Here is a 72,089-nt window from a genome sequence, read left to right on the forward strand (position 1 = left end):
TACAAAAGTAAATTTGCAGAAATTATTCCTGCCATAGAAAGGGATGCACGCATGCAGGAATATCAGCAGAGACTGTTGCAGAATCTTACATGTGCTCTTCCACAAAACACCAGTGGTGCACGTAGTGAATCTCACAGTTCCAACTTGCCAACCGTGGGACCGTCGAGTGTTCAGCACTCAAACCGTAACAGAAACACAGTATCTGCTGGTAACATCAATTTTGCGGAATCATTTCACCACTTTTTTAGCCCATCCTTTGCAAGGCCACAGGCGACAAGAAGTCTGACACATAGTCAACGCCTAGAGACTATGGTACAGGAGTATCTCCAAGTAAACATTGAAGCCATGACTGTGTCACTGGACCCTTGCTCCTTTTGGGCCTCCAATCTGGATAAATGGCCAGAGCTAGCCACTTACGCCTTGGAGATCTTGTCATGCCCCGCAGCCAGCGTTCTTTCTGAACGTGTGTTCAGCGATGCTGGTGGTGTGTTGACAGATAAGTGCACGCGGCTCTCCACTGATAATGTAGACAGACTCACGTTCATAAAAATGAACAAATCATGGATCCGAAACGACTTTTCTACCCCTGTGTCATCCTGGGGAGAGTAAAAGCTTGATGATTGGTTAAAATCACCTCACCAACCATTTTAAGCTTTCAAATTACTAATCATGTTCATCCGTATCTTGGCTGGAAAATAATTTGGGCTTTGTAGCAGTGTGCAGTACTGCTTCTATTAGGCCATCTATACTAAGCTCCACCAGATTTAAAATTACTAATCATGTTTATCTGTATCTTGGCTGGAAAATAATTTGGGCTTTGTAGCAGTGTGCAGTACTGATTCTATTAGGCCATCTATACTAAGCTCCACCAGATTTAAAATTACTAATCATGTTTATCTGTATCTTGGCTGGAAAATAATTTGGGCTTTGTAGCAGTGTGCAGCACTGATTCTATTAGGCCATCTATACTAAGCTCCACCAGATTTAAAATTACTAATCATGTTTATCTGTATCTTGGCTGGAAAATAATTTGGGCTTTGTAGCAGTGTGCAGTACTGATTCTATTAGGCCATCTATACTAAGCTCCACCAGATTTAAAATTAATAATAATTTTTAGCTGCATCTAGCCCGGAAAATAATTTTGGGGCTCCGAGATACGCAAGACACATAAGTGCCTTCTTGCTGCACTACCTGCAAGATGACCCTCAGATTGTCAGAATTTGAAGTAATCCTGACTACTGGGTTGCCACACACTTAGATCCCCCACACTCTTCGATCAACCTTTTCATTTTAATAAAGACCAAACAAATGGTCATTTTTGAAATTATAAGCATTAGCAGGTTATTAGAAACTGAAATCAAACAGTTTTCAACTCAAAACTTTATTCTAGGTGATGTTACATTTTCACATAGGACCCCTTGTTCGAAAGGAGCTTCTGAACTCTCTCGTCCATTGAATTTGTCAGGTTTTGGATGGTTTCTGCTTCAATTGTTTTGCATGAGGACAGAATACCCTCCCAGAGCTGTTGCTTAGATGTGAACTGCTTCCCGCCATCATAGACACTCCTTTTGATGATGCTCCAGAGGTTCTGAATGGGGTAGAGGTCAGGGGAGCATGGGGGTCACACCATAAGTTTGTCCCCTTTTATGCCTATATCAGCGAGAGATGCAGATGTGTTATGTGCAGCATGAGACGGTGCATTATCATGCATAAAAATGATCTTGCTGTGGAATACACGGTTCTTCTTCTTGAACCATGGCAGGAAGTGATGTTTGAGAAACTCCACATACATTATGGAGTTCATCTTTACCCCTTCAGGGATCCTAAAGGGGCCGACAATTTCTCTCCCCATGATTCCAGCCCAAAACATTACTCCACCTCCTCCTTTTTGCCGCTGTAGCCGTGTTTGCGTGGGGTGTCCATCAACCAGCCATCCTCCACTCCATCCATCTGGACCATCGAGCGTTGCACGGCACTCCTCCGGGAACAAAACAGTTTTGAAATCAGTCTTCATGTAATGTTTGGCCCACTGAAGCCTTTTTTGCTTGTGTGAAGTGGATAGAGGAGGTCGACAGGATGGTGTACGCACAGCTGCAAACCTCTGAAGGATCCTGCATCTTGTTGTTCGAGGGACGTTGGAGGCACCAGCAGCTTCAAAAACTTGTCTGCTGCTTTTTTGCCGCTGCTCTTTTAACCTGATGTAATTGCCTGTAGGAAAGAGTCCTCAATTTGCCCTTATCAGCACACACATGTGTGTACTGTGAATCAGCTACATACTTCTTAATTGCCAAGACACTTCATCCTGATCATCGCACAATGTTGATTGTAGTCATGCCTTGACCTAAACACTCCACAATTTGCTGCTTCTCAACAGCCGACACATCCTTTTACATTCCCATTTTGGCAGAAAATGTAGGCTGCTTAATAATGTGGGACAGCCTTCTTAAGTAGTCTTGCCTTTCATTGGACACACCTGCCAAACTAATTAGCACAGGTGTCTGCAATTGCTTACAGTGATATAAAGAGCCCTGACACACATCACCATCAATGAGTTTAACTGACAAACAAACAAATTCTTCCCTTATCACTCCTAAACACTTTTTGCATAATAATTTGGAACACAGTGTCCATGTGCTTTTCCGCAAAACACCAGTGGTTCACGTAGTGAATCTTACAGTTCTAACTTGCCAACCGTGGTCTGTATGGAGTTGTTCAATAAAGGGCCCAAAATTAAGATAGCATAGATGGGAGAGGTCTCAATGAATAGGAATTCCTAAGTATTTGAAACCCTGTGAGGGCAAGGCAAAGGGAAAGTTGGACTGGATGGAATCCTGTATGGATTTGGGGAGGGAGACATCGAGGGCCTCAGACTTCACTGCATTGATTTTAAAATTTGACCATGTAACAAAGTGATCTATTTCAGCCATAACAGCAGGGATGGATATATGTGATTGAGTGATAAATACTAGGACATCATCAGCAAATAGAGAGCACTTGTACTCAGTGCCTCCCACCTCAATCCACCTAATATTGGGGTTATGGCGAATTGATGAGAGCAGGTGCTCCGTCACTAGGATGTATAAGAGAGGGGACAGAGGACATCCCTGCCTTGTCCCATTGGTGATTATGAAAGGTGATGAAAATGTTCTGACGCGCCCCCTGGGCCTTGGGACACCCGGACCCGGACCCTTTTTGGTGGATGCTGGTAGTTGTAGTCTCCGTGGCGGCGACCCGGTTCCATGGCTCAGGGCAGTCAAACCAGTGGCGGAACTATTTATGTGGTTTTGATGTTTAAATGTCCAACTACGCCACCCGTGGATTGCGGTCAGAGTGAACCGCCGCTGCAGGGCAGACCGCTGAGGCTGGTGTTGTGGGTGCAACAGAGCGTAGCATAGCTCCCCACGGGAGGAGTATAGCCTCAGGGCAGTGTATTCGGAGGATGGGGGTGATGGTGCAGGGCAGCAGCAGTAATGACATGGAGTCAGTGATGCAGTCCAGGGCCTTTACTCGCAGTTCTTATGATCCAGACCACTTCTGCAGGTAACGGCTGCCCACGTCGTACTGTGCTCACCAGGAGAGGGGCTCAGACAACTCCCAGATAACTTTGGAGTGCTTCACAGGACCCCCTTTGTGTGTCCTTTGTCTGGCCTTTCTTACCAACCCTTCTGTCCGGCTGCCTCGGGCCTCCTCTTGGTAAACTTGGCGCCAGTTTCCCTGACCCTATGTGGTGCCTTCCTAGCGGGTGTAGCAAGAGGCTGTGCCACATAAAATGTCACAGCCTCCGGTTTCTATCTGAGGGTCGTTTCCCGCCTCCACTAGTTTCACGGACCGGTCTCCCCCTTTGGCCTGACCCCTCCACGCAGGTGGATTCGGGCGTGCGGTGGCGACTCGCCCGTCCGCACCCCTGGGATCCCTTCATTCCTCGTTCCTGGAGCCTTCTCCGCTCCTCTTCCTTCCTTCTCCCTCTTCCAGGCATGGGCCTCTGTTACTAGGCCCGCCTCCAGAGCAGAGCTCATGCAGAGCCCCTGCTCCCTGTCACTTCTGCTCAGACTTCTCTTTACTGAACTAAGATGGTGCCCACCTTTTATACTCCCTTCTCAATGCACCCAGGAACTGCTTCCTCGCTGCTCCTGCACTACAGGGTTCCCCTTCCTCAGTGTTCCCTCCCCCCACTCCATCCAGGGCCAGGTACTGTCGTGCCCATCTCAGGGGCATATTGGTCGCCCTGCCCCATGTCAATGTGGTGTAATGCATGCAGGTGTCGGGTCCTGATCCACACTCCATCCTTACCTGAGAGTGAGATATCACACCTCTGGGTGAGGTTCAATACCTCTGTAGCAACCGAGCCCGCAGGGTGCTGCAGTTCCATTAATCTTCAGCCTGGGTGACGTATTGCGATACAGGGCCGTGATTTTGGCTATAAAAGGGTCCCCTAGACCCCTACCCCAAGCTTTTTAAGAGAATAATATATGGCGTGCCAGGAGACTCTATGGAATACTTTCTCAGCATCCAACGAGAGTATCTAATTACAAATTTTTAACTGCATCTAGCCCAGGAAATACTTTGTGCCTAGTAGCAGTGTCTGCTAGTCAGCGGATTATCCCAGCTGTTAAGCAAGCTACACCACCTGTAGTTTGGACACTTAATTTTTTCAAAGGAAATGCTTCGGGACCACGGGATACTCAGTGAAGAGCATCAGGAGGCACCCCAAGGCATAGGGGCTGGGACTGGCGGTAGGATGCCTTGCGGTGGACAGCTGAGCTCGATCCTTATAAAAGCTTTTTAACTGCAGCAGCTTTAGTGGATGCTACTGGAGCTGGAATTACGCGGCTGCTGGCATGAGACTTGCCCTCCAATAGATCCCTGTAAAAGGATTTAAAGTGTATTCATTCAAATTAGAGAGATAATTTAAATTAAAAAGCTTAGAGCTGCCTCCACCACAAGGGGGCTCGCTCGACCCACCAGCAGACAGGCACCAGTATTGGAAGAGGGGGGCTGGCCGTCAGGGTCCACTGCGGCTCTGGCACAAACCCGGCGACACGGAGGTGGCACGGGCAGGAACGGACTGGTCGTGTCGGCTTCTCACTTTTTGGATTTTAGAAGGGCATGACATGTCTATATCTGTGTCTCCACCTCCTTTTACTCCTCCACCTCTTTTCTTTTCACAAGACTATATGTACTTGTCACTTTTCCATGTGTTAGTTATGTCTTCTGAGCAGTTTGTCAGCTTTTGGACACCTTTGAAGGTGTTTTCTATGTGTTTCTATGTGTTTTTGTTTGCCTGCCATTGGTTTTAACGGTGTTCAAAGGTGTTCGACGTACAGTTCGGCGAACACACGGGTGTTCGACGAACCGAACCGAACTCGAACACTATGGTGGTGACTCAACACTAGTAGTAAAAGCTTTCATCCGAGACATAATTCAAGTAGAGTTTGTAGAAATCAAAGCCCATGTCCCAGTCCATCAGCCACGATAGTGCTCTGTGGCCGCTGGACAAGAGCAGGAGAAGGTCTTCTTACTTGATAGCACCCGCGGTGCTTCTTTTCTTTAGCATCGGGACGCACGTTATGTCGCGCAGGGAAGGATAATAAAAAGAAGATCCGAAGATGCTCTCAGTATGGTTCTACAAACCCAGTCCAAAGATCACAGACAACTGTCTTCGGAGATAGACGAGGGAATATGAAAATTGATTTTCCATAATCTGTCAAAAGTTTTGGGAACCTGCCCGGGGAGACCCCAATGGATTTCTAGTCCATCGCCTTAACCACTCGGCCACGACTACTCAGGCATGAAATACTTGTGAGGTTTACACACCTTTTCTTAAAGCACCATGATCAAGATCAGTGATTATCCCTCTGGAAGACATCTTAGAAAAGCAAAGCAAAATTCTAGGCCTCACTAAAATGTAAAAATCTGATGTAAAGTCATCATCAATTAGAACCTTGTACAGTTCATGACTTTTCCCTCTTCATAAGGCGGATTTGAACTGGGTCCACTACAAAAACATCCTGAAAAAAACTCTGAAAATGCTCAAAGGTCTGAACATATTAATTTCCATGTAAAAGAGACTTGCTTTTCATATGATCAGGCTTTTGAGTGCCATTTAACCGCATCAAGTTGCCAAAAACGCCAAGCGGTTAACTGAAATGAGCACATCATTCTTCAGGTGTTTTTCACTTAGAAGAGTTCCAGACTTAAAATGCAAGTCAAAGGGAAGGTAAGAAAGACCCCTGGAAGGCTCCTGAGTGACTTTTGGTGAGTTTTGTGAGCCACAAAAAGAAGCCACAAAAACGCACTCAAAAGATGCCCAAAACAATTCTTAGAAAAACGCCACTAAAAATGTTTACAAACCGCATTAGGAAATGCTGAAAAACAAGAGAAAAGATGACTCAGGAAAATAAAATGCTGATGTTTCCTGAAGCCATTTTGGCTTGAAAGCCATGTCAGTTTTACCCACCTGGAAAAAGTGTCATGTGATCATTAACACAAGTCATAGAGAATGGTTGCTTGGTGTCACATAAATAGTATTAATTTTGTTTCCTGATGTCAATTTCAACTTTCGCTAATCCTATATAATAGATAACTTTGGCCATAGGATTCAAAGTGATCATTTTATGGATCCTTGTAATATTCAAGTTTTTTTGGGCTTTTGGTATGTGGATTTTAACTTTGTCTTTAAATGTTAAACCTTGGGCATAGGAGGACACCGTGTGAGTGGAAGAAGTGAAACCTGTGTTTCTTGAAGAATTACCCAAGTTCCACTGAGGTTTGAACTCAGATCACTGGATTCAAAGTCCAGAGTGCTAACCATTACACCATGGAACAAGAGGTACAATGTACCTAGCTGGATCTTCTTGTGAAGAAAAGGGTGAAATGAGCATGTTAAATCATGAATGGTTGGGAAAACAGGCTCTAATGCTGCAGTGCAATTCTACTATTAATACAAAATGGTAAATTAATATCTACTATCCTTTCATTTCACAAGTGTACGTAGAATTCCACGATATCACAACAAGGAGAGTTTTAAATGTTGATAAAAACTGGCAAATAGAGTGTTGCATCTATTACTTGGAAAAAGGGTGAGAAAAAATAAATTGCAAAACTTATACTGTTAGAAAGCTGTTCATCCAGAAGTTCCTAAAGATTATTCATTGTGTAGTAAAAGCTTTCATCCGAGATATAATTCAAGTAGAGTTTGTAGAAATCACAGCCCATGTAACAGTCCATCAGCCACGATAGTGCTCTGTGGCCGCTGGACGAGAGCTGTAGTAGGTCTTCTTACTTGATGGCACCCGTGGTGCTTCTTTTGTTTAGCATCGGGACGCACATTATGTCGCGCAGGTCAGGCTAATCAAAAGAAGATCCGATGATGCTGTCAGTATGGCTCTACAAACCCAGTCCAAAGATCACAGACCACTGTCTTGGGAGATAGACGAGGGAATATGAAAATAGATCTTCAATAATCTGTCAAAAGTTTTGGGAACATGGACATAGCCGGCAGGATCTGAACCTGCGCAGGGAGACCCCAATGTATTTCTAGTCAATCGCCTTAATCACTCGGCCACGACTACTCAGACATGAAATCCTTGTGAGTTTCACACACCTTTTGTTAAAGCACCACGATAAAGATTAGTGATTATCCCTCTGGAAGACATCTTAGAAAAGCAAAGCAAACTTCTAGGCCTCGCTAAAATGTAAAAATCTGATTTAAAGTCATCATCAATTAGAACCTTGGACATTTCATGGCTTTTCCCTCTTCATAAGGCGGATTTGAACTGGGTCCACTACAAAAACATCCTGAAAAAAACTCTGAAAATGCTCAAAGGTCTGAACATATTAATTTCCATGTAAAAGAGACTTGCTTTTCATATGATCAGGCTTTTGAGCGCCTTTTAACCTCATCAAATGGCCAAAAACGCCAAGCGGTTAACTGAAATGAGCACATCATTCTTCAGGTGTTTTTCACTTAGAAGAGTTCCAGACTTATAATGCAAGTCAAGGGGAAGGTAAGAAAGACCCCTGGAAGGCTCCTGAGTGACTTTTGGTGAATTTTGTGAGCCACAAAAAGAAGCCACAAAAACGCACTCAAAGATGCCGAAAACAATTCTTAGAAAAACTCCACCAAAAATGTTTACAAACCGCATTAGGAAATGCTGAAAAACAAGAGAAAAGATGACTCAGGAAAATAAAATGCTGATGTTTCCTGAAGCCATTTTGGCTTGAAATCCATGTCAGTTTTACCCACCTGGAAAAAATGTCATGTGATCATTAATAGTGTTGAGCGAGCACTAAAATGCTCGGGTGCTCGAAGCTCGGGCCGAGCTCACTGTGATACTCGGGTGCTCGACCCGAGCAACGAGCCCAATGTTAGTCTATGGGAGAACCGAACATTTTTGCGGCGGCTCCCCCTGCAGTCTGTAGAAAGCCTAAAAAGTGCCCAAAACGATAGTGACAGTGCTCAAATGACATGGGGACAGCATGGGGATCGCCCCTGGAAGCATTTCTGACCCCCAGGTCACTGCTGTCAACAACGTGGTCAGAGGTATTAAGCCACTTTTACAGGCTCACAATGAAACGTTCAAAAACGAAAGTGAAAGTGCTTTCCTGTGAAATATGTTAACCCCTTAACGACCATGGGTCTTTCTGTTTTTGTGTTTTCCTTTTTTGCTCCCCTTCTTCTCAGAGCCAGAACTTTTTTAATTTTCATTCAATATGGCCATGTGAGGGCTTATTTTTTGCCGGGACGAGTTGTACTTTTAAACACCATCACTAGTTTTACCATATCGTGTGCTGGAAAATGGGAAAAAAATTCCAAGTGCAGTGAAACTGCAAAAAAAAATGCAATTCCACAGTTGTTTTTTGGGTCCTTTTTTACCACGTTCACAGATTGCTAAAACTGACATGCCATCATTATTTTCCAGGTCGTTACGAGTTCATAGACACCAAACATGTATAGGTTCTTTTTTATTTAAGTGGTGAAAAAAAATCCAAAGCTTGCTAAAAAAAACAAAAAAAATGATGCCATTTTCCGAGACCCTTAGCTTCTCCATTTTTCGGGATCTGGGGCTACATGAGGGCTTATTTTTTGCGTGCCGGGCTGATGTTTTTATTGATACCATTTTGGGGTAGATCTGATGTTTTGATCGCCCTTTATTGCATTTTATTGCAAAGTTGTAGCGACCAAAAAAAACTTAATTCTGGCGTTTAAAATTTTTTTCTCGTTACGCCGTTTACTGATTGTATTAATTCTTCTTTTATATTGATAGATCGGGCGATTCTGAATGCGGCGATACCAAATATGTGTATGTGTTGTTTTTTTTTATATATATATATATTTTATTTAGAATGGGGCGAAAGGGGGATGACTTAAACTTTTATATATTTTTTATTATTTTTATTTTTTTAAAAACTTTTTTTTTACACTTTCTGCTTGCTTCTATAGTCTCCAGAGGAGACTAGAAGCAGCAGTTGTCTGATTGCTTCTACTGCATACAAGCGATGTTCTATTAGTCCATCTATACTGACCTCCATCAGGTTGGAAATTGAATATAATTTTTTCTGCATCTAGCTCTGAAAAAATATTTGGGCTTCTAGCAGTGTGTGGGACTTGGTCTATTAGTCCATCTATACTGACCTCCATCAGGTTGCAAATTAAAAATATTTTTTTTCTGCTTCTAGCTCTGAAAAAATATTTGGGCTTCTAGCAGTGTGTTCGACTTGTTCTATTAGTCCACCTATACTGACCTCCATCAGGTTGCAAATTGAATATAATTTTTTTCTGCATCTAGCTCTGAAAAAATATTTGGGCTTCTAGCAGTGTGTGGGACTTGGTCTATTAGTCCATGTATACTGACCTCCATCAGGTTGCAAATTAAAAATAATTTTTTTCTGCATCTAGCTCTGAAAAAATATTTAGGCTTCTAGCAGTGTTTGGGACTTGTTCTATTAGTCCATCTGTACTGACCTCCATCAGGTTGCAAATTGTATATAATTTTTTTCTGCATCTAGTTCTGAAAAAATATTTGGGCTTCTAGCAGTGTGTGGGACATGGTCTATTAGTCCATCTATACTGACCTCCATCAGGTTGCAAATTAAAAATAATTTTTTTCTGCATCTAGCTCTGAAAAAATATTTGGGCTTCTAACAGTGTGTGGGACTTGGTCAATTAGTCCATCTATACTGACCTCCATCAGGTTGCAAAAAGAATATAATTTTTTTCTGCATCTAGCTCTGAAAAAATATTTGGGCTTCTAGCAGTGTGTGGGACTTGGTCTATTAGTCCATCTATACTGACCTCCATCAGGTTGCAAATTAAAAATAATTTTTTTCTGCATCTAGCTCTGAAAAAATATTTGGGCTTCTAGCAGTGCGTGGGACTTGTTCTATTAGTCCATCTATACTGACCTCCATCAGGTTGCAAATTGAATATAATTTTTTTCTGCATCTAACCCAGCCAATAGTTTTGGCCTAATACCACAGTTTGGCCACTCAGCTCTGCTCGGTTCTCATCCATTGTTTTTTTGTGCAAACAACTCCAGAGTTGTGAATTCGTTAACCACCAAAATGTGTGGAAAAAGGCCTGCTGCCGGTGGAAAGGGGAATAGGCGTGTTGGGAAGGGGAAAAAAGGTTGTGTCCGTGGGGTAGGTGTTAAAGCAACAGTAACATCTGCAGAAGAAAGACGATCTTCCAGCCAAACTAAAATGTCTACTTCCTTTAGCGGACAATGTGATAAGATCCCTTTCTTACGGCCACGCCAATCGCTACAAATTCCAGATGAGGCACAAAAACAGCAGGTGCTTCAACGGATATCAAGTGCACCTTTAAGTGGGCTCTCCTCCACATCAAATTCAACATCACAAATACTCCAGTCCTCAAAGGTGTCACCCCAATCGCACTTGCTTCCTCACAGCTCCCAAATCTCCAGCTGCCCGTCTGAGTATGAGGTGGAACAGATGGTTGAGTCTGCAGAGCTGTTTACTCATACTATAGCCTGGGAATCAGAGGTCGGCTCCAGCGCATCTGTGAATCCAGACTAGGAAATGATCTGCACTGATGCCCAGAATCTTTATGAGTCGGATCCAGGACCAGACGATGAAGGCTCTGACCATAATGTAGACCCTCATTCCCAAACTGTAACTCCTGTTGTTGGAGACAATGAGGAAGACGTTGATGAGACTCAAATACCTGATTGGAGCGACAACTTTAGTTTTTTGTCAGGGCAGGAACAGGTTGGCTCTGAGGACGACGGGTGTGATAACGCACAGGGTGATGATGATGAGATTGGAGATCCCACTTACTGTCAACCCACAGTCAGCAAAGAGATGAGGTTAGCAGAGGAGGTGGAGGAGAATGCTAGTGACGACGAGGTCAGGTTGCGCCTTCCTGGACAGAGACGTAGTACTGGAAGCACGTCAACAACTGCATCCTCAAACACAACTCTGCCTCTCACCACAAGTCGTGGCGGCTCTTCAGGTCGCATGGGTGCTAAGCCTAGCATAGCCTGGGCATTTTTTCAGATCGATAAAGATGACCCAACTCGTGTTATCTGTAACATTTGTCAGCAAAAGCTAAGTAGAGGCCAAAAAATACATAGTTTGAGTACTTCATGCATGAACCGGCACATGGACATGAAGCATAAGTTGCAGTGGGAAGCTCACTGTGCTACAATGTGGCCTAGCCGGCCGGGCCAACCACCGTCTGCCATATCTTGTGCATCCGCGGCCTCTTCATCCTCTGTGACTGGGGGGACAGCAGTCACACCTGTTTTGGGACGTGTGAGTGGAAGAAGTGAAACCTGTGTTTCTTGAAGAATTACCCAAGTTCCACTGAGGTTTGAACTCAGATCACTGGATTCAAAGTCCAGAGTGCTAACCATTACACCATGGAACAAGAGGTACAATGTACCTAGCTGGATCTTCTTGTGAAGAAAAGGGTGAAATGAGCATGTTAAATCATGAATGGTTGGGAAAACAGGCTCTAATGCTGCAGTGCAATTCTACTATTAATACAAAATGGTAAATTAATATCTACTATCCTTTCATTTCACAAGTGTACGTAGAATTCCACGATATCACAACAAGGAGAGTTTTAAATGTTGATAAAAACTGGCAAATAGAGTGTTGCATCTATTACTTGGAAAAAGGGTGAGAAAAAATAAATTGCAAAACTTATACTGTTAGAAAGCTGTTCATCCAGAAGTTCCTAAAGATTATTCATTGTGTAGTAAAAGCTTTCATCCGAGATATAATTCAAGTAGAGTTTGTAGAAATCACAGCCCATGTAACAGTCCATCAGCCACGATAGTGCTCTGTGGCCGCTGGACGAGAGCTGTAGTAGGTCTTCTTACTTGATGGCACCCGTGGTGCTTCTTTTGTTTAGCATCGGGACGCACATTATGTCGCGCAGGTCAGGCTAATCAAAAGAAGATCCGATGATGCTGTCAGTATGGCTCTACAAACCCAGTCCAAAGATCACAGACCACTGTCTTGGGAGATAGACGAGGGAATATGAAAATAGATCTTCAATAATCTGTCAAAAGTTTTGGGAACATGGACATAGCCGGCAGGATCTGAACCTGCGCAGGGAGACCCCAATGTATTTCTAGTCAATCGCCTTAATCACTCGGCCACGACTACTCAGACATGAAATCCTTGTGAGTTTCACACACCTTTTGTTAAAGCACCACGATAAAGATTAGTGATTATCCCTCTGGAAGACATCTTAGAAAAGCAAAGCAAACTTCTAGGCCTCGCTAAAATGTAAAAATCTGATTTAAAGTCATCATCAATTAGAACCTTGGACATTTCATGGCTTTTCCCTCTTCATAAGGCGGATTTGAACTGGGTCCACTACAAAAACATCCTGAAAAAAACTCTGAAAATGCTCAAAGGTCTGAACATATTAATTTCCATGTAAAAGAGACTTGCTTTTCATATGATCAGGCTTTTGAGCGCCTTTTAACCTCATCAAATGGCCAAAAACGCCAAGCGGTTAACTGAAATGAGCACATCATTCTTCAGGTGTTTTTCACTTAGAAGAGTTCCAGACTTATAATGCAAGTCAAGGGGAAGGTAAGAAAGACCCCTGGAAGGCTCCTGAGTGACTTTTGGTGAATTTTGTGAGCCACAAAAAGAAGCCACAAAAACGCACTCAAAGATGCCGAAAACAATTCTTAGAAAAACTCCACCAAAAATGTTTACAAACCGCATTAGGAAATGCTGAAAAACAAGAGAAAAGATGACTCAGGAAAATAAAATGCTGATGTTTCCTGAAGCCATTTTGGCTTGAAATCCATGTCAGTTTTACCCACCTGGAAAAAATGTCATGTGATCATTAATAGTGTTGAGCGAGCACTAAAATGCTCGGGTGCTCGAAGCTCGGGCCGAGCTCACTGTGATACTCGGGTGCTCGACCCGAGCAACGAGCCCAATGTTAGTCTATGGGAGAACCGAACATTTTTGCGGCGGCTCCCCCTGCAGTCTGTAGAAAGCCTAAAAAGTGCCCAAAACGATAGTGACAGTGCTCAAATGACATGGGGACAGCATGGGGATCGCCCCTGGAAGCATTTCTGACCCCCAGGTCACTGCTGTCAACAACGTGGTCAGAGGTATTAAGCCACTTTTACAGGCTCACAATGAAACGTTCAAAAACGAAAGTGAAAGTGCTTTCCTGTGAAATATGTTAACCCCTTAACGACCATGGGTCTTTCTGTTTTTGTGTTTTCCTTTTTTGCTCCCCTTCTTCTCAGAGCCAGAACTTTTTTAATTTTCATTCAATATGGCCATGTGAGGGCTTATTTTTTGCCGGGACGAGTTGTACTTTTAAACACCATCACTAGTTTTACCATATCGTGTGCTGGAAAATGGGAAAAAAATTCCAAGTGCAGTGAAACTGCAAAAAAAAATGCAATTCCACAGTTGTTTTTTGGGTCCTTTTTTACCACGTTCACAGATTGCTAAAACTGACATGCCATCATTATTTTCCAGGTCGTTACGAGTTCATAGACACCAAACATGTATAGGTTCTTTTTTATTTAAGTGGTGAAAAAAAATCCAAAGCTTGCTAAAAAAAACAAAAAAAATGATGCCATTTTCCGAGACCCTTAGCTTCTCCATTTTTCGGGATCTGGGGCTACATGAGGGCTTATTTTTTGCGTGCCGGGCTGATGTTTTTATTGATACCATTTTGGGGTAGATCTGATGTTTTGATCGCCCTTTATTGCATTTTATTGCAAAGTTGTAGCGACCAAAAAAAACTTAATTCTGGCGTTTAAAATTTTTTTCTCGTTACGCCGTTTACTGATTGTATTAATTCTTCTTTTATATTGATAGATCGGGCGATTCTGAATGCGGCGATACCAAATATGTGTATGTGTTGTTTTTTTTTATATATATATATATTTTATTTAGAATGGGGCGAAAGGGGGATGACTTAAACTTTTATATATTTTTTATTATTTTTATTTTTTTAAAAACTTTTTTTTTACACTTTCTGCTTGCTTCTATAGTCTCCAGAGGAGACTAGAAGCAGCAGTTGTCTGATTGCTTCTACTGCATACAAGCGATGAGCAGATCGCTTGTATGTAGGAGAAATGCTCACTTGCTATGAGCGCTGACCACTAGGTGGCGCTCATAGCAATTGAGACATGACAACCACAGGCGTCTGCTACAGACCCTGAGTTGTCATGCCCACCCATTGGTGACCCGCGATCACGTGACGGGGTCACTGATGGGCGGGGCTTAGGACTCCCGGAAGCGCGAGTTAAATGCCACTGTCAGAGATTTAACATGTTAACAGTCGCGGGTGGATTGCGATTCCAATAATCAGCTGACATGTGCTTGCTTCAGTGCGGGCTCACCGCCGGAGCCCCCGCTGAACCAGCCTTCCCGACCTGGTGCGTACTATTACTGACAAGGTCGGAAAGGGGTTAAGGAACATCCTTTCCAGGGTAAAGACTTGTGTATAAGGTAAAATAAATAACCAAAAACAAAAATACTCCTCCACACCTTGGGCTATGTTCACAAGTAGCATTTTTTATGCGTTTTTGCACGTTTGTATTGCTTTCAACCGTGACAAATGCATTCACCAGGAAATGTCATTTTAACATTTTACAACCTTTTCTGGCCATGTGCGGTGTGACACATGCATACAGTGCTAAAAAGACATGGGAACAGCATGGGGAAGACCCCTGGAAGCATCTCTGACACCCAGGTCACTGCCTAAAAGTGTGCCCATCAGAAGTGATCCTTGCCGCATCAGAAGATGCAGACTTGCAACTATCCCAGTGCAAGTCCCTGTCCCAGGGCAGTGTTCAATTGTACCTCCCCCATAACTTGCAATACAAGCGCAAGTATGCAGCCAGCCACCCACCCACCCCCAGGCTGCAATACCATACTGCTAGCTTGCTTGCACTTGAAATTGGGCCTTTTAGGCATGTGGAGGTGGAATCTGGCCACCACATAATGGCTGCGTCGGTAGCCTGGTATTCATACTCAGTCCCCAGCCGCCCGGCGGCTGGGTGTCCACGCTTGGTCCTCAGCCGCCAGGGGGCAGCAGGGTGCCCACACACAGTCCCCAGCCGCGTGGGGGTGGCCGGGTGTCCATAAATGGTCCCCAGCCGCCCCTATTTGTCCCGGTGCGCCTTATACATAAGCGCGCATACCAAAACATTACCTGTGCCCTCCCCAGTGCATTTAGTGGGAAGGACAGCCTAACCACAAACACGAGGACAAGTGAATGTGGCCAGGAATGGTCCATCTCACTGACGCCTTCACACTGGGTTAATATTGTGGAAGCCGGGACACAGTTGGACACTGGGATGCAACACGTCCTCCAGACATAGAGGATTGCGGGTCCTGGGTCAATCAGGCTTCAACACAAAGTTCAGAAGGTAGACAGCAGCAGTGGTCGGCCTCCTACACAACGAGTAAATTATTCATGATCATGAGGCCATCCACCTCCTTAGCTTTCTGTTCCTTGGAATGCAAGCGCATGTATGTAGTAGCAGCTAGGCCTGAGGTGGTCAGCGTTTTGGCGCATATTCTACCTCCTTTGAGGATTGCTGGATCTTTTCCTGCTACTATCCCAGTTCTATAACTCCCATTAAAACAAAGCTTCAGGTGATGAATGATGGATGAGGTGGTGGCAAAGGAGAAAGAACAGGAGGAACAGGGACCATTCACATCAATATCAGGCCAGCCAACCTCACATGTCTTGTAGGATATGTTTCTGTACCAAAAGGAGCGGTTCAGCTGCACAGTTATGAGGCATACAGTGAATGCAATGCCTACCAAAAAATTCGAGGCACTCCAATGCCCCTTGGAAGTGACATGGAGGTCAGAGGGCCTTAACTAAACCGTTTTTTCCATTTATAGCAACTGGGTCTCCTGTACACTGTTGGCCTAAGCAGGGAATGGAAGGCTTTCCAAAAATTATTAGACACTGCAATGCCCCTTGAAACAGACGTGGATTACAGCGTATTAAAAACCTTCTACCCATTATTGGGGAGGGGTCTCCCTTAGTGTTCGCCTATGCATTGAAAAGCAAAAGCTGACAAAAATTAGGAGGAAATGCAATGCCCGTTGCAAGAGTCGTGGAGGTTAGAGGTAATTATAAACAACATGTCAATGCCCCTTGGAAGAGCTGTGGAGTTCAGAGTGGTTTAACAAGACGGTTTTAAAGCCCCTTAGAAGAGACGTGGAGTTCAGAGTTGTTTTAATGCCCCTTGGAAGAGATGTGGAGGTCGCAGTGGAATAAAAAGACAATATCAATGCCCCTTGGAAGAGTGGTGGAGGTTACAGTGGAATAAAAAGACAATATCAACGCCCTGTGGAAGAGACGTGGAGGTCACAGTAGCTTAACAAGACGCTTTTAATGCCCCTTGGAAGAGTGGTGGAGGTCGCAGTGTAATAAAAAGACAATATTAACGACCCTTGGAAGAGACGTGGAGGTCACAGAAGCTTAAAAAGACGATTTTAACGCCCCTTACAAGAGCCATGCAGTACAGCATATTAAAAACATTATTCCCATTATTGAGGAGTGGGTCTCCCATAGTCTTTGCCTATGCCTTCCAAGCAAAAGCTGCCAAAAATAAGGAAGGGGGAACTTGCAATGTCCCTTACAAGAGCCATGCAGTACAGCATATTAAAAACATTATTCTCATTATTGGGGAGTGGGTCTCCCATAGTCTTTGCCTATGTCTTCCAAGCAAAAGCTGCCAAAAATTAGGACAGAGGAACTTGCAATACTGGCAACATGGACCACGGTCACCCTGGTGGTATAGTGGTCGTGGAGGCTGAGGATAAGGAGAAGAGCAAAAAACAGCCGAAATTAGGAAGCGTATACCCATGTGTGGGTGTGAAGCGATGCATGGGAATACACCTCCCGAAATAACACAGTGGATTTGACTTTATGTTACTCTGCTGTCATTTGGTGGTGATGAGAAGTCTGGCCCAATCCAGCCCTTGATCATTTTGATAAGGGTCAGCTTGTGAGCATTGTCAGTTGACAGGCGAGTGCGCTTATCAGTTATAATTCCCCCAGCGGCACTAAAAACACGCTCCGATAACACGCTAGCGGCAGGGCAGGCCAGGACCTCCAAGGCGTACAGAGCGAGTTCATTCCAAGTGTCCTGCTTGGATACCCAATAATTAAAAGGCACAGAGGAATCACGGATGACGCTGGTACGATCGGCAAGGTACTCTCTCACCATCTTTTGAAACTTTCCACTCCTTGGGAGAGTACCCCACGCCTCAGGGCCTGTAAGCTGGGCGGGTGTCAGAAAACTGTCCCAGAACATTGACAGTGTTCCCCTGTCTCTGCTGGATTGGAGTTGCATCTCTCTCGCCTGTACGCCTTGGTTGGGCAACGAACTGTGACCTCTGCCGCTAGCGTGTTCAGATGGGAATTTTTTTAAGAGTTTTGCAGCAAGGGCCTTCTGGTATTGCTCCATTTTTGTAGACGTCTCCACCTCAGGAATAAGAGAGTGAAAGTTCTCCTTGTAGCGGGGGTCTACAAGTGTCACCAACCAGTAATGACTGTCACCCAACATTTTGACAACGTGAGGGTCACGGTTAAGGCAGCGTAACATAAAGTCAGCCATGCGTGCCAGACTGGTAATGGGCAAGATTTCCGTGTCCTCACCAAGATGACGACTGACCATGCTCTCCTCCTCCTCCTCCTCCTAATCCTCTTCCTCCTCCCCCCTGTCCTCAGGCCACCCACGCTGAACCGACGGTATGACACTTGTACAGGTACTACCGTCTACAACGCATGATAGCAGCTCCTGTTCTTCCTCCTCCTCCTCCTCTCCCTCATTGTCCCCCTATGAACGTTGGGATGAGATGAGGCTGGGCTGTGTGTAATCGCCCGCTACGGCTTCTTGATCCATCTCATCATACTCTGGCTGCAATGCCTCCTCTTTAATTCTCTGCAGAGAGCGTTGCAAAAGACTGACAAGTGGGATGCTGACACTAATGATGGCGTCATCGCCACTCACCATCTTGGTGGCCTCCTCAAAGTTTGTCAGGATGGTACATATGACAGACATCCAGGTCCACTCCTGAGGTCTTATGTGTGGAGTCTGACCTGAATATCGACGGCCTTGTTGCAGCTGGTACTCCACAACTGCTCTCTTCTGCTCACAAATCCTTTGCAACATGTGGAGGGTAGAGTTCCAACGTGTGGGGACATCACACACCAGTCGGTGTGCCGGAAGCTGCAAATGCTGCTGCAACACAGCAAGGGCGGAGGAAGCTGTAGCCGACTTGTGAAAATGAGCTTACTGGCGGCGTATTTTCACGAGCAGATCTGGCAACTCGGGGTACGATTTAAGAAACCCCTGAACCACGAGGTTAAGCACATGAGCCAGGCATGGTACGTGTGTGATCTCACCTCGCCTCAGAGCCGCCACCAGGTTACGGCCATTGTCACACACGACCATGCCTGGATGTAGGTTCAGCGGTCTCAGCCACAGATCTGCCTGCTCTTTCACAGTTGTCCACAACTCACAAGCAGTGTGAGGTTTATCACCTAAGCTTATGAGTTTCAGCACAGCCTGTTGCCGCTTGGCGGAGGCAGTACTGAAATGCTTACAGCTTGTAACTGATGTGGTGATATCTGAGATGGAGGCTGAACATGAGGAGGAGGAGGAGGAGGAGGATGCGCAGGAGCTGTACACTGTGGGGGCAACTCTGACTGACATAGGGCCCGCAATCCTCAGTGTGGGGAGGATGTGTTCTGTCCCAAGGTCCGACTGGGTCCCGGCTTCCACTATGTTTACCCAGTGTGCCGTCAGAGAGATGTACCATCCCTGGCCACAAGCACTTGTCCACGTGTCCGTTGTCAGGTGGACTCTCCCTGTAACTGCGTTGTTGAGGGCACGGCAGATGCTTTGGGACGCGTGCTTGTGTAGTGCGGGGATAGCACACCGGGCAAAATAGTGTCGGCTGGGGACCGAGTACCGAGGGACGGCCACCGCCATAAGATTGCGGAAGGATTCTGTCTCCACCAGACTAAAAGGCAGCATTTCCAATGCAAGCAGTCGTGAAATGTGCGAATTTAGGACTGTGGCCTGTGGGGCGTTAGCTGCGAATTTCCGCTTTCGTTCAAAGGTCTGGGATATGGACAATTGAACGCTGCGGTGGGACGTGGACGTGGACGTTGATGCTGTTTCTTGAGAAACTGCCATAACAAGTGAAGACTGAGAGGAGGGGGCATCTTTACATGCAGTATGGACAGGGGATTGCCTTGCACACACAACAGGGGGTTCTATTGCACGCACAACAGTGGAAGAAGCAGTGGTGACACCCGCTGCCACTGGTCGTGGACCCTGGGTTTTGCCCCACAAAGTCGGGTGCTTTGCTGCTATGTGCCTTATCATGCTGGTGGTGGTCAGGCTGGTAGTTTTGTCACCCCTGCTGATGCTGGCATGGCAGGTGGAACATATGGCCTTTTTGGGGTTATCAGCAGAGTCTTTAAAAAAATTCCAGACTCTGGAAGACCTACCGCTTGTACTGGCAACGTCCCTCGTGTTGGTGTTACGGGGAACGGTTGCCTGCCTTCTGTCTGCGGCCACCACACTGATTCTTTCTGCCTGTTGGGGTACTCTGCCTCCCTCCCCCTGTGTGCTGCTGGCCTCATTCTGCATGTCCTTCTTCCACGTTGGGTCAGTTACTAGATCATCCACCACCTCCTCCTCTTCCACTTGCGCACCACGATCCTCCTCCTCACTTCCTGGCAATTGTGTCTCGTCATCGTCCACCTCTTGTGACAGATTGCCAACGTCGACTTCCAGTGGCCGTGGCTGTTCAAATATTTGGGCATCGCAACATGGGATCTCCTCTTCCACCACTTCAAGCGTATCAGGCGAGGGGCCCAAATATGGAAATGGACCAGTGAACAGCTCTTCAGAGGGTCCAAGTGTGGGATCACATGCTGTCTGACAACACTCGGCATGGTGGGAGGAAGGAGCATCAGGGTGAGGAGGAGTATGCGGTCGAGACTCACGGCTACTAAGAGTTGACCATGTGGAAGACAGACCGGAGGTGGTGGTGCCCAGGTAACTGGAAGTATTGTCTGCTATCCAATTAATTACCTGTTCACACTTATCAGTTCTCAATACTGGTGTTGTTCTGTGCTTCCTTAGTAATTCGGTCAAGAAGTGGGAGCGAGAAGATGTGGCTGTTGGTTGTGGCACATTTTCACCTTGGCCACGGCCCAGTTCTCTGCACGAACCATCACCAGAACGTCCACTTCCACGTCCCTTGCCACGCGCCTTGCCCATTGTAAATGAAGTAAAATAGCTTACTCTTGCACTATCAATGGAAAAAGGGTAATAAAGAGTAAATTAGAACCGTGGAAGAGGAAAACCACAGTTATGGTTTACTGGGGTATACCACACTTTTTTAAATAGAGATATTTGTGGCTGAACAGTGAGCGACACACTCAAACTGCTTTTTTTTTAGATAACAAAGGCCCAAAACTGGATAGTACAGCGAATTGACCCGTGGAACTGCGAAATCACACTGGGATGTCGGGCCTACACAAGACTATTTTCAACAGATATATTTTTGTGTCACAACAGTCAGGAGACACTACTGTTTTTCTTTACGGAAAAAACTACCAAAACCTGAATAATAGAGACTTTTTACCGTGGGATGTCAAAACCACAGTTATTGTTTACTGGGGCATACCACATTTTTTTAATAGAGATATTTGCGGCTGAACAGTGAGCGACACACTCAAACTGCTTTTTTTTTAGATGCAAAACCTACAAAAGACAAAAAATATATCTCATACCCTACCATCATTATATATAAATGTAAAGCAAAGTTGCAAATTAGATATAGGGTACTTAGTGAACTATTTTTAATCAAAAAAAGTATACAAGCCGTCTCACCAGCGACAAGGTGACCCTAAATTGGGACGGTACCTACACTGTCTATATTAAAAACCTTACTGTATATCAAAGTTGAAGTAATGCATATAAAAGGGTAGACAAATAGGACCGGGTCCCAACTTCAGACCACCTAGGCCCGTGGTAAGCTAAATATCCACTAATCAGCTCAACAAAGTGGATGCCACACCCTTAATTTGCACAGAATGCAAACAAGACAAAAAACCAAGCAATGTGAACTGAGGTCTAAGATGGTACACATGCAAGAAATAGGAGCATGTTCAAACTAGCAAAAAGAAGCAAAACCTACAAAAGACAAAAAAAAATCTCATACCCTACCATCATTATATATAAATGTAAAGCAAAGTTGCATATTAGATATAGGGTACTTAGTGAACTATTTTTGATCAAAAAAAGTATACAAGCCGTCTCACCAGCGACAAGGTGACCCTAAATTGGGATGGTACCTAAACTGTCTATATTAAAAACCTTACTGTATATCAAAGTTGAAGTAATGCATATAAAAGGGTAGACAAATAGGACCGGGTCCCAACTCCAGACCACCTAGGCCCGTGGTAAGCTACATATATACTAATCAGCTCAACAAAGGGGATGCCACACCCTTAATTTGCACAGAATGCAAACAAGACAAAGAACCAAGCAATGTGAACTGAGGTCTAAGATGGTACACATGCAAGAAATAGGAGCATGTTCACACTAGCAAAAAGAAGCAAAACCTACAAAAGACAAAAAATATATCTCATACCCTACCATCATTATATATAAATTTAAAGCAAAGTTGCATATTAGATATAGGGTACTTAGTGAACTATTTTTGATCAAAAAAAGTATACAAGCCGTCCCACCAGCGACAAGGTGACCCTAAATTGGGACGGTACCTACACTGTCTATATTAAAAACCTTACTGTATATCAAAGTTGAAGTAATGCATATAAAAGGGTAGACAAATAGGACCGGGTCCCAACTCCAGACCACCTAGGCCCGTGGTAAGCTACATATATACTAATCAGCTCAACAAAGTGGATGCCACACCCTTAATTTGCACAGAATGCAAACAAGACAAAAAACCAAGCAATGTGATCTGAGGTCTAAGATGGTACACATGCAAGAAATAGGAGCATGTTCACACTAGCAAAAAGAAGCAAAACCTACAAAAGACAAAAAATATATCTCATACCCTACCATCATTATATATAAATGTAAAGCAAAGTTGCATATTAGATATAGAGTAATTAGTGAACTATTTTTGATCAAAAAAAGTATACAAGCCGTCCCACCAGCGACAAGGTGACCTGAAATTGGGACGGTACCTACACTGTCTATATTAAAAACCTACCTGTATATCAAAGTTGAAGTAATGCATATAAAAGGGTAGACAAATAGGACCGGGTCCCAACTCCAGACCACCTAGGCCTGTGGTAAGTTACATATCTACTAATCAGCTCAACAAAGGGGATGCCACACCCTTAATTTGTACAGAATGCAAACAAGACAAAAAACCAAGCAATGTGAACTGAGGTCTAAGATGGTACACATGCAAGAAATAGGAGCATGTTCACACTAGCAAAAAGAAGCAAAACCTACAAAAGACAAAAAATATATCTCATACCCTACCATCATTATATATAAATGTAAAGCAGAGTTGCATATTAGATATAGGGTACTTAGTGAACTATTTTTGATCAAAAAAATTATACAAGCCGTACCACCAGCGACAAGGTGACCCTAAATTGGGACGGTACCTACACTGTCTATATTAAAAACCTTACTGTATATCAAAGTTGAAGTAATGCATATAAAAGGGTAGACAAATAGGACCGGGTCCCAACTCCAGACTACCTAGGCCCGTGGTAAGCTACATATATACTAATCAGCTCAACAAAGGGGATGCCACACCCTTAATTTGCACAGAATGCAAACAGGACAAAAAACCAAGCAATGTGAACTGAGGTCTAAGATGGTACACATGCAAGAAATAGGAGCATGTTCACACTAGCAAAAAGAAGCAAAACCTACAAAAGACAAAAAATATATCTCATACCCTACCATCTTTATATATAAATGTAAAGCAAAGTTGCATATTAGATATAGGGTACTTAGTGAACTATTTTTGATCAAAAAAAGTATACAAGCCGTCCTACCAGCGACAAGGTGACCCTAAATTGGGACGGTACCTATACTGTCTATATTAAAAACCTTACTGTATATCAAAGTTGAAGTAATGCATATAAAAGGGTAGACAAATAGGACCGGGTCCCAACTCCAGACCACCTAGGCCCGTGGTAAGCTACATATATACTAATCAGCTCAACAAAGGGGATGCCACACCCTTAATTTGCACAGAATGCAAACAAGACAAAAAAACAAGCAATGTGAACTGAGGTCTAAGATGGTACACATGCAAAAATAGGAGCATGTTCACACTAGCAAAAAGAAGCAAAACCTACAAAAGACAAAAAATATATCTCATACCCTACCATCATTACATATAAATGTAAAGCAAAGTTGCATTTATTAGATATTGGGTACTTAGTGAACTATTTTTGATCAAAAAAAGTATACAAGCCGTCCCACCAGCGACAAGGTGACCCTAAATTGGGACGGTACCTACACTGTCTATATTAAAATCCTTACTGTATATCAAAGTTGAAGTAATGCATATAAAAGGGTAGACAAATAGGACCGGGTCCCAACTCCAGACCACCTAGGCCCGTGGTAAGCTACATATATACTAATCAGCTCAACAAAGGGGATGCCACACGCTTAATTTGCACAGAATGCAAACAAGACAAAGAACCAAGCAATGTGAACTGAGGTCTAAGATGGTACACATGCAAGAAATAGGAGCATGTTCACACTAACAAAAAGAAGCAAAACCTACAAAAGACAAAAAATATATCTCATACCCTACCATCATTATATATAAATGTAAAGCAAACTTGCATATTAGATATAGGTTACTTAGTGAACTTTTTTTGATCAAAAAAAGTATACAAGCCGTCCCACCAGCGACAAGGTGACCCTAAATTGGGACGTTACCTACACTGTCTATATTAAAAACCTTACTGTATATCAAAGTTGAAGTAATGCATATAAAAGGGTAGACAAATAGGACCGGGTCCCAACTCCAGACCACCTAGGCCCGTGGTAAGCTACATATATACTAATCAGCTCAACAAAGGGGATGCCACACCCTTTAATCAAAGTTAATAACATTTAATGATGTAATGTGTCCATTCACAGTTTCTCTGTACCTTCTGTATGTAAGAGGTAGTGGTGGGAGACTTGACGATACTGGAGCTGAAATTATCACTTCAGAACTCTTCAGTGCTTTGTTTCTATCCATTTCTGGGTGCTTTTTGAAGTATGTTTGGGGTCATTGTCCTGCTGGAAGACCAAAGACCTAGGATGCAAATCCAGTTTTATGACACTGGGCACTACTTTGCGACCCAAAATCCTTTGGGAATCTCCATGGCAGCTACAATCTAGATTCATTTTTTTGATCAAAAATAGTTCACTAAGTACCCTATATTTAATATGCAGCTTTGCTTTACATTTATATATAATGATGGTAGGGTATGAGATATATTTTTTGTCTTTTGTAGGTTTTGCTTCTTTTTGCTAGTGTGAACATGCTCCTATTTCTTGCATGTGTACCATCTTAGACCTCAGTTCACATTGCTTGTTTTTTTGTCTTGTTTGCATTCTGTGCAAATTAAGGGTGTGGCATCCCCTTTGTTGAGCTAATTAGTATATATGTAGCTTACCACGGGCCTAGGTGGTCTGGAGTTGGGACCCGGTCCTATTTGTCTACCCTTTTATATGCATTACTTCAACTTTGATATACAGTAAGGTTTTTAATATAGACAGTGTAGGTACCGTCCCAATTTAGGGTCACCTTGTCGCTGGTAGGACGGCTTGTATACTTTTTTTGATCAAAAATAGTTCACTAAGTACCGTATATCTAATATGCAACTTTGCTTTACATTTATATATAATGATGGTAGGGTATGAGTTATATTTTTTGTCTTTTGTAGGTTTTGCTTCTTTTTGCTAGTGTGAACATGCTCCTATTTCTTGCATGTGTACCATCTTAGACCTCAGTTCACATTGCTTGGTTTTTTGTCTTGTTTGCATTCTGTGCAAATTAAGGGTGTGGCATCCCCTTTGTTGAGCTGATTAGTATATATGTAGCTTACAACGGGCCTAGGTGGTCTGGAGTTGGGACCCGGTCCTATTTGTCTACCCTTTTATATGCATTACTTCAACTTTGATATACAGTAAGGTTTTTAATATAGACAGTGTAGGTACCGTCCCAATTTAGGGTCACCTTGTTGCTGGTGGGACGGCTTGTATACTTTTTTTGATCAAAAATAGTTCACTAAGTACTCTATATCTAATATGCAACTTTGCTTTACATTTATATATAATGAAGGTAGGGTATGAGATATATTTTTTGTCTTTTGTAGGTTTTGCTTTTTTTTGCTAGTGTGAACATGCTCCTATTTCTTGCATGTGTACCATCTTAGACCTCAGTTCACATTACTTGGTTTTCTTTTAGATACCAAAGGCCCAAAACTGGATAGTACAGCGATTTGACCCGTGGAACTGCGAAACCACACTGGGATGTCGGGCCTACACAAGACTATTTTCAACAGATATATTTTTGTGTCACAACAGTCAGGAGACACTACTGTTTTTCTTTACGAAAAAAGATAACAAAACCTGAATAATAGAGATTTTTTACCGTGGGATGGCAAAAGCACAGTTATTGTTTACTGGGGTATACCACACTTTTTTAAATAGAGATATTTGCGGCTGAACAGTGAGCGACACACTCAAACTGTTTTTTTAGATACAAATGGCCCAAAAGTGGATAATACAGAGGTTTGAACCGTGAAACTGCAAAGCCACACTTCTATTTCTCGGGCCTACACCAGACTATTTTCAACAGATATATTTGTGCCTGAACAATCAGGAGACACTATTTATTTTTTACGGCAAAAAATGCCAAAAGCAGGATAATAGATATGTTTTACCATGGAACAGCAAAACCACAGTTATAATTTACTGGTGTATACCAGACTTTTTTGAATATATATATATTTGCAGCTGAACAGTGAGCGACACACTCAAACTGTTTTTTTTTAGATACAAATGGCCCAAAAGTGGATAATACAGAGGTTTGAACCGTGGAACTGCAAAACCACACTTGTATTTCTCGGGCCTACACCAGACTATTTTCAACAGATATATTTGTGTCTGAACAATCAGGAGACACTATTTATTTTTTACGGCAAAAAATGCCAAAAGCAGGATAATAGAGATGTTTTACTGTGGAACAGCAAAACCACAGTTATAATTTACTGGTGTATACCAGGCTTTTTAAAATATATATATATTTGCGACCTGACAGTGAGCGACACACTCAAACAGTTTTTTTTAGATACAAATGGCCCAAAAGTGGTTAATACAGAGGTTTGAACCGTGAAACTGCAAAGCCACACTTGTATTTGTCGGGCCTACACCAGACTATTTTCAACAGATATATTTGTATCTGAACAATCAGGAGACACTATTTATTTTTTACGGCAAAAAATGCCAAAAGCAGGATAATAGAGATTTTTTACCGTGGAACAGCAAAAGCACACTTCTGTCTCTCTGGCCTACACCAGACTATTTTCAACAGATATATTTGTGTCTGAAAAATCAGGGAGACACTATTATTATTTTTATACAGCAAAAAATGCCAAAAACAGGATAATAGAGATGTTTTACTGTGGAACATCAAAACCACAGTAATAATTTACTGGTGTATACCAGACTTTTTTAAATATATATATTTGCAAAACCACACTTCTATTTCTCTGGCCTACACCAGACTATTTTCAACAGATATATTTGTGTCTGAAAAATCAGAGGCACACTTTTTTTTGGGGGGGGGGGGTGACACCAAAAGGTTAATAGGATGGGTATTTGTACATTGTGAAGGAGGAAAAAAAAAAGAGGATTTAGATAAAAAAAAGGATTTTTCCTGGCCCCTGGGACCTGGAGCTAAGTCCAGCAATTTCAGCAACAGGAGCAGCACACAGGTCTGTAATGCAGCGTTTGCTGGTATAACCACTGCATCTCCTATACAGCCTGCCTGCCTGCCTGATATACCTGGGATGGATATTAGTCCTGAGAAGGACTGTTTGTTTGATCTGGCAGCCTTTACAGACCCTACACTAAGTATTTTGCAGGATATATCTCTCCCTAAATCAGCAGCGCTGTCCCTACACTGTCTGATCCGGAGCAACTGTGTCCAAGATGGCGGCGCCCGGTTTTAAATCCTCGAGGTGACGCTGTGCGGCCAGCCAATCACTGTAATGCCCACAAACAACAAGGCTGCGGCATTACAGTGACTGGCTGGCAATCCCTGCATGTTCATTGGCTCTGTAAAGAGCGCCAAACATGCAGGGCGGAGACCCGAGCTCCCGCCTGAGTAACCCGGAAATGATCGGTGCTCGCCGAACATCCCGAGTAGCATGATGCTCGGGCGAGTACCGAGCAGTGTCGAGCATGTTCGCTCAACACTAATCATTAATACAAGTCATAGAGAATGGTTGCTTGGTGTCACATAAATAGTATGAGTTTTGTTTCCTGACGTTAATTTCAACTTTCGCTAATCCTATATAATAGATAACTTTGGACAAAGGATTCAAAGCGATCATTTTATGGATCCTTGTAATATTCAAGTTTTTTGTATGTGGATTTTAACTTTGTCTTTATATGTTAAACCTTGGGCATAGGAGCGGAAAAAGCGAAACCTGCGTTTCATGAAGAATTACCCAGGTTCCACTGAGGTTTGAACTCAGATCACTGGATTCAAAGAAAAGAGTGCTAACCATGGAAGCAGAGAAACAATGGATCTAGTTGGATATTCTTGTGAAGAAAATGGTGAAACGAGCATGTTAAATCATGAATGTTTTTGAAAACAGGCTCTAATGCTGTAGTGCATTTCTACTATTAATACAAAATGGTAAATTAATATCCACTATCCTTTTATTCCACAAGTGTGCGTAGAATTCCACGATATCACAACAAGGAGAGTTTTAAATGTTGATAAAAACTGGCAAATAGAGTGTTGCATTTATTACTTGGAAAAAAAGGTGAGAAAAAATAAATTGCAAAACTTATCCTGTTAGAAAGCTGTTCATCCAGAAGTTGCTAAAGATTATTCATTGTGTAGTAAAAGCTTTCATCCGAGACATAATTCAAGTAGAGTTTGTAGAAATCAAAGCCCATGTCCCAGTCCAGCAGCCACGATAGTGCTCTGTGGCCGCTGGACAAGAGCCGGAGAAGGTCTTCTTACTTGATGGCACCCGCGGTGCTTCTTTTGTTTAGCATCGGGACGCACGTTATGTCGCGCAGGGCAGGCTAATCAAAAGAAGATCCGAAGATGCTGTCAGTATGGTTCTACAAACCCAGTCCAAAGATCACAGACCACTGTCTTGGGAAATAGACGAGGGAAAACGAAAATTGATCATCAATAATCTGTCAAAAGTTTTGGGAACATGGACGTAGCTGGAAGGATTTGAACCTGCGCGGGGAGACACCAAAGTATTTCTAGTCCATCGCCTTAACCACTCGGCCACGACTACTCAGACATGAAATCCTTGTGAGTTTCACATACCTTTTCTTAAAGCACCATGATCTAGAACAGTGATTATCCCTCTGGAAGACATCTTAGAAAAGCAAAGCAAAATTCTAGGCCTCACTAAAATGTAAAAATCTGATTTAAAGTCATCATCAATTAGAACCTTGTACAGTTCGTGGCTTTACCCTCTTCATAAGGCGGATTTGAACTGGGTCCACTACAAAAACATACTGAAAAAAAACTCTGAAAATGCTCAAAGGTCTGAACATATTAAATTCCTTGTAAAAGAGACGTGCTTTTCATATGATCATGCTCTTGAGCGCCGTTTAACCTCATCAAGTTGCCAAAAACGGCAATCAGTTAATTGAAATGAGCACATCATTCTTCAGGTGTTTTTCACTCAGAAGAGTTCCAGACTTATAATGCAAGTCAAGGGGAAGGTAAGAAAGACCCTGGAAGGCTCCTGAGTGACTTTTGGCGAGTTTAGTGAGCCACAAAAAGAAGCCACAAAAATGCACTCAAAAGATGCCCAAAACAATTTTTAGAAAAACGCCACCAATAATGTTTACAATCCGCATTAGGAAATGTTGAAAAACAAGAGAAAAGATGACTCAGGAAAATAAAATGCTGATGTTTCCGGAAGCCATTTTCCTTGAAATCCATGTCAGTTTTACCCACCTGGAAAAAAGTGTCATGTGATCATTAACACAAGTCATAGAGAATGGTTGCTTGGTTTCACATAAATAGTATGAGTTTTGTTTTCTGACGTCAATTTCAGCTTTCACTAATCCTTTATAATCGATAACTTTGGCCACAGGATTCAAAGCGATCATTTTATGGTTCCTTGTAATATTCAAGGTTTTTTTGGCTTTTGGTATGTGGATTTTAACTTTGTCTTTATATGTTAAACCTTGGGCATAGGAGGACACAGTGTCAGCAGGAAAAGTGAAACCTGCATTTCATGAAGAATTACCCAGATTTCACGGAGGTTTGAATTCAAAGCACTGAATTCAAAGACCAGAGTGCTAACAATTACACCATGGAAGCAGAGGAACAATGGACCTAGCTGGATATTCTTGGGAAGAAAAGGGTGAAACGAGCATGTTAAATCATGAATGGTGGTGAAAACAGGCTCTAAAGCTGCAGTGCAAATCTACTATTAATACAAAATGGTAAATTAATATCTACTATCCTTTTATTTCACAAGTGTGCCTAGAATCCCACGCTATCGCAACAAGGAGAGTTTTAAATGTTGATAAAAACTGGCAAATAGAGTGTTGCATCTATTACTTGGGAAAAGGGTGAGAAAAAATAAATTGCAAAACTTATACGGTTAGAACCCTGTTCATCCAGAAGTTGGTAAAGATTATTCATTGTGTAGTAAAAGCTTTCATCCGAGACATAATTCAAGAAGAGTTTGTAGAAATCAAAGCCCATGTCCCAGTCCATCAGCCACGATAGTGCTCTGTGGTCGCTGGACAAGAGCTGGAGAAGGTCTTCTTACTTGATGGCACCCGCGGTGCTTCTTTTCTTTAACATTGGGACGCGCGTTATGTCGCGCAGGGCAGGCTAATCAAAAGAAGATCCTGTCAGTATGGTACTACAAATCAAGTCCAAAGATCACAGACCACTGTCTTGGGAGACAGACAAGGGAATATGAAAATTGATCTTCAATAATCTGTCAAATGTATTAGGAACATGTACATAGCCAGCAGGATTTGAACCTGTGCGGGGAGATCTCAATGGATTTCTAGTCCATCGTCTTAACCACTCAGCCACGACTACTCAGACATGAAATCACTTGTGAGTTTTACAAACCTTTTCTTAAAGCACAAAGATCAAGATCAGTGATTATCCCTCTGGAAGACATCTTAGAAAAGCAAAGCAAAATTCTAGGCCTCACTAAAATGTTAAAATCTGATTTAAAGTCATCATCAATTAGAACCTTGTGCAGTTCATGGCTTTTCCCTCTTCATAAGGCGGATTTGAACTGGGTCCACTACAAAAACATACTGAAAAAAACTCTGAAAATGCTCAAAGGTCTGAACATATTAATTTCCATGTAAAAGAGACTTGCTTTTCATATGATCAGGCATTTGAGCGCCTTTTAACCGCATCAAGTTGCCAAAAACGCCAAGCGGTTAACTGAAATGAGCACATCATTCTTCAGGTGTTTTTCACTTAGAAGAGTTCCAGACTTATAATGCAAGTCAAGGGGAAGGTAAGAAAGACCCCTGGCAGGCTCCTGAGTGACTTTTGGTGAGTTTTGAGAGCCACAAAAAGAAGCCACAAAAACGCACTCAAAAGATGCCCAAAACAATTCTTAGAAAAACGCCACCAAAAATGTTTACAAACCGCATTAGGAAATGCTGAAAAACAAGAGAAAAGATGACTCAGGAAAATAAAATGCTGATGTTTCCTGAAGCCATTTTGTCTTGAAATCCATGTCAGTTTTACCCACCTGGAAAAAGTGTCATGTGATCATTAACACAAGTCATAGAGAATGGTTGCTTGTTGTCACATAAATAGTATGAGTTTTGTTTCCTGACGTGAATTTCAACTTTCGCTAATCCTATATAATAGATAACTTTGGCCATAGGATTCAAAGCGATCATTTTATGGATCCTTGTAATTTCAAGTTTTTTTGGCTTTTGGTATGTGGATTTTAACTTTGGCTTTATATGTTAAACCTAGGGCATAGGAGGACACAGTGTGAACGGAAAAGGAGAAACCTGCTTTTCATGAAGAATTACCCAGCTTCCACTGAGGTTTGAACTCAGATAACTGGATTCAAAGTCCAGAGTGCTAAACATTACACCATGGAACCAGAGTGACGATGTACCTAGCTGGATCTTCTTGTGAAGGAAAGGGTGAAACGAGCATGTTAAATCTTGAATGGTTGTGAAAACAGGCTCTAAAGCTGCAGTGCAAATCTACTATTAATACAAAATGGTCGATTAATATCTACTATCCTTTTTTTTTCACAAGTGTGCCTAGAATTCCACGATATCACAACAAGGAGAGTTTTAAATGTTGATAAAAACTGGCAAATAGAGTGTTGCATCTATTACTTGGAAAAAGGGTGAGAAAAAAGAAATTGCAAAAGTTATACTGTTAGAAAGCTGTTCATCCAGAAGTTGCTAAGGATTATTCATTGTGTGGTAAAAGCTTTCATCCGAGACAAAATTCAAGTAGTGTTTGTAGAAATCAAAGCCCATGTCCCAGTCCATCAGCCACGATAATGCTCTGTGACCACTGGACAAGAGCGCGAGAAGGTCTACTTATTTGATGGCACCCGCGGTGCTTCTTTTGTATAGCATCAGGACGCACGTTATGTCGCGCAGAGCAGGCTAATCAAAAGAAGATCCAAAGATGCTGTCCGTATGGTTCTACAAATCCAGTCCAAAGATCACAGACTACTGTCCTGGAAGACAGAAGAGGGAATATGAAAATTAATCTTCAATAATCCATCCAAAGTATTGGAAACATGGACGTAGTCAGCAGGATTTGAACCTGCGCGGGGAGACCCCAATGGATTTCTAGTCCATCACCTTAACCACTCGGCCACAACTACTCAGCCGTAAAATACTTGTGAGTTTCACACACCTTTTCTTAAAGCACCATGATCAAGATCAGTGATTATCCCTCTGGAAGACATCTTAGAAAAGCAAAGCAAAATTCTAAGCCTCACTAAAATGTAAAAATCTGATTTAAAGTCATCATCAATTAGAACCTTGTACATTTCATTGCTTTACACTCTTCATAAGGCGGATTTGAACTGGGTCCACTACAAAAACATCCTGAAAAAAGCTCTGAAAATGCTCAAAGGTCTGAACATATTAATTTCCATGTAAAAAAGACTTGCTTTTCATATGATGAGGCTTTTGTGGGCCTTTTAACCGCATCAAGTTGCCAATAACGTCAAGCGGTTAACTGAATTGAGCACATCATTCTTCAGGCGTTTTTCACTTAGTAGAGTTCCAGACTTATAATGCAAGTCAAGGGGAAGGTAAGAAAGACCCCTAGAAGGCTCCTGAGTGACTTTTGGTGAGTTTAGTGAGCCACAAAAAGAAGTCACAAAAATGCACTCAAAAGATGCCCAAAACAATTCTTAGAAAAACGCCACCAAAAATATTTACAAACCGCATTAGGAAATGCTGAAAAACAAGAGAAAAGATGACTCAGGAAAATAAAATGCTGATGTTTCCTGAAGCCATTTTGGCTTGAAATCCATGTCAATTTTACCCACCTGGAAAAAGTTTCATGTGATCATTAACACAAGTCATAGAGAATGGTTGCTTGGTGTCACATAAATAGTATGAGTTTTGTTTCCTGACGTCAATTTTAAATTTCGCTAATCCTATATAATAGGTAACTTTGGCCATGGGATTCAAAGTGATGATTTTATGGATCCTTGTAATATTCAAGTGTTTTTTGGCTTTTGGTATGTGGATTTTAACTTTGTCTTTATATGTTAAACCTTGGGCATAGGAGGACACAGAGTGAGCGGAAAAAGTGAAACCTGCATTTCATGAAGAATAACCCATGTTCCACTGAGATTTGAACTCAGATCACTGGATTCAAAGTCAAGAGTGCATACCATTACACCATGGAACCAGAGGGGCAAAGTACCTAGCTGGATCTTCTTGTGAAGAAAAGGGTGGAACGAACATGTTAAATCATGAAAGGTGGTGAAAACAGACTCTAAAGCTACAGTGCAAATCTACTAATAATACAAAATGGTAAATTAATATCTACTATCCTTTTATTTCACAAGTGTGCCTAAAATTCCACGATATCACAACAAGGAGAGTTTTAAATGTTGATAAAAACTGGCAAATAGAGTGTTGCATCTATTACTTGGAAAAAGGGTGAGAAAAAAGAAATTGCAAAACTTATACTGTTAAAAAACTGTTCATCCAGAAGTTGGTAAAGAATATTCATTGTGTAGTAAAAGCTTTCATCCGAGACTTAATTCAAGTAGAATTTGCAGAAATCGAAGCCCATGTCCCAGTCCATCAGCCATGATAGTGCTCTGTGGCCGCTGGACAAGAGGGGGAGAAGGTCTTCGTACTTGATGGCACCGGCGGTGCTTCTTTTGTTTAGCATCGGGACGCACATTATGTCGCGCAGGGCAGGCTAATCAAAAGAAGATCCGAAGATACTGTAAGTATGGTTATACAAACCCAGTCCAAAGATCACAGACCACTGTCTTGGGAGATAGACGAGGGAATATGAAAATTGATCTTCAAGAATCGGTCAAAAGTTTTGGGAACATGGACGTAGCCATCAGGATCTGAACCTGCACGGGTAGACACCAATGGATTTCTAATCCATTGCCTTAACCACTCAGCCACGACTACTCTGACATGAAATTCTGGTGAGTTTCATACACCTTTTCTTAAAGCACCATTATCAAGATCAGTGATTATCCCTCTGGAAGACATCTTAGAAAAGCAAAGCAAAATTCTAGGCCTCACTAAAATGCAGAAATCTGATTTAAAGTCATCATCAATTAGAACCTTGTACATTTCATGGCTTTTCCCACTTCATAAGGCGGATTTGAAATGGGTCCACTACAAAAACATCCTGTAAAAAACTCTCAAAATGCTCAAAGTTCAGAACATATTAATTTCCATGTAAAAAAGACTTGCTTTTCATATGATCAGGCTTTTGAGTGCCTTTTAACAGCATCAAGTTGCCAAAAACGCCAAGCGGTTAACTGAAATGAGCACATCATTCTTCAGGTGTTTTTCACTTAGAAGAGTTCCAGACTTATAGCGCAAGTCAAGGGTAAGGTAAGAAAGACCCCTGAAAGGCTCCTGAGTGACTTTTGGTGAGATTTGTGAGACACAAAAACGCACTCAAAAGATGCCCAAAACAATTCTTAGAAAAACGCCACCAAAAATGTTTACAAATCGCATTAGGAAATGCTGAAGAACAAGAGAAAAGATGACTCAGGAAAAAAAAATGCTGATGTTTCCTGAAGCCATTTTGGCTTGAAATCCAGGTCAGTTTTACCCCCCTGGAAAAAGTGTGATGTGATCATTAACACAAGTCATAGAAAATGGTTGCTTGGTGTCAAATAAATAGCATGAGTTTCGTTTCCTGATGTGAATTTTAACTTCCGCTTATCCTATATAATAGATAACTTTGGCCATAGGATTCAAAGTGATCGTTCCATGGATCCTTGTAATATTCAAGTCTTTTTTGGCTTTTGGTATGTGGATTTTATCTTTGTCTTCATATGTTAAACCTTGGGCATAGGAGGACACAGTGTGAGCGGAAAAACTGAAACCTGCGATTCATGAAGAATTTCCCACTTTCTACTGAGATTTGAACTCAGAACAATGTATTAAAAGTCCAGAGAAAAGTTGAGCATTGTTCGACTCAAACTATTCGTCAACCTCAAATTCGAGCTATTTTGAGCCGGTTTCGAGCCGTTCAGCGAACACGAACGATTTGAAAAAAAATCCGGCTGTTCGAGTTTATGTTCGATAACTGTTCGTGCACCAAAATCATAGCTGGATTTTTTCACAGTAATGCTGATAATCAATGTTAATAAGCAGTTTGAGTGTTCAGTGGGATGTATCTCTGCAGAAATAATGATCTCCATTTTTTTTTCTCTTTCCTGCATTTACAGTGGGTTGGTGCAATCTGTCAGCCTATCAGCAGTGCACACACGAAGCGAACTGCTTTTTTTCACACAAGCAAGGGCTTGTGTCATTGGCTGTGCATGTCACATGTCCTTGCCCTATAAGACCCGGGCATTTTCCCCGTCGCCACAATTTTCTCACTGCTGCAGCTGCGTGTTAGACGGCACCACTGTTGCTGTGTGCACTAAACTTTCAGTGTTAATTTCAAGCCAATTTTCTCTGAAATATACAGATAGCTTGGGAGTAGGGAATAGTTGTGATTGCAGTCCTTTTGAGGACTAGGTTACAACATTTCCTACGACTTTTAGCAGGCAGGTCTGTGCCAGTGCTGTGCAAGTGTTTTTCACAGCATTTGGCTAAATCTAGCTAAGCAAATCCTTTTTGGCCTCTTGCAGTGTGTGTTAATCAGTGGAGTAGCGTATCTGTGTTACAAACTACACCACCTGTGTATAGAATACAATTTTTTTTACTGCACCTAGCCAAGTAAAACCTTTTGGGCATAGCATCATTCTATTAGGCCATCTATACTAAGCTCCACCAGCTTGCAAATTAGTAATAATTTTTATCTGCATCTAGCTCGGAAAATAATTTTCGGCTTGTAGCAGTGTGTGGGACTTATTCTTAGTCCATCTATACTAAGCTCCTCCAGCTTGCAAATTACAAATAATTTTTATCTGCATCTAGCTCGGAAAATAATTTTGGGCTTAGTAGCAGTGTGTGGTACTCATTGTATTAGGCCATATACACCAAGCTCCACCAGCTTTGAAATTATTAATAATTTTTAGCTGCATCTTGCCTGTAAAATAATTTTGGGCATATTAGCAGTGTGTGGTACTCATTCTCTTAGGCCTTCTATACTAAGCTCCACCAGCTATCAAATTAATAATAATTTTTAGCTGCATCTTGCCAGGAAAATAATTTTGGGCATATTAGCAGTGTGTGGTTCTCATTCTATTAGGCCATTTATACTAAGCTCCACCAGCTTTCAAATTACTAATAATCTTTAGCTGCATCTTGCCTGGAAAATAATTTTGGGCATAGTAGCAGTGTGTGGTGCTCATTGTATTAGGCCATCTATACTAAGCTCCACCAGTTTTGAAATTAATAATAATTTTTAGCTGCATCTTGCCTGGAAAATAATTTTGGGCATAGTAGCAGTGTGTGGTACTCATGGTATTATGCCATCTATACCAAGCTCCACCAGTTTTGAAATTAATAATAATTTTAGCTGCATCTTGCCTGTAAAATAATTTTGGGCATATTAGCAGTGTGTGGTACTCATTCTATTAGGCCATCTATACTAAGCTCCACCCGCTTTCTAATTAATAATAATTTTTAGTTGCATCTTGCCTGTAAAATAATTTTGGGGAAATTAGCAGTGTGTGGTACTCATTGTATTAGGTCATCTATACCAAGCTCCACCAGCTTTGAAATTAATAATAATTTTTAGCTGCATCTAGCCCGGAAAATAATTTTTCTTTCCAATAGTGGTAGCAATAGAAATATGGGGCGCGTGCCTTGCTACCAAAATTATACGCTTCATAACAAAAAACACCAGCATCATCGTCTCTCCCAGTGCTAGGCATACTACGCCGGCTAGCATTCCTGTGCCTAAAACACAATGTATGGGTTTGCGCTAGCCACAATCCTGAGGGGTCTAAAGCTGCTGCTAATGCTTTATCACAATTCAATTGGCAGATTTTCACAGAGCTCCTCCCCAACACCCTCCCATCGGGCAACAGTTGCCCACCCTCCCTATGGGATCTAGTGGCGTATAGTTGATGCCATTAATCAGAGCGTCAGTTGCCCCGTCGACGTGGCAAGCATACGGTAAGGCATGGGAAGAGTGGACATGACTAGTAGCAGGCAGACGGGTTGACCAATGTGAACAAGCCAGATTACAAGTCACCATAGAATTTCTCCACCAGCTAATGAGGAGGGGCATATCAGGGGCGCCAGCGCAGCGGTGTCTGACCGGTGAAGCATTTCACTTCCAACTACTGAATTGGGGAAATGTGACAGAGATTCATCATCAGACAATCCATAAAAGGGTGGAAAAGGGGTCAGCCAAGTCAGGAGTGTAGACGTCCCGTCCCGTGTCACTAAAACTGATTTTTCACATCATATCACTAACACCATTAACATGACACTCACAATTTGAAGCAACACTACTGTCTACTGCATTTGAGATTGCCTTCTTCGGGGTGCTATGCATAAGCGAATCAGTCCCTCAATCCAAAATTACCACCAGTGGAGGCTTATTACACCAGGACATAGTCATAGCCAATAATGCAATACGTCTACGCATACGCCAATCGAAAACGGTTCCAGCGGGCAGGGGCACTTGGGTACTTCTACAACCCACAAACGGTACACTGAGTCAGGTAACAATAGTAAAAACATATTTAGCCATCAGATCATAAAGTAATTTCTTCCTATCACACATTGATGGAATGCCATTATCAAGATACCAGTTCCAAGCTATATTTAATAAATGCCTAACATCGACAGGGAACCACCCCAAAGATTATGGGACACACTCATTCTGCATAGGCGCGGCCACGGAAGCAGCAAGAGCAGGACTGTCAGAAACGGAAGTTCAGAGGATAGGGAGATAGCGATCCACGTGTTTGGCAAGATACATAAGACCGGACTTGTTATCCTAACGTGGTTTGTTTCTTTTACAGGTGACGCTAAGCCAACAGTGTGGGTGATAGGCCACTCGTATATATATTGGGCATAAAAAAGGGCGAAAGTCCACCCAGGCTGGAGGAAATTAGAGTTTCATAACACATATTTCAACTGGAGAGGTATTAGAGGCCTGCTTTGGACACAGGTACTAATGGAGGTAATCAAGGTAGGGAGAGGCAAGAGGTCCGGTCAACTTAGTTATACAGGCCGGGGGAAACGACCTAGGTCATCACAAGAGCGCATAACTAATGGCAATAACGAAACTAGACACTGAGCGCTTCAGAGAATTTTTCACAAAACTAACTATAGTATGTACAGAGATTGTGCCGATAGTGGTATGGCAAGGTGTGCGAGACATCACGGCCATCGAACGGACAAGGTGGGTAATAAATATTCGGATGGCAAAATTTAGAAGAGACAGAGGCGGTGTAGTGATACAACACCGACAACTGGAAGGAGATAAAGCAGGCCTCATACGGCCCGACGGTGTTCACTTAATGGATATTGGACTGGACATACTCCTGTCAGGACTCCAGGATGGAGTGGAACAAGCGTTAAGAGTGATGGATGGGGGTCAGAGTCCTACATACAAGTACGCAGGATCCTCTGTGGCCTGGAAATAGAAAGGACATGCTGGAGAGTTACACTTGTTGGCCAACTTGCCCATGTGGAGACCCAGGGCATGCTGCAACAAGCTGAATTATTTAAGAAATAAAATGCCTTTCTAATGGAATTAGTATAAAGAGTTAATAAAGCTGTGACCGATCCTCACCCATCCAGATGTAAGAGTTACATTATTGTATAGTCAAGGAAAGGGGGGCGTTAGGGGGGCTGAGCGTCTGGGTTTGGTTGGAGGTCCCCATAGTCTGCCTAGGCTAGATGCATTTAAAAATTTTTATTAGATACACAGACGGTGCAGCTTGCTTCGCAGCTGGGCAACTACGCTGACTAGCAGACACTGAAGCTTTGGAGCATACCTCTGAGTAAACAGCTCTTCAGACTCAACCATCTGTGTTACCCCAAGCCATAGTGTATGCAGTTTCTTACGATTAAAAGGGGGGGGGAGCAACCCAACCCACCTGGAATTGACGATGCCAACGTCACGTAAAATACAGCAAGGGGAATCCAAAAAGAATCTCCATTTTTTCCAAAAATTGAGGCACAGACACCACTTAAGTGGCATCAATTGCCCCAGAGTTGCTTAAAACGGTTGGTGAGGTGATTTTACCAAATCCTCAAGCTTTTAGTCTCCCCAGGATGACACAGGGGTAGAAAAGTCGTTTCGGATCCATGATTTGTTCATTTTTATGAACGTGAGTCTGTCTATATTCTCAGTGGACAGCCGCGTGCGCTTATCTGTCAGCACACCAGCAGCAGCGCTGAACACAATGCTGGCTGCAGGGCATGACAAGATCTCCAAGGCGTGAGTGGCGAGCTCCGGACATTTTTCCAGATTGGAATCCCAAAATGAGCAAGGGTCCAGTGACCCAGTCATGGCTTCGATGTTCACTAGGAGATACTCCTGTACCATCCTCTCTAGGCGTTGACTATGTGTCAGACTTCTTGTCTCCTGTGGCATTGCAAAGGATGGTCTAAAAAAGTGGTGAAACGATACCACAAAATTGCTGTTACAAACAGATAGTGGGTTACTGTTACGGTTTGAGTGATGAAGACTCGAAAGTCCCACGGTTTGCAAGTTAGAACTGTGAGATTCACCACGTGCACCACTGGTGTTTTGTGGAAAAGCACATGTAAGATTCTGCAACAGCCTCTGCTGATACTCCTGCATGCGTGAATCCCTTTCTATGGCAGGAATTATTTAATCAAATTTACTTTTGTACTGGGGATTTAAGAGTGTGGCAACCCAGTAGTCGGGATTACTTCGAATTCTGACAATCCAAGGATCATGTTGCAGGTAGTGCAGCAAGAAGGCACGCATGTGTCTTGCGCATCTAGGAGGGCCAAGTCCTTGTTGTGTTGGTAGCGAGGTAAGAATCATGCTTCCTTCCTCTGCCCTCTCCCCCCAACCTCACACAACAGAAATGTGATCAAGGTCTCCCTCATCTGATGAGTCTTACATTCCCATCGCCAGTTCGTCCTCCACTTCTTCCTCGGCTCCTGCACCTTCCTCAACAGTTTGGCTGCTACCATGCGCCCTGGTTAATCTTTCTCCCCCACCCTCCCATGCCTGCCACCTTGGTGCTGCCGACCGTCTGGACCTTGGAGATGTTATCCTTTCCGCATACGACTCCTCCTCTACTTCCTCCACTTCCTCTTGTCCCACCACCTGACTGTGAATTATGTTTAACGTGTGCTCCAGCATGTAGATCACCGCAATAGTCATGCTGATAATGGCATCGTCAGCACTAAACATCTTTGTCGCCATTTCAAAACTGTGCAGAAGGGTGTGTGGCGCCCCTGAGGGTTCAGTCGCCACAGAGGTACTGCATCTCACCCAGAGGTGTGGTATCTCACCCTCAGGTAAGGAAGGAGTATGGCTCGGGACCCTAACACCTGCATCCAACATCTACCCGCAGTGGGGGTAGGGCGAGATTGCTCCTAAGGGAGCGCACAGTCCCAGGTCCCTAGCTGGCGGGAGGGTCCTATGTCGTGGGTGTGGGTGGAGAAAGCAGCTTAGGGGAGCACATGACAGGGAGAGTATAAATAGGAAGCAATCTTAGAAAGAGCAAGCCAGTCAGAGGAGGAAAAGTGACAGGAGTAGAGGCTCTGCATGAGCTCTGCTCCGGAGGCGGGCCTAGCCTGGGAGGCCCAGGACTAGTGCTGAGCCACCCCCGCAGTGTTCGAGTTCGGTTCGGTTCGTCGAACACCCATGTGTTTGCCGAACTGTTCGTCGAACTGTTCGTCGAACACCGTCGAACAACGTTAAAACCAATGGCAGGCAAATAAAAACACATAGAAACACATAGAAAACACCTTCAAAGGTGTCCAAAAGCTGACAAACTGCTCAGAAGACACAATTAACACATGGAAAAGTGACAAGTACATATAGTCATGCGAAAATAAAAGTGGTGGAGGAGTAATAGGAGGGGGAGACACAGATATAGGCATGTCATGCCCTTTTAACACCCAAAAAGTGCAAAGCCGACACGGCCAGTCCGTTCCTGCCCGTGCGACCTCCGTGTCGCTGGCTTTTTTCCAGAGCCGCGGTGGACCCTGACGGCCAGCCCCCCTCTCCCAATACTGGTGCCTGTCCGCTGGTGGGTCGAGCGAGCCCCACTGCGGTGGAGGCAGGTCTAATCTTTTTAATTTAAATTGTCACTCTAATTTGAATGAGTACACTTTAAATCCTTTTACAAGGATCTATTGGAGGGCAAGTCTCATGCCAGCAGCCGCATAATTCCAGCTCCAGTAGCGTCCACTAAAGCTGCTGCAGTTAAAAAGTTTTATAAGGACCGAGCTCGGCGGTCCACCTCAAGGCGTCCTACCGCCAGTCCCAGCCCCTATGCCTTGGGGTGCCTCCCCGATGCTCTTCACTGAGTGTCCCAGGGGGCCCGAACCATTTCCTTTAAAAAAATTAAGTGTCCACACTACAGGTGGTGTAGCTTGCTTAACAGCTGGGATAATCCGCTGACTAGCAGACACTGCTACTAGGCACAAAGTGTTTCCTGGGCTAGATGCAGTTAAAAATTTGTAATTAGATACTCTCGTTGGATGATGAGAAAGCATTCCATAGAGTCTCCTGGCACGCCATATATTATTCTCTTAAAAAGATTGGGGTAGGGTCTAGGGGACCCTTTTATAGCCAAAATCACGGCCCTGTATCGCAATACGTCACCTAGGCTGAAGATAAATGGAACAATTTCATCACCTTTCATAATCACCAATGGGACAAGGCAAGGATGTCCTCTGTCCCCTCTCTTATACATCCTAGTGACGGAGCACCTGCTCTCATCAATTCGCCATAACAACAATATTAGGTGGATTGAGGTGGGAGGCACCGAGTACAAGTGCTATGCATTTGCTGATGATGTCTTAGCATATATCACACAATCACATATATCCATCCCTGCTGTTATGGCTGAAATAGATCACTATGTTACATGGTCAAATTTTAAAATCAATGCAGCAAAGTCTGAGGCCCTCGATGTCTCCCTCCCCAAATCCATACAGGATTCCATCCAGTCCAACTTTCCCTTTGCCTGGCCCTCACAGGGTATCAAATACTTAGGAATTCCTATTCATAAAGATCTCTCCCATCTACAGTGCTGGCCAAAAGTATTGGCACCCCTCGAATTCTGTCAGATAATACTCAGTTTCTTCCTGAAAATGATTGCAATCACAAATTCTTTGGTATTATTATCTTCATTTAATTTGCTTGCAAGGAAAAAACACAAAAGAGAATGAAGCAAAAATCAAATCATTGATCATTTCACACAAAACTCCAAAAAAGGGCCGGACAAAAGTATTGGCACCCTCAGCCTAATACTTGGTTGCACAACCTTTAGCCCAAATAACTGCGAACAACCGCTTCCGGTAATCATCAATGAGTTTCTTACAATGCTCTGCTGGAATTGTAGACCATTCTTCTTTGGCAAACTGCTCCAGGTCTCTGATATTTGAAGGGTGTCTTCTCCAAACTGCCATTTTGAGATCTCTCCACAGGTGTTCTATGGGATTCAGGTCTGGACTCATTGCTGGCCACCTTAGAAGTCTCCAGTGCTTTCTCTAAAACCATTTTATAGTGCTTTTGGAAGTGTGTTTTGGGTCATTGTCCTGCTGGAAGACCCATGACCTCTGAGGGAGACCCAGCTTTCTCACACTGGGCCCTACATTATGCTGCAAAGTTTGTTGGTAGTCTTCAGACTTCATAATGCCATGCACACGGTCAAGCAGTCCAGTGCCAGAGGCAGCAAAGCAACCCCAGAACATCAGGGAACCTCCGCCATGTTTGACTGTAGGGACCGTGTTCTTTTCTTTGAATGCCTCTTTTTTTTTCCTGTACACTCTATGTTGATGCTTTTTCCCAAAAAGCTCTACTTTTGTCTCATCTGACCAGAGAACATTCTTCCAAAACGTTTTAGGCTTTCTCAGGTAAGTTTTGGCAAACTCCAGCCTGGCTTTTTTATGTCTCGGGGTAAGAAGTGGGGTCTTCCTGGGTATCCTACCATACAGTCCCTTTTCATTCAGACGCCGACGGATAGTACGGGTTGACACTGTTGTACCCTCGGACTGCAGGGCAGCTTGAACTTGTTTGGATGTTAGTCGAGGTTCTTTATCCACCATCCGCACAATCTTGCGTTGAAATCTCTTGTCAATTTTCTTTTCCGTCCACATCTAGGGAGGTTAGCCACAGAGCCATGGGCTTTAAACTTCTTGATGACACTGCGCACAGAAGACACAGGAATATTCAGGTATTTGGAGATGGACTTGTAGCCTTGAGATTGCTCATGCTTCCTCACAATTTGGTTTCTCAAGTCCTCAGAAAGTTCTTTGGTCTTCTTTCTTTTCTCCATGCTCAATGTGGTACACACAAGGACACAAGACAGAGGTTGAGTCAACTTTAATCTTTGTTAACTGGCTGCAAGGGTGATTTAGTTATTGTCAACACCTGTTAGGTGCCACAGGTAAGTTACAGGTGCTGTTAATTACACGAATTAGAGAATCATCACATGATTTTTCAAAGGGTGCCAATACTTTTGTCCACCCCCTTTTTTAGGTTTGGTGTGGAATTATATCCAATTTGGCTTTAGGACAATTCTTTTTGTGTTTGTTTCATTGAAGACAAATTAAATGAAGAGAATTATACCAAAGAATTTGTGATTGCAATCATTTTCAGGAAGAAACTGAGTATTATCTGACAGAATTGCAGGGGTGCCAATACTTTTGGCCAGCACTGTATGTTATCTTAATTTTGGGCCCTTTATTAAACAATAACATACAGACCATGGTTGGCAAGTTAGAACTGTAATATTCACTACGTGAACCACTGGTGTTTTGTGGAAAAGCACATGTACACTGTGTTCCAAATTATTATGCAAAAAGTGTTTAGGAGTGATAAGGTAAGAATTTTTTTGTTTGTCAGTTAAACTCATTGATGGTGATGTGTGTCAGGGCTCTTTATATCACTGTAAGCAATTGCAGACACCTGTGCTAATTAGTTTGGCAGGTGTGTCCAATGAAAGGCAAGACTACTTAAGAAGGCTGTCCCACATTATTAAGCAGCCTACATTTTCTGCAAAAATGGGAAAGAAAAAGGATGTGTCGGCTGCGGAGAAGCAACAAATTGTGGAGTGTTTAGGTCAAGGCATGACTACAATCAACATTGCCAAGACACTTCATCCTGATCATCGCACAATCAAGAAGTATGTAGCTTATTCACAGTACACACGTGTGCATGCTGATAAGGGAAAATTGAGGACTCTTTCCTACAGGCAATTAAGTCAGATTAAAAGAGCAGCGGCAAAAAAGCCTTGTCATAGCAGCAGACAAGTTTTTTAAGCTGCTGGTGCCTCCAACGTCCGCCGAACAACAAGATGTAGAGTCCTTCAGAGGTTTGCAGCTGTGCGTAAGCCATCATGTCGACCTCCTCTATCCACTGCACAAAAGCAGAAATGGCTCCAGTGGGCCAAACAATACATGAAGACTGACTTCAAAACTGTTTTGTTCATCGATGAGTGCGGTGCAACGCTCAATGGTCCAGATGGATGGAGTGGAGGATGGCTGGTTGATGGACACCCCATGCAAACACGACTACGGCGCCAACAAGGAGGAGGTGGAGTAATGTTTTGGGCTGGAATCATGGGGAGAGAGATTGTCGGCCCCTTTAGGATCCCTGAAGGGGTAAAGAAGTACTCCATAATGTATGTGGAGTTTCTCAAACAGCACTTCCTGCCATGGTTCAAGAAGAAGAACCATGTATTCCGCAGCAAGATCATTTTCATGCATGATAATGCACCATCTCATGCTGCACATAACAAATCTGCATCTCTGGCTGATATGGGCATAAAAGGGGACAAACTTATGGTGTGACCCCCATGCTCCCCTGACCTCAACCCCATTCAGAACCTCTGGAGCATCATCAAAAGGAGTGTCTATGGTGGCGGGAGGCAGTTCACATCTAAGCAACAGCTCTGGGAGGGTATTCTGTCCTCATGCAAAACAATTGAAGCAGAAACCATCCAAAACCTGACAAATTCAATGGACGAGAGAGTTCAGAAGCTCCTTTCGAACAAGGGGTCCTATGTGCAAATGTAACATCACCTAGAATAAAGTTTTGAGTTGAAAACTGTTTGATTTCAGTTTCTAATAACCTGCTAATGCATATAATTTCAAAAATGACCATTTTTTTGCTCTTTAATAAAATGAAATGGTTGATCAAAGAGTGTGGCAACCAAGTAGTCAGGATTACTTCGAATTCTGACAATCTGAGGGTCATGTTGTAGGTAGTGCAGCAAGAAGGCACTCATGTGTCTTGCACATCTAGGAGCCCCAAAAATATTTTCCGGGCTAGATGCAGCTAAAAATTATTATTAATTTGAAAGCTGGTGGAGCTTAGTATAGATGGCCTAATAGAATCAGTACTGCAAACTGCTACAAAGCCCAAATTATTTTCCAGCCAAGACACAGATAAACACGATTAGTAATTTTAAATCTGGTGGAGTTTAGTATAGAAGGCCTAATAGAATCAGTACTGCACACTGCTACAAGGCCCAAATTATTTTCCAGCCAAGATACAGATAAACATGATTAGTAATTTTAAATCTGGTGGAGTTTAGTATAGATGGCCTAATAGAATCAGTACAGCACACTTCTACAAGGCCCAAATTATTTTCCAGCCAAGATACAGATAAACATGATTAGTAATTTGAAAGCTTAAAACGGTTGGTGAGGTGATTTCAACAAATCATCAAGCTTTTACTCTCCCCAGGATGGCACAGGGGTATAAAAGTCGATTCGGAGCCATGATTTGTTCATCTTTATGAACATGAGTCTGTCTACATTATCAGTGGAGAGCCGCGTGCGCTTATCTGTCAGCACACCACCAGCAGCGCTGAACACACGTTCAGACAGAAAGCTGGCTGCAGGGCATGACAAGATCTCCAAGGTGTAAGTAGAGAGCTCCGGCCATTTATCCAGATTGGAAGCCCAAAAAGAGCAAGGGTCCAGTGACACAGTCATGGCTTCAATGTTTACTTGGAGATACTCCTGTACCATCGTCTCTAGGCGTTGACTATGTGTCAGACTTCTTGTCTCCTGTGGCCTTGCAAAGGATGGGCTAAAAAAGTGGTGAAATGATTCCGCAAAATTGATGTTACCAGCAGATACTGTGTTTCTGTAACGTTTTGAGTGCTGAACACTTGACGGTCCCACGGTTGGCAAGTTGGAACTGTGAGATTCACTACGTGCACCACTGGTGTTTTGGGGAAAAGCACATGTAAGATTCTGCAACAGTCTCTGTTGATACTCCTGCATGCGTGCATCCCTTTCTATGGCAGGAATAATTTCTGCAAATTTACTTTTGTACCGAGGATCTAACAGTGTGGCAACCCAGTAGTCAGGATTATTTCTAATTCTCACAATTTGAGGGTCATGTTGCAGGTAGTGCAGCAAGAAGCCACTCATGTGTCTTGCGCATCCAGGAGCACCAAGTCCCTGTTGTGTTGGTGGCGAGGTAACAATCATGCTTCCTTCCTCTGCCCTCTCCCCCCAACGTCGCACAACATAAATGTGATCAAGGTCTCCCTCATCTGATGAGTCTTCCATCAGTTCATCCTCCACTTCTTCCTGGGCTCCTGCACCTTCCTCACTAGTTTGGCTGCTACCATGCGCCCTGGTAAAACCATCTCCCCCACCCTCACATGCCTGCCGCCTTGGTGCTGCCGACCGTCTGGAACTTGCAGATGTTAGCCCTTCCGCATACAACTCCTCCTCTACTTCCTCCACCTCCTCTTGTGCCACCACCTGACTCCGAATTCTGTTTAGCATGTGCTCCAGCATGCAAATCACCGGAATAGTCATGCTGATAATGGCATCGTCAGCACTAAACATCTTCATCGCCATTTCAAAACTGTGCAGAAGGGTGCATAGGTCCCTGATCTGAGACCACTCCTCCAGCGTGATTTGCCCCACCTCTGGATCTTGTTGACCCAGGCTATACGCCACAATGTATTGCACCAGGGCTTGTCAGTGCTGCCACAGTCGCTGCAACATGTGCAGAGTTGAATTCCACCGGGTAGGCACATCGCATTTTAGCCGGTGAAGTGGCAGGCAAAACGACTTCTGTAGAGATGGAAGTCGCTGAGATGCGGGATGCGAACGGCGGAAGTGAGCACACAGTGACCGTGCCCTCTGCAGAAGGCCATCTAGTCTGGGATAGTGGGCTAAAAATTGCTGGACAACCAGGTTCAACACGTGAGCCATACAAGGCACGTGTGTGACATTGCCCCGGCGAAGTACCGCACCGAGGTTTGCAGCATTGTCGCCCACGGCCTTCCCTGGTTTCAGGTCCAGTGGAGACAACCATTCATGAAACTGGTTCTCCAGAGCTGACCACAACTCCTCTGCTGTGTGACTCACATTTCCCAGACATTTCAAAATAAAAACCGCCTGATGACGTTGAGCCCTGCTGCCAGCATAGTAAGGAGGTGTGCAGGATCACTTCTGCGCAGTTAGAAAGCTTGTGACATGACTAGACAGGCTTTGGGTGCAGGTGGAGGACCGAGAGGAGGTTGAGGAGGCAGAAGCAGTGGAGGAACTTTGAGATAAAGAGGAATGACGCACAACTCGAGGGGACGGCAAGACTTGGACAGCAGCCCCTTGTCCTGCTGTCACCATAGTTACCCAGTGCCCAGTCAGCGACATGTAACGCCCCTGTCCATGCCTACTCGTCCAATTGTCTGTGGTGAAATGCACCCTGTCACACACAGAGTTTCTCAAAGAAGCGGTGATGTTGTGTGCGACATGCTGGTGGAGCACAGGCACACCTTTCTTTGAGAAGTAGTGCCGACTGGGCATCTGGTACTGGGGCACTGCGACGGACATAAGGTGTCGAAAATCCTCTGTGTCCACCAGGCGGAAAGGAAGCATTTCTGTAGCCAAGAGCTTGCAGTTGGTGAAATTCAACCTCTTAGCTTTCTCATGGCTAGGAGGAAATGGTCTTTTACTTGTCCACATCTGAGGGACCGAGGGCTGGGTGTTGTGCTTAGACGGGGTTGAGAAGGGTGTCCCCGGCAAACTGCCGGTCTGTGAGGAAGATGCAGGCGGACATGTTAGGTTGCCTTGATCCAAAGGTGGTGCTATCGATGTCAGACAGCGCTCAACACCAGCTGGTATTTACACCTCCAAAGAAAATGATGACCTGCCAATCACACTGGCTGTTGCGAGTAAAGAGGTGGCAGGTCTGCGTCCCAAAACAGGTGTGACTGTTGTCCCCCCAGTCACAAAGGATGAAGAGTCTGCGGATGCACAAGATGTGGCAGATGGTGGTTGGCCCGGCCGGCTAGGCCGTATTGTAGCACCGTGAGCTTCCCACTGCAACTTATGCTTCATATCCATGTGCCGGTTCATGCATGAAGTACTCAAACTATGTATTTTTTGGCCTTTACTTAGCTTTTGTTGACAAATGTTACAGATAACACGAGTTGGGTCATCTTTATCGATCTGAAAAAATGCCCAGGCTATGCAAGGCTTAGCACCCATGCGACCTGAAGAGCCACCATGACTTGTGGTCAGAGGCAGAGTTGTGTTTGAGGATGCAGTTGTTGACGTGCTTCCAGTTCTACGTCTCTGTCCAGGAAGGCGCAACCTGACCTCGTCGTCCCTAGAATCCTCCTCCACCTCCTCTGCTGACCTCATCTCTTGGCTGACTGTGGGTTGACAGTAAGTGGGATCTCCAACCTCGTCATCATCACCCTGTTTGTTATCACACCCGTCGTCCTCAGTGCCAACCTGTTCCTGCCCTGACAAAAAACTAAAGTTGTCGCTCCAATCAGGTATTTGAGTCTCATCATCATCTTCCTCATTGTCTCCAACAACAGGAGTTACAGTTTGGGAACGAGGGTCTACATTATGGTCAGAACCTTCTGCGTCTGGTCCTGGATCCGACTCATAAAGATTCTGGGCATCAGTGCAGATCATTTCCTCGTCTGGATTCACAGAAGCTCTGGAGCCGACCTCTGATTCCCAGGCTATAGTATGAGCAAACAGCTCTGCAGACTCAACCATATGTTCTACCCCATACTCAGACGGGCAGCTGGAGACTTGGGAGCTGTGAGGAAGCAAGTGCGATTAGGGTGACACCTCTGAGGACTTGAGTATTTGTGATGTTGAAGTTGAGGTGGAGGAGAGCCCACTTAAAGGAGCACTTGATATCCGTTGAAGCACCTACTGTTTTTGTGCCTCATCTGGAATTTGTAGCGATTGGCGTGGCTGTAAGAAAGGGATCTTATCACAATGTCCGCTAAAAGAAGTAGACATCTTAGTTTGGCTGGAAGACGGTCTTTCTTCTGCAGGTGTTACTGTTGCTTTAACACCTACCCCACGGACACAACCTTTTTTTCCCTTCCCAACATGCCTATTCCCCTTTCCACCAGAAGCAGGCCTTTTTCCACTCATTTTGGTGGTTAACTAATTCACAACTCTGGAGTTGTTTGCACAAAAAACAATGGATGGGAACCGAGCAGAGCTGAGTGGCCAAACTGTGGTATTAGCCCAAAAGTATTGGCTGGGTTAGATGAAGATAAAAATTATATTGAATTTGCAACCTGGTGGAGGTTAGTATAGGTGGACTAATAGAACAAGTCCCACACACTGCTACAAGCCGAAATATTTTTTCAGAGCTAGATGCAGATAAAAATTATTTTGAATTTGCAACCTGCTGGAGGTTAGTATAGATGGACTAATAGAACAAGTCCCACACACTGCTACAAGCCGAAATATTTTTTCAGAGCTAGATGCAGATAAAAATTATTTTGAATTTGCAACCTGCTGGAGGTTAGTATAGATGTACTAATAGAGCAAGTCCCACACACTGCTACAAGCCGAAATATTTTTTTAGAGCTAGATGCAGAAAAAAATTATATTGAATTTGCAACCTGCTGGAGGTTAGTATAGATGGACTAATAGAACAAGTCCCACACACTGCTACAAGCCGAAATATTTTTTCAGAGCTAGATGCAGATAAAAATTATATTGAATTTTCAACCTGCTGGAGGTTAGTATAGATGGACTAATAGAACAAGTCCCACACACTGCTACAAGCCGAAGCCCAAATATTTTTTCAGAGCTATATGCAGATAAAAATTTATTTTGAATTTGCAACCTGCTGGAGGTTAGTATAGATGAACTAATAGAACAAGTCCCACACACTGCTACAAGTCGAAATATTTTTTCAGAGCTAGATGCATAAAAAAATTATATTGAATTTGCAACCTGGTGGAGGTTAGTATAGATGGACTAATAGAACAAGTCCCACACACTGCTACAAGCCGAAGCCCAAATATTTTTTCAGAGCTATATGCAGATAAAAATTATTTTGAATTTGCATCCTGGTGGAGGTTAGTTTAGATGAACTAATAGAATGATGCTATGTCCAAAAGGTTTTACTTCACTAGGTGCAGTAAAAAAAATTGTATTCTATACACAGATGATGTAGCTTGCAACACAGATATACTTCTCCACTGACTAACACACACTGCAAGAGTACAAAAAGGATTTGCTTTGCTAGATTTAGCCAAATGCTGTGAAAAAATCTTGCACAGCACTGGCACAGACCTGCCTGACAAAAAGTGATAGGAACTGATGTAACCTAGCCCTGAAAAGGACTGCAATTACAATTAGTCTTTACTCCCAACCTATCTATTTAAGAGCACAGACCTGCCTGATAAAAGTCTTAGGAAATGATGTAACCTAGTCCTTAAAAGGACTGCAATCACAACTATTCCCTACTCCCAAGCTATCTGTAGATTTGCGCAAAAATTGGCTTCAAATTAACAAAGTATAGCACACACAGCAACAGCGGTGCCGTCTAACACGCAGCTGCAGCAGTGAGAAAATGGTGGCGACGGGGAATATGGCTGGGTCTTATAGGGCAAGGACATGTGACATACACTGCCAATGACACATGCCCTTGCTTGCGTGAAAAAAAGCAGTTCGCTCCGTGTGTGCGCTGCTGATAGGCTGACAGACTGCACCTCCCCACTGTAAATGCGGGAAAGAGAAAAAAAAATGGATATCTTCATTATTTCTGCAGAGATCCATCCCCTGCCCCTCCACCCGCCCCGCTGTACACTCAAACTGCGTATTAACATTAATTTTCAGCATTGAGAAAAAATCCAGTTATGATTTTGGTGCACGAACAATTATCGAACATAACCTCGAACAGCCGAATTTTTTTCAAATCGTTCGAGTTCGCCGAACGGCTCAAACACCTCCCAAAACAGCTCGAATTTGAGATTGGCGAACAGTTCGAGTCGAACACCGCTCATCTCTACCCAGGACTGAAGGAGAGAAGAAAGGAGTGGGAGCAGGAAGTCTCCAGGAACCGAAGTGACCCTAGGGGTATGGACCTTGCAGAAGGCCACCGGTACGCCCACTGCTACCAGGAGGTAAAGGGGTCAGGCCAGATAAGGGGAACCGGTCCCTCAACTAGCGGACAAACAGCAAGTTTCAACTAGAAACCGGAGGCTGCAGCATTTCATGTACTGCAGGCAAAAGTCCACACCAGTCTCACTAAGAAGGTAGCCACATAGGACCCAGGGGACGTAACACACGTCGACCGCCAAGGCCCGAGGATACCGAATAGAAGTGTCACTGGGTGTGAGGTGCAGGGAGAAGGCCAGAGAAAGGACACACAGAAGTGGGTCCTGCTAAGTACTCCGGAGCTATCTGGGGGTGGACTGAGTCCCTCACTGAGTACGCACAGCACGACGGGGGAGATTTCTCTGGTACCTGTAATCTGGACTGCAACAAGTGTGAGTAAAGATCTTGGGACTGCATCACACGGACTCTGTGTTCATTACTGACTCCCTGCACTACAACCACCATTATCCACACTGCCCTGAAGCTACACTCTTCCTGTGGGGAGTAATAATACCATTGCTGCAAAACCACCAGCTTCAGAGGACTGTTCCACAGCGGCGGCCCCTTTGGCCGCACTCCATAGGTGGCGTAGTCGGACATTATAAAACCCATATATACAAATTACCCTTGGATTGACCGCCCAGGGTCACGGACCGCGTCACCGCCACAGGGGCTGTTGACTACAGCCCCCAGCGTCTACCGGCCCGGCTCCGGTTACCCCACGGCCCAGGGGGCGCGTCAACTTCATAGGTCCCTGATCTGAGACCACTTCTCCAGCGTGATTTGCCCCACCTCTGGATCTCGTAGGCAAAGGCTATACGTCAGAACGTATTGCACCAGGGCTTGTCGGTGCTGCCACAGTCGCTGCAACATGTGCAGAGTTGAATTCCACCATGTCGGCACATCGCATTTCAGCCGGTGAACTGGCAGGCCCAATGACTTCTGTAGAGATGTAAGTCGTTTAGCTACGGGATGCGAACGGCAGAAGTGAGCACACAGCGACCATGCCCTCTGCAGAAGGCCATCTAGTCCGGGATAGTGGGCTAAAAATTGCTGGACAACAAGGTTCAACACGTGAGCCATACAAGGTGAAGGGCCGCACCCAGGTTTGCAGCATTGTTGCACACGGCCTTCCCTGGTTGCAGGTCCAGTGGAGACAACCATTCATGAAACTGGGTCTCCAGAGCTGACCACAACTCCTCAGCTGTGTGACTCACATTTCCCAGACATTTCAAATTAAACACTGCCTGATGCCATTGAGCCCTGCTGCCAGCATAGTAAGGAGGTGTGCAAGATTCCTTCTGCGCAGTTACAAAGCGGGTGGCATTACCAGACAGGCTTTGGGTGCAGGTGGAGGACCAAGAGGAGGTTGAGGAGGCAGAAGCAGTGGAGGAACTTCTAGATAAAGAGGAATGACGTACAACTCATGGGGACGGCAAGACTTGGACAGCAGCCCCTTGTCCTGCTGTCACCATAGTTACCCAGTGCCCAGTCAGCGACATGTAATGCCCCTGTCCATGCCTACTCATCCAAGTGTCTGTGGTGGAATGCACCCTGTCACACACAGAGTTTCTCAAAGAAGCGGTGATGTTATGTGCGACATGCTGGTATAGCGCAGGCACACCTTTCTTTGAGAAGTAGTGCCGACTGGGCATCTGGTACTGAGGCACTGCAACGGACATAAGGTCTCGAAAATCCTCTGTGTCCACCAGGCGGAAAGGCAGCATTTCTGTAGCCAACAGCTTGCAGATGGTGAAATTCAACCTCAGCTTTGTCATGGCTAGGAGGAAATGGTCTTTTACTTGTCCATATCTGAGGGACCGAGGGCTGGCTGTTGTGCTTAGACAGGGTTGAGTAGGTTGTCCCCGGCAAACTGCCGGTCTGTGAGGAAGATGCAGGCAGAAAAGTTAGGTTGCCTTGATCCAAAGGTGGTGCTCTCGATGTCGGAGAGCGCTCAACACCAGCTGGTGATTCCACTTTCAAATGAAATGTTGACCTGCCAATCACACTGGCTGTTGCGGGTAAAGAGGTGGCAGGTCTGCGTCCAAAAACACGTGTGACTGCTGACCTCCAGTCACAGAGGATGAAGAGGCCGCGGATGCACAAGATGGGGCAGACGGTGGTTGGCCCGTCCCGCTAGGCCGCATGTAGCACAGCGAGCTTCCCACTGCAACTTATGCTTCATATCCATGTGAAGGTTCATGCATGAAGTACTCAAACTATGGATATTTTGGCCTTAACTTAGCTTTTGCTGACAAATATTACAGACAACACGAATTGGGTCATCCTTATCGATCTGAAAAAATGCCCAGGCTATGCAAGGCTTAGAGCCCATGCAACCTGAAGAGCCACCATGACTTGTGGTCAGAGGCAAAGTTGTGGTTGAGTATGCAGTTGTTGCCGTGCTTCCAGTACTCCGTCTCTGTCCAGGAAGGCGCAACCTAACCTCATCGTCAATAGCATCTGTGATGTGAACCTGCACGGGGAGACCCCAATGGATTTCTAGTCCATCGCCTTAACCACTCGGCCACAACTACTCAGACATGAAACACTTGTGAGTTTCACACATCTTTTCATAAAGCACCATGATCAAGATCAGTGATTATCCCTCTGGAAGACATCTTAGAAAAGCTAAGCAAAATTCTAGGCCTCACTAAAATGTAAAAATCTGAATTAAACTCATCATCAATTAGAACCTTATACAGTTCATGGCTTTTCCCTCTTCATAAGGTGGATTTGAACTGGGTCCACTACAAAAACATCCTGAAAAAAACTTTGAAAATGCTCAAAGGTCTGAACATATTAATTTCCATGTAAAAAAGACTTGCTTTTCATATGATCAGGCTTTTGAGCGCATTTTAACTGCATCAAGTTGCCAAAAACGCCAAGTGGTTAACTGAAATGAGCACATCATTCTTCAGGTGTTTTTCACTTAGAAGAGTTCCATACTTATAATGCAAGTCAAGGGGAAGGTAAGAAAGTAACCTGGAAGGCTCCTGAGTGACTTTTGGTGAGTTTTGTGAGCCACAAAAAGAAGCCACAAAAACGCACTCAAAAGATGCCCAAAACAATTCTTAGAAAAACGCCACCAAAAATGTTTACAAACCGCATTAGGAAATGCTGAAAAACAAGAGAAAAGATGACTCAGGAAAATAAAATGCTGATATTTCCTGAAGCCATTTTGGCTGGAAATCCATGTCAGTTTTACCCACCTGGGAAAAGTTTCATGTGATCATTAACACAAGTCATAGAGAATGGTTGCTTGGTGTCACATAAATAATATGAATTTTGTTTCCTGACGCCAATTTTAACTTTCGCTAATCCTATATAATAGATAACTTTGGCCATAGGATTCAAAGTGATCTTTTTATGGATCCTTGTAATATTCAAGTCTTTTTTGGATTTTGGTATGTGAATTTTAACTTTGTATTTATTTGTTAAACCTTGGGTATCTTAGGACACAGTGTGAGCCAAAAAAGAAAAACCTGTGTTTCATGAAGAATTACCCAGGTTTCACTGAAATTTGAACTCAAATCACTACATTCAAAGTCCAGAGTGCTAACCATTACACCATGGAACCAGAAGGACATCGATCCTAGCTGGATCTTCATGTGAAGAAAAGGCATGCTTGCGCTCTGCAGTGTCTCTGAAGGATGACAAGCTGGATGGCAGCGTTCATCTGTGATCCAGCCTGTCATCTCAATGCCATCCCAGCATGGGAGAATTCTCCTGCTCAAGCGCTGAGTGCAGGAGAATTCTCCCACGCTGTCAGTGACGTGCATGAGGTGAGCTGAGTTCATTGGACATGTGCTCACCTCATGAACGTCACTGACAGCATGGGAAAATTTTCCTGCGCTCAGCGCTTCAACAGGAGAGTTCTCTCACGCTCACTGCAAGCGCAGAAGAATTCTCCCACGCTGTCAGTGACATGCATGAGGTGAGCTGAGTACATTGCACATGATCCTGGCTCATCTGGATGCCGTCACAGCCAGACACTGATTAGCGCCAGCATGACTGCACTTCAGTGTCTGCGGCATGGCAAGTAGGATGGCAGCTTTCTGCTGCGATCCAGCCTGTCATGTGAATGCGTCATTTCTTGGGCGTCTGATGGCTGGTGTTTCTAGGCTGGGAGGGGGCCAATATTCATGGCACCCTTCCTGGGCTATAAATATTAGCCCCCATCTGTCTGCCTAGCTTTTGCTAGCTATTAAAATAGGGGGGACCCCACGTCATTTTTTTGGGGGTCCCCCATTTTAATAGCTAGCAAAGGCTAGGTATTCAGCTGGGGGCTGACATTAGTAGCCTGGGAAGCTCCGTGGGTATTACCCCCTTCCCACGCTTCAAACATCTGCCCCAGCCGTCTGCTTAACCTCCGCTAGAGAATAAAATTACGGGGAACCCCACGCCAATTTTTTTTTTAATAAATCCTTTATTTTAACACTAAATGACAAGTACAGTAATCAACACTGTCACTGTACTTATTTTATATGTGACTGACATGTTTCTATCTATCTAATCTATGTATGATGCTCTATTCTTTCTATTCTAAATTGTTGGGTACAGATGCTGACTTGGCGGCCGGCTTTTTTAAAGAGACGGTGCATGAAAACACTATTATTTTTTTAATGAATCCTTTAACACTAAGTGACAAGTACAGTAAGCAACACTGTCACTGTACTTCTTATATATGTGACTGACATGTTTCTATCTATCTAATCTATGTGTGATGCTGTATTCTTTCTGTTCTAAATTGTTGGGTACAGGTGTATACCGCTGCTGAATTGCCGACAGGCATTTTTAAAGAGAGTGTCTTCTGAGCAGTTAGTAAGCTTTTGGACACCTTTGAAGGTGTTTTCTATGTGTTTTCTATGTGTTTCTATGTGTTTTTGTTTGCCTGCCATTGGTTTTAATGGTGTTCGACGGTGTTCGACGAACTGTTCCATGAACATCCTGAGTGACTACTCCTAAGTGACTTTTGGTGAGTTTTGTAAGCCACAAAAAGAAGCCACAAAAACGCACTCAAAAGATGCCCAAAACAATTCTTAGAAAAACGACACCAAAAATGTTTACAAACCGCATTAGGAAATGCTGAAAAACAAGAGAAAACATGACTCAGGAAAATAAAATGCTGATGTTTCCTGAAGCCATTTTGGCTTGAAATCCATGTCAGTTTTACCCACCTGGAAAAAGTGTCATGTGATCATTAACACAAGTCATAGAGAATGGTGGCTTGGTGTCACATAAATAGTATAAGTTTTGTTTTCTGACGTCAATTTTAATTTCGCTAATCCTATATAATAGATAACTTTGGCCATAAGATTCAAAATGACTGTTTTATGGATCTTTGTAATATTCAAGTTTTTTTGGGCTTTTGGTACGTGGATTTTAACTTTGTCTTTATATGTTAAACCTTGGGCATAGGAGGACACAGTGTGAGTGGAAAAAGTGAAACTTGTGTTTCATGAACAATTACCCAGGCTACATGGAGATTTGAACTCAAATCACTGGATTCAAAGTCCAGAGTGCTAACCATTACACCATGGAACCAGAGGGACAGTGTACCTAGCTGGATCTTCTTGTGAAGAAAAGGGTGAAACGAGCATGTTAAATCATGAATGGTTGTGGAAACAGGCTCTAATGCTGCAGTGCAAATCTACTATTAATACAAAATGGTAAATTAATATCTACTATCCTTTTATTTCACAAGTGTGCGTAGAATTCCACGATATCACAACAAGGAGAGTTTTAAATGTTGATTAATGCTGGCAAATAGAGTGTTGCATCTATTACTTGGAAAAAGGGTGAGAAAAAATAAATTGCAAAACTTATACTGTTAGAAAGCTGTTCATCCAGAAGTTGCTAAAGATTATTCATTGTGTAGTAAAAGCTTTCATCTGAGACGTAATTCAAGTACAGTTTGTAGAAATCAAAGCCCTTGCCCCAGTCCATCAGCCACGATAGTGCTCTGCGGCCGCTGGACAAGAGCAGGAGAATGTCTTCTTATTTGATGGTACCCAGAGTGCTTCTTTTGTTTAGCATCGGGACGCACATGTTACGTTGCGCAGGGCATGCTAATCCAACGAAGATCCGAAGATGCTGTCAGTATGGTTCTACAAACCCAGTCCAAAGATCACAGACCAATGTCTTGGGAGATAGACGAGGGAACATGAAAAATTATTCTAGTGTTGAGCGAGCACTAAAATACTTGGGTGCTTGAAGCTCGGCCCGAGCTCGCCGTGATACTCGCGTGCTCGACCCGAGCAACGAGCCCAATGTTAGTCTATGGGAGACCTGAGCATTTTTGTGGCGCCACCCCCGGCAGTCTGTAGAAAGCCTAAAAACTGCCCAAAACAATAGTGACAGTGCTCAAATGACATGGGCACAGCATGAGGATCACCCCAGGAAGCATTTCTGACCCCCAGGTCACTGTTGTCAACAACATCTTCAGAGGTATTAAGCCACTTTTACAGGCTCATAATAAAACATTCAAAAACGAAAGTGAAACTTTTTTCCTGTGAAATATGTTGAGGAATTTCTTTTCCAGGGTAAAGACTTGTGTATAAGGTAAAATAAATAACCAAAAACAAAAATACTCCTCTACACCTTGGGCTATGTTCACAAGTAGCATTTTTTATGCGTTTTTGCACTTTTGTATTGCTTTCAACTGTGACAAATGCATTCACCGGGAAATGTCATTTTAACATTTTACAACCTTATCTGGCCATGTGCTGTGTGACACATGCATACAGTGCTGTAATGACATGGGGACAGCATGGGGAAGAACCCTTGAAGCATCTCTGACTCCCAGGTCATTGCCTAAAAGTTTGCCCATCAGAAGTGATCCTTGCCGCATCAGAAGATGCAGACTTGCAACTATCCCCGTGCAAGTCCGTGCAATTGTACCTCCCCCATTCCTTGCAATGCAAGCACAAATATGCAGCCAACCACCCACCCCCAGGCTGCAATACCATACTGCTAGCTTGCATTTGAAATGGGGCCTTTTAGTTTTGAGGAGGTCGAAGCTGGCCACTACCTCATGGCTGCTTCGGCAGTGAGGTATCCACACTCGGTACCCAGCTGCCCCGCGGCCAGGGGTCCATGCTCGGTCCCCAGCCGCCAGGGGGTGGCCGGGTGTCCACACTTGGTCTCCAGCCGCCCCACGGACGGGTGTCTACACATGGTCCCCAGCCGCCGGGTGCGGCCGGGTGTCCATAAACTGTCCCCAGCCGCCCCGATTTCTCCACGGAACATCCTCACAGACTTTTCTTAGACTGGCCTGCTTTAGCGCTGCATTGGACGAGCCCACCAGAGAACCCGACTCCTCTGGTGGGCCCTGGCTTCTCCATCAGGGGAGTTGTTTGTGCCAAGGTGAGGAGCATGATGATGATAGAAGTTAGCATCTGCTTTGTTTTCTTGGAATGCAAGCGTAAGTGTGCAACCTGCCACCCACCTACCCCCAGGCTGCAATACCATACTGCTAGTTTGCTTGTACTTGAAATTAGGCCTTTTAGGCATGTGGAGGTAGATACTGGCCACCATGTCATGGCTGCATCGGCGGCTCTTTTATCTATACTCAGTCCCCAGCCGCCCAGCGGCCGGGTGTCCACACTCGGTCCCCTGCCACCCCGTGGCCGGGTGTCCACACACGGTCCCCAGCCACACCACGGCCGGGTGTCCATAAACGGTCCCCAGCCGCCCCGATATCTCCGTGGAACATCCCCAAACACTTTTCTTAGACTGGCCTGCTTTAGGGCAGCACTGGATGAGCCCACCAGAGAACCTGACTCCTCCGGTGGGCCCTGGCTTCTCCATCAGGGGAGTTGAGAATACCAAGGTGAGGAGCATGATGAGGATGACAGAAGTTAGCATCTGCTTTGTTTTCAAGGAATGCAAGCGCATGTATGTAGTAGCGGCTAGGCCTGAGGTGGTCAGCGTTTTGGCGCATATCCTACCTCCTCTGAGGATTGCTGGATGTTTTCCTGCTACTATCCAAGTTCTATGACTCCTGTTAAACCAAAGCTTCAGGTGATAAATGAATGAAGAGGTAGTGGCAAAGGAGAAAGAGCAGGAGGAACAGGGACCATTCACATCAATATCAGGCCAGTCAACCACATATGTCTTGTAGGATATGTTTCTGTAGCAAAAGGAGTTGTTCGGCAACACAGTTAAGCAGTGAATGGAAGGCTTTCCAAAAATTATGAGGAACTGCAATCCTGCTTGAAACAGACGAGGATTACAGCATACTAAAAACCTTCTACCAATTATTGGGGAGTGTGTCTCCCTTAGTTTTCACCTTGGCATTGAAAAGCAAAAGCTGACTAAAATTAGGAGGAAATGCAATGCCCGTTGGAAGAGTCGTGGAGATTAGAGGTAAGGTAATTAAAAACAACATTTCAATGCCCCTTGGAAGAGACATGGAGGTCACAGTAGCTTAGCAAGATGGTTTTAATGCCCCTTGGAAGAGTGGTGGAAGTTACAGTGGAATAAAAAGACAATATCAATGCCCCGTGGAATAGAAGTTGAGGTCACAGTAGCTTAACAAGACGGTTTTAATGTCCCTTGGAAGAGACGTGGAGGTCACAGTAGCTTAACAAGACGGTTTTAATGCCCATTGGAAGAGTGGTGGAAGTTACAGTGGAATAAAAAGACAATATCAATGCCCCGTGGAATAGATGTTGAGGTAACAGTAGCTTAACAAGACGGTTTTAATGCCCCTTGGAAGAGTGGTGGAAGTTAGAGTGGAATAAAAAGACAATATCAATGCCCCGTGGAATAGAGGTTGAGGTCACAGTAGCTTAACAAGACAGTTTTAATGCCCCTCGGAAGAGACGTGGAGGTCACAGTAGCTTAACAAGACATTTTTAATGCCCCTTACAAGAGCCATGCAGTACAGCATATTGCAAACATAAGTCCCATTATTGGGGAGTGGGTCTCCCATAGTATTTGCTTATGCCTTCCAAGCAAAAGCTTCCAAAAATTAGGACGGAGCAAGTTTCAAAGCCCCTTACAATAGCCATGCAGTACAGCATATAACAAACATTAGTCCCATTATTGGGGAGTTTGTTCTCCCAGAGTATTTGCTTATGACTAGAGATGAGCGGTGTTCGACTCGAACTGTTCGCCAATCTCAAATTCGAGCTGTTAAAGGCGGTGTTCGAGCCGTTCGGCGAACGCGAACGATTTGAAAAAAATTCGGCTGTTCGAGGTTATGTTCGATAACTGTTCGTGCACCAAAATCATAACTGGATTTTTTCTCAGTAATGCTGAAAATTAATGTTAATACGCAGTTTGAATGTACAGCGGGGCGGGGGGAGGGGCAGGGGATGGATCTCTGCAGGAATAATGAAGATCTCCATTTTTTTTTCTCTTTCCCGCATTTACAGTGGGGAGGTGCAGTCTGTCAGCCTATCAGCAGCGCACACACGGAGCGAACTGCTTTTTTTCACACAAGCAAGGGCATGTGTCATTGGCAGTGTATGTCATATGTCCTTGCCCTATAAGACCCAGCCATTTTCCCCGTCGCCACCATTTTCTCACTGCTGCAGCTGCTTGTTAGACGGCACCGCTGTTGCTGTGTGCGCTATACTTTGTTAATTTCAAGCCAATTTTCGCACAAATCTACAGATAGCTTGGGAGTAGGGAAGAGTTGTGATTGCAGTCCTTTTAAGGACTAGGTTACATCATTTCATACGACCTTTATGAGGCAGGTCTGTGCTCTAAAATAGATAGGTTGGGAGTAAAGACTAATTGTAATTGCAGTCCTTTTCAGGGATAGGTTACATCAGTTCCTATCACTTTTTGCCAGGCAGGCCTGTGCTAGTGCTGTGCAAGTTTTTTTCACAGCATTTGGCTAAATCTAGCAAAGCAAAGCCTTTTTGGCCTATTGCAGAGTGTGTTAGTCAGTGGAGTAGCCTATCTGTGTTGCAAGCTACACCACCTGTGTATAGAATACAAATTTTTTTAGTGCACCTAGTGAAGTAAAACCTTTTGGGCATAGCATCATTCCATTAGTCCATCTATACTAAGCTCCACCAGGTTGCAAATTCAATATAACTTTTTCTGCATCAAGCTCTGAAAAAATATTTCGGCTTCTAGCAGTGTGTGGGACTTGTTCTCTTAGTCCATCTATACTGACCTCCATCAGGTTGCAAATTCAATATAATTTTTTTCTGCATCTAGCTCTGAAAAAATATTTTGGCTTCTAGCAGTGTGTGGGACTTGTTCTATTAGTCCATCTATACTAACCTCCATCAGGTTGCAAATTCAATATAATTTTTTTCTGCATCTAGCTCTGAAAAAATATTTCAGCTTGTAGCAGTGTGTGGGACTTGTTCTATTTGTCCATCTATGCTGACCTCCATCAGGTTGCAAATTCAATATAATTTTTATCTGCATCTAACCCAGCCAATACTTTTGGCCTAATACCACAGTTTGGCCACTCAGCTCTGCTCGGTTCCCACCCATTGTTTTTTTGAGCAAACAACTCCAGAGTTGTGAATTAGTTAACCACCAAAATGAGTGGAAAAAGGCCTGCTGCTGGTGGAAAGGGTAATAGGTGTGTTGGGAAGGGGAAAAAATTTTGTGTCCGTGGGGTAGGTGTTAAAGCAACAGTAACATCTGCAGAAGAAAGACCATCTTCCAGCCAAACTAAAATGTCAACTTCTTTTAGCGGACAATGTGATAAGATCCCTTTCTTATGGCCACGCCAATCGCTACAAATTCCAGATGAGGCACAAAAACAGCAGGTGCTTCAACGGATATTAAGTGCTCCTTTAAGTGGGCTCTCTTCCACCTCAACTTCAACATCACAAATACTCCAGTCCTCAGAGGTGTCACCCCAATCGCACTTGCTTCCTCACAGCTCCCAAGTCTCCAGCTGCCCGTCTGAGTATGGGGTAGAACAGATGGTTGAGTCTGCAGAGCTGTTTACTCATACTATAGTCTGGGAATCAGAGGTCGGCTCCAGAGCTACTGTGAATCCAGACGAGGAAATGATCTGCACTGAGGCCCAGAATCTTTATGATTTGGATCCAGGACCAGACGCAGAAGGTTCTGACCGTAATGTAGACCCTCGTTCCCAAACTGTAACTCCTGTTGGTGGAGACAATGAGGAAGACGATGATGAGTCTCAAATACCTGATTTGAGCGACAACTTTAGTTTTTTGTCAGGGCAGGAACAGGTTGGCTCTGAGGACGACTGGTGTGATAACACACAGGGTGATGATGATGAGGTTGGAGATCCCACTTACTGTCAACCCACAGTCAGCCAAGAGATGAGGTCAGCAGAGGAGGTGGAGGAGGATGCTAGTGACGATGAGGTCAGGTTGCGCCTTCCTGGACAGAGACGTAGTACTGGAAGCACGTCAACAACTGCATCCTCAAACACAACTCTGCCTCTCACCACAAGTCGTGGTGGCTCTTCAGGTCACATGTGTGCTAAGCCTTGCATAGCCTGGGCATTTTTTCAGATCGATAAAGATGATCCAACTCTTGTTATCTGTAACATTTGTCAGCAAAAGCTAAGTAGAGGCCAAAAAATACATAGTTTGAGTACTTCATGCATGAAGCGGCACATGGACATGAAGCATAAGTTGCAGTGGAAAGCTCACTGTGCTACAATGCTGCCTAGCTGGACGGGCCAACCACCGTCTGCCACATCTTGTGCATCCGCGGCCTCTTCATCCTCTGTGACTGGGGGGACAGCAGTCACACCTGTTTTGGGACGCAGACCTGCCACCTCTTTACTCGCAACAGCCAGCGTGATTGGCAGGTCATCATTTTCTTTGGAGGTGGTAACACCAGCTGGTGTTGAGCGCTGTCCGACATCAATAGCACCACCTTTGGATCAAGGCAACCTAACATGTCCGCCTGCATCTTCCTCACAGACCGGCAGTTTGCCGGGGACACCCTTCTCAACCCAGTCTAAGCACAACAGCCAGCCCTCGGTCCCTCAGATGTGGACAAGTAAAAGACCATTTCCTCCTAGCCATGAGAAAGCTAAGAGGTTGAATTTCACCATCTGCAAGCTCTTGGCTACAGAAATGCTGCCTTTCCGCCTGGTGGACACAGAGGAGTTTCGAGACCTTATGTCCATCGCAGTGCCCCAGTACCAGATGCCCAGTCGGCACTACTTCTCAAAGAAAGGTGTGCCTGCGCTCCAACAGCATGTCGCACACAACATCACTGCTTCTTTGAGAAACTGTGTGTGTGACATGGTGCATTTCACCACAGACACTTGGACGAGTACGCATGGACAGGGGCGTTACATGTCGCTGACTGGGCACTGGGTAACTATGGTGACAGCAGGACAAGGGGCTGCTGTCCAAGTCTTGCCTTCACCACGAGTTGTGCGTCAATCCTCTTTATGTCAAAGTTCCTCCACTGCTTCTGCCTCCTCAACCTCCTCTCGGTCCTCCACCTGCACCCAAAGCCTGTCTGGTCATGCCACAAGTTTTCTAACTGCGCAGAAGGGATCCTGCACACCTCCTTACTATGCTGGCAGCAGGGCTCAACGTCATCAGCCGGTTTTTACTTTGAAATGTCTGGGAAATGTGAGTCACATAGCTGAGGAGTTGTGGTCAGCTCTGGAGAACCAGTTTCATGAATGGTTGTCTCCACTGGACCTGAAACCAGGGAAGGCCATGTGCGACAATGTTGCAAACCTGGGTGCTGCCCTTCGACGGGGCAATGTCACACACGTGTCTTGTATGGCTCACGTGTTGAACCTGGTTGTCCAGCAATTTTTAGCCAACTATACTGGACTAGATGGCCTTCTACTGCAAAACCACAGTTCTTTTTTTCTGGCATACACCAGAATTTTTTAAACAGTTATATTAGTGTCTGATCAGTCAGCGAGACACTATTACAGATTTTTTTACGGCAAAAAATGCCCAAAACAGGATAATACAGAGATTTGACCAGTGAAACTTCAAAACCACAGTTCTATTTCTCTGGCATACACCAGACACTTTTAAACAGATATATTGGTGTCTGACCAGTCAGGGAGACACTATTATAGTTTTTTTTTACGGAAAAAAATGCCATAAGCAGGATAATAAAGAGATTTGACCTATGTTACTGCAAAACCACAAATCTATTTCTCTGGCCTACACCAGACTCTTTTAAACAGACATATTGGTGTCTGACCAGTCAATAAGACACTATTACAGTTTTTTTATGGCAAAAAATGCCAAAAGCCGGATAATACAGAGATTTGACCCATGTAACTGCAAAACCAATCATCTATTTCTCTGGCCTACACCAGACTCATTTAAACAGATACATTGGTGTCTGACCAGTCAGGGAGACACTTTTACAATTTTTTTACGGCAAAAAATGGCAAAAGCAGGATAATACAGAGATTTGACCCGTGGAACTGCAAAACCACAGTTCTATTTCTCTTGCCTACACCAGACTCTTATAAACAGATATATTGGTGTCTGACCAGTCAGGGAGACACTTTTACATTTTTTTACGGCAAAAAATGCTAAAAGCAGGATAATACAGAGATTTTACCCATGGAACTGCAAAACCACAGTACTATTTCTCTGGCCTACATCAGACTCTTTTAAACAGATATATTGGTGTCTGACCAGTCAGGGAGACACTATTACAGTTTATTTTTAGGGCAAAAATTGCCAAAAGCAGGATAATACAGTGATTCGACCCGTGAAACTGCATAACCACAGTTCTATTTCTCTGGCCTACACTAGGCTCTTTTAAACAGATATATTGGTGTCTCACTAGTCAGTGAGACACTATTACAGTTTTTTTTACAGCAAAAAATGCCAAAAGCAGGATAATGCAGATATTTGACCCATGGAACTGCAAAACCACAGTTCTATTTCTCTGGCCTACACCAGACTCTTTTAAACATATATATTGGTGTCTGACCAGTCAGTGAGACACTATTACAGTTTTTTTTTATGGAAAAAAAATGCCCAAAACAGGATAATACAGAGATTTGAACAGTGAAACTTCAAAACCACAGTTCTATTTTTCTGGCCTATACCAGACACTTTTAAACAGATATATTGGTGTCTGACCAGTCAGGGAGACACTATTACAGTTTTTTTTTACGGCAAAAAATTTCAAAAGCAGGATAATACAGAGGTTTGACCTGGGGAACTGCAAACCCACAGTTCTATTTTTCTGGCATTCACCAGACTCTTCTAAACAGATATATTGGTGTCTGACAAGTCAGGGAGACACTATTAATGTTTTTTTTAAGGCAAAAAACTGCAAAAACAGGAAAATACAGAGATTTGACCTGTGGAAATGTAAAACCACAGTTATAGTTGTGTGGCATACACCAGACTCTTTTAAACATATTTATTGGTGTTTGACCAGACAGGGAGACACTATTACAGTTTTGTTTTACGGCAAAAAATGCCAAAAGCAGGATAATACAGAGGTTTGAACTGTGGAACTGCAAAACCACAGTTCTATTTCTCTGGCCTACACCAGACTCTTTTAAAAAGATATATTGGTGTCTGACCAGTCAGGGAGACACTATTACAGTTTTTTTTAAGGCAAAATATGTCAAAAGCAGGATAATACAGAGATTTGACCCGTGGAACTACAAAACCACAGTTCTTTTTTTCGGGCGTACACCAGAATCTTTTAAACAGATAGATTAGTGTCAGAACAGTCAGGTAGACACTATTACGGTATTTTTTTACGGCAAAAAATGCCAAAAACAGAATAATACAGAGATGTGACCCATGGAACTTCAAAACCACAGTTCTATTTCTCTGGCCTACACCAGACTCTTTTAAAAAGATATATTGGTGTCTGACCAGTCAGGGAGACACTATTACAGTTTTTTTTAAGGCAAAAGATGTCAAAAGCAGGATAATACAGAGATTTGACCCGTGGAACTACAAACCACAGTTCTTTTTTTCTGGCGTACACCAGAATCTTTTAAACAGATATATTAGTGTCTGACCAGTCAGCCAGACACTATTACAGATTTTTTTACGGCAATAAGTGCCCGAAACAGGATAATACAGAGATTTGACCAGTGAAACTTCAAAACCACAGTTCTATTTCTCTGGCCTACACCAGACACTTTTAAACAGATATATTGGTGTCTGACCAGTCAGGGAGACACTATTACAGTTTTTTTTACGGAAAAAAATGCCATAAGCAGGATAATACAGAGATTTGACCCGTGTAACTGCAAAACCACAAATCTATTTCTCTGGCCTACACAAGACTCTTTTAAACAGATATATTGGTGTCTGACTAGTAAGGGAGACACTATTACAGTTTTTTTTACGGCAAAAAATGCCAAAAGCAGGATAATACAGAGATTTGACCCGTGGAACTGCAAAACCACAGTTCTATTTCTCTGGCCTACACCAGTCTCTTTTAAACAGATATATTGGTGTCTGACCAGTCAATAAGGCACTATTACAGTGTTTTTTTATGGCAAAAAATGCCAAAAGCAGGATAATACAGAGATTTGACCCGTGTAACTGCAAAACCACAGTTCTATTTCTCTTGCCTACACCAGACTCTTTTAAACAGATATATTGGTGTCTGACCAGTGAGGAAAACACTATTACTGTTTTTTTTATGGCAAAAAATGCGAAAAGCAGGATAATACATAGACTTGACCCGTGGAACTGAAAAACCACAGTTCTATTTCTCTGGCCTACACTAGACTCTTTTAAACAGATATATTGGTGTCTGACCAGTCAGAGAGACACTGTTACAGTTTTTTTATGGCAAAAAATGCCAAAAGCAGGATAATACAGAGATTTGACATGTGGAACTGCAAAACCCCAGTTCTATTTCTCTGGACTAAACTAGACTCTTTTAAACAGATATATTGGTGTCTGACCAGTCAGGGAGACACTATTACAGTTTTTTTTTACGGCAAAAAATGCCAAAAGTGGGATAATACAGAGATTTGATACGTGGAACAGCAAAAGCACAGTTCTATTTCTCTGGCCTACACCAGACTCATTTATACAGATATATTGGTGTCTGACCAGTCAGGGAGACACTATTACAGTTTTTTTTTACAGCAAAAAATGCCAAAAGAAAGATAATACTGAGGTTTGAACAGTGGAAGTGCAAAACTACAGTTCTATTTCTCTGGCTCTACCAGACTCTTTTAAACAGATATATTGGTGTCTGAACAGTCAGGGAGACACTATTACAGATTTTTTTACGGCAAAAAATGTCCAAAACAGGATAATACAGAGATTTAACCAGTGAAACTTCAAAACCACAGTTCTATTTCTCTGGCCTACACCAGACTCTTTTAAACAGATATATTGGTGTCTGACCAGTCAGGGAGACACTATTACAGGTTTTTTACGGAAAAAAATGCCAAAAGCAGGATAATACAGAGATTTGACCCATGGAACTGCAAAACCACAGTTCTATTTCTCTTGCCTTCACCAGACTCTTTTAAACAGATATATTGGTGTCTGACCACAGAGGAAAACACTATTACTGTTTTTTTTACGGCAAAAAATGCCAAAAGCAGGATAATACATAGATTTGACCCGTGGAACTGAAAAACCACAGTTCTATTTCTCTGGCCTACACCAGACTCTTTTAAACAGATATATTGGTGTCTGACCTGTCAGGGAGACACTATTACAGTTGTTTTTTACATCAAAAAATGCCAAAAGCAGGATAATACAGAGATTTGAACCGTGGAACTGCAAAACCACAATTCTATTTCTCTGGCTCTACCAGACTCTTTTAAACAGATATATTGGTGTCTGACCAGTCAGGGAGACACTATTACAGTTTTTTTTACGGCAAAAAATGCCAAAAGCAGGATAATACAGAGATTCGAACCGTGGAACTGCAAAACCACAGTTCTATTTCTCTGGCTCTACCAGACTCTTTTAAACAGATATATTGATGTCTGACCAGTCAGGGAGACACTATTACAGTTTTTTTTACGGCAAAAAATGCCAAAAGCAGGATAATACAGAGATTTGACCCGTGGAACTGCAAAACCACAGTTCTATTTCTCGGGCCTACACTAGACTCTTATAAACAAACACATTGTGGTCTGACCAGTCAGGGAGACACTTTTACATTTTTTTTTACGGCAAAAAATGCCAAAAGCAGGATAATACAGAGATTTGAACTGTGGAACTGCAAAACCACAGTTCTATTTCTTCTGGCTCTACCAGACTCTTTTAAACAGATATATTCGTGTCTGACCAGTCAGGGAGACACTATTACAGTTTTTTTTTACGGAAAAAAATGCCAAAAGCAGGATAATACAGAGGTTTGAACCGTGGAGCTGCAAAATCACAGTTCTATTTCTCTGGCTCTACCAGACTCATTTAAACAGATATATTGGTGTCTGACCATTCAGGGAGACACTATTACAGTTTTTTTTTTAAGGAAAAAAATGCCAAAAGCAGGATAATACAGAGATTTGATACGTGGAACTGCAAAACCACAGTTCTATTTCTCTGGCCTACACCAGACTCTTTTAAACAGATATATTGGTGTCTGACCAGTCAGGAGACACTATTACAGTTTTTTTTTAAGGAAAAAAATGGCAAAAGCAGGATAATACAGAGGTTTGACACGTGTAACGGCAAAACCACAATTCTATTTCTCTGACCTACATTTGACTCTTTAAAACAGATATATTGGTGTCTGACCAGTCAGGGAGACACTATTACAGTTTTTTTTGCGGCAAAAAATGCCAAAAGCAGGAAAATACAGAGATATGACCCGTGGAACTGCATAACCCCAGATCTATGTCTCTGACCTACACCAGACTCTTTTAAACAGATATATTGGTGTCTGACCAGTCAATAAGACACTATTACAGTTTTTTTTTATGGCAAAAAATGCCAAAAGCCGGAAAATACTGAGATTTGACCGATGTAACTGCAAAACCATGCATCTATTTCTCTGGCCTACACCAGACTCTTTTAAACAGATACATTGGTGTCTGACCTGTCAGGGAGACACCTTTACAATTTTTTTTACGGCAAAAAATGCCAAAAGCAAGATAATACAGAGAATTGACCCGTGGAACTGCAAAACCACAGTTCTATTTCTCTGGCCTACACCAGACTATTATAAACAGATACATTGGTGTCTGACCAGTCAGGGAGACACTTTTACATTTTTTTTACGGCAAAAAATGCCAAAAGCAGGATAATACAGAGATTTGACCCATGGAACTGCAAAACCACAGTTCTATTTCTCTGGCCTACACCAGACTCATTTAAATAGATATATTGGTGTCTGGCCAGTCAGGGAGACACTATTACAGTTTTTTTTTAAGGCAAAAAATGCCAAAAGCAGGATAATACAGAGATTTGAACCGTGGAACTGCAAAACCACAGTTCTATTTCTCTGGCTCTACCAGACTCTTTTAAACAGAAATATTGGTGTCTGACCAGTCAGGGAGACACTATTACAGTTTTTTTTACGGCAAAATATGCCAAAAGCAGGATAATACAGAGATTTGACCCATGGAACTGCAAAACCACAATTCTATTTCTCTGGCCTACACAAGACTCTTTTAAACAGATATATTGGTGTCTGACCAGTCAGGGAGACACTATTACAGGTTTTTTTAAGGCAAAAAATGCCAAAAGCAGGATAATACATAGATTTGACCCGTGGAGCTGAAAAACCACAGATCTAGGTCTCTGACCTACACCAGACTCTTTTATACAGATATATTGTTGTCTGACCAGTCAATAAGACACTATTACAGTTTTTTTGTATGGCAAAAAATGCCAAAACCCGGATAATACTGAGATTTGACCGATGTAACTGCAAAACCATGCATCTATTTCTCTGGCCTACACCAGACTCTTTTAAACAGATACATTGGTGTCTGACCAGTCAGGGAGACACCTTTACAATTTTTTTTTAAGGCAAAAAATGCCAAAAGCAGGATAATACAGAGAATTGACCCGTGGAACTGCAAAACCACAGTTCTATTTCTCTGGCCTATACCAGACTCTTATAAACAGATACAATGGTGTCTGACCAGTCAGGGAGACACTTTTACATTTTTTTTACGGCAAAAAATGCCAAAAGCAGGATAATACAGAGATTTGACCCATGGAACTGCAAAACCACAGTTCTATTTCTCTGGCCTGCACCAGACTCATTTAAATAGATATATTGGTATCTGGCCAGTCAGGGAGACACTATTACAGTTTTTTTTTACGGCAAAAAATGCCAAAAGCAGGATAATACAGAGATTTGAACCGTGGAACTGCAAAACCACAGTTCTATTTCTCTGGCTCTACCAGACTCTTTTAAACAGATATATTGGTGTCTGACAAGTCAGGGAGACACTATTACAGTTTTTTTTACGGCAGAATATGCCAAAAGCAGGATAATACAGAGATTTGACCCGTGGAACTGCAAAACCACAGTTCTATTTCTCTGGCCTACACCAGACTCTTTTAAACAGATATATTGGTGTCTGACCAGTGAGGAAAACACTATTACTGTTTTTTTTATGGCAAAAAATGCCAAAAGCAGGATAATACATAGATTTGACCCGTGGAACTGAAAAACCACAGTTCTTTTTCTCTGGCCTACACCAGACTCTTTTAAACAGATATATTCGGGTCTGACCAGTCAGGGAGACACTATTACAGTTGTTTTTTAAGGTAAAAAATGCCAAAAGCAGGACAATACAGAGATTTGATACGTGGAACTGCAAAACCACAGTTCTATTTCTCTGGCCTACACCAGACTCTTATAAACAGATACATTGGTGTCTGACCAGTCAGGGAGACACTTTTTCATTTTTTTTACGGCAAAAAATGGCAAAAGCAGGATAATACAGAGAATTGAACCTTGGAACTGCAAAACCACAGTCCTATTTCTCTGGCTCTACCAGACTCTTTTAAACAGATATATTGGTGTCTGACCAGTCAGGGAGACACTATTACAGTTTTTTTTTACGGAAAAAATGCCAAAAGCAGGATAATACAGAGATTTGACCCGTGGTACTGCAAAACCACAGTTCTATTTCTCTGGCCTCCACCAGACTCTTATAAACAGATACATTGGTGTCTGACCAGTCAGGGAGACACTTTTACATTTTTTTTACGGCTAAAAATGCCAAAAACAGGATAATACAGAGATTTGAACCGTGGAACTGCAAAACCACAGTTCTAT

At 43.4% G+C, this 72,089-nt stretch overlaps 3 non-coding genes across 3 annotated transcripts; all 3 read right to left on the reverse strand.

Moving 5' to 3' along the window:
• Positions 1-6,753: 6,753 nt before the first annotated feature.
• TRNAQ-UUG (transfer RNA glutamine (anticodon UUG)) lies at positions 6,754-6,825 on the reverse strand. Its single transcript has one exon. It is a non-coding gene; the product is annotated as a tRNA-Gln (tRNA).
• Positions 6,826-11,818: 4,993 nt separating this feature from the next.
• Positions 11,819-11,890, reverse strand: TRNAQ-UUG (transfer RNA glutamine (anticodon UUG)). Its single transcript has one exon. It is a non-coding gene; the product is annotated as a tRNA-Gln (tRNA).
• A 20,657-nt stretch (positions 11,891-32,547) lies between these two features.
• On the reverse strand, positions 32,548-32,629 carry TRNAS-AGA (transfer RNA serine (anticodon AGA)). Its single transcript has one exon. It is a non-coding gene; the product is annotated as a tRNA-Ser (tRNA).
• Between the last annotated feature and the right edge of the window lie 39,460 nt (positions 32,630-72,089).

Source organism: Phyllobates terribilis, unplaced genomic scaffold (genome assembly GCF_046119375.1).
Source record: "Phyllobates terribilis strain yellow unplaced genomic scaffold, ASM4611937v1 Scaffold_13__5_contigs__length_258822181, whole genome shotgun sequence".
In the NCBI taxonomy this organism is placed as follows: Eukaryota; Metazoa; Chordata; class Amphibia; order Anura; family Dendrobatidae; genus Phyllobates; species Phyllobates terribilis.